Genomic DNA, 72,089 nt, shown 5'->3' with positions numbered 1-72,089 from the left:
TTAACTATCCTAATAAAACGTGTTCTTAGTAAAATTATTGCACATATTCTTTCCCTGAATGATCTAATCTCTTTCTGTAATTGATGTGCAACTTTCTAGTGACTCCAGCTCTTATCTGACCAAAGCTCTCCCTGCCCTTATAATAAATGTGACTATCTCATGATTGGGTTCATTGTCATTTTAACATTTAAGACACACAAAACAAAACTTAAAGCCTTATAAACTATCGTTTTTTTTTTTTTTTCCTGTAATCATCTATCATTGTGCTGTTCTTTTTTGGGCTACTCTGTAGCTTGAAGTATCATAGAGTTAGAAAAGTTTTGCCCAAGAGAAGAGGATGTTCTAGGTGTGATGATCAACCAGGAACGGCTCCTTTTTATCCATGACTGACAGGCAGGGTGGGCTCTCGAGCTGTAAGGCAGATTGTGCTGGGTCTGACAGGAAAGGAGAGAGAACACAGAGATAGAGCCACAGTGGACTGTTTGTGGAGCCATCCTACGGTGGAGTTTGGTTCATCTTTAACAAATGTTAGCATCTTACACAGTATCAAGGATTGAAATTTCAGAAATACATTAAGTGACTTTACTAACTTTTGGTATTAGCATGATATAGAGGCTGAGTATGCTCAGCTGTTAGGATATCATGTACTGATAGGAAAAAATTGTATTTTTGTTGTGCTTGTTTATTTTGTTGCTTATTTTATTAGCTTCCTAATATATGTGGAAGTAAGCACAGAAAATAAACATGGGATAGTAAGTAAATGGAGATGAATAAAGCAGGAAATAAGATCCCAGGAGAGAGAGATTTATTCATTAAGGAAATTAGCATCTCCTTCTTGAGCATTTAGCTGTATATTTCAAATACCCATGACTACATGTCTGTGAAAATAGTATACTCATCCTATTCTGAGTTTCATATTTAGTAATTATCAATTATTATATTATCTATACCTTTCTGAGCCAAAGAGCTCCTTTGGGTATTGATTAAAAAAAAAGTAACACAGACTAAATGAAATAAAGATTTTGATACCTCTGGCAGTAGACCTGCAAAATCATGCCCAAAACAAAGCATGGGATTTGTAATAAAATCGCAGAAATGTTTTAGTGTCTAGATTTCTAACAAAGAACAGCTGTTTCTTCAATTGATGAAATGGTATGTTCCCAGAGCAAAACCAAGAGCATAGGAGAGAAATTGTGGTATTATTTGAGAACTTCTCACAAAACAAATTATGTTAGTTTATTTATCTATATTTTATGCTTTCATTTTGCACTGAACCCCATCAATTATATAGCTGTTCCTGGCTAGATCATATGGTAAGTAAAACTTGCATTTTTTGAAGAAAACTCTCAGTTTTCCAGCATTAGAGGCTATCATGTTTTCTGCAATTATTTACAATTTTACTGTTTCGTTTTCTGCCTGCTCTATTGCTTGTAGCAACATAAAGTTAGAAAATTTTGCCCAAGAGAAAGGATGTTGCTGGTGTGATAATCAACCTGGAATGAGTCTTTTTTTCAGTCAGGGTGGGCTCTCAAACTGTAAGGCAGCTTGTGCTGGATCTCAGACAGAGAAGGAAAGCATTTCTCAGTGAGCGCAAACACAGAGTAGAACTATAGTGGACAGTGTGTAGATCCTGCTTCATTTTTAGACCATTCCCACAAGCATCATATAAGAATTCCATTCCTCAGTACCTTCAATAACACTTAAGCTGTATATTTGTCTTAATTTTAGCCAGTCTGATAGGGAGGTGTATTTTCTGAGGGCTTTAATTTGCATTTCCATGATGGATCTGGATGTTGAACAACTCCTGATATGTTTGTGGGCAATTCATAATATTGTGAATTGCCTGTTAAATCCCTTGCCCATTTTATATTCACTGGTTGTTATTCATTTAATGACTTGTAAGCCTTCTCAGCAGAAGTCTTTGTCAGACATGCATGCAATGTTTGCTTGCTCACAATATGTGGCTTAGTTTCTCATCATCTTACCGATGACCTGGGAAGAGCTAAAGCATTTATGTTTGGTGAACTGTAACATATCAAATTTTCTTTCATATATTTTTACTTTTCATTTTCTACTTTTCTACTTAGAACTTTTGCCTACCCCCAAATCATAAACAGTTTTGTCTATCTTTTCTCCTGGAAGTGTTCTACTTTAGAGTTTAAGTGTAAATGGTTTCTTTCTTTCACAATAGGAACATTAAAGTGCAAAGCTCTATCATTTTTTAAAGTTTAGTCTCTTATTTTTTTCTCCAGAGATAATGATGATGAAGACAGCTGAATAGGTATGGAGAGTTTACCAAGATCCTGAATTCCTATATCTGCATTGTTAATTTTATGCCAAGAATAACCACAAGAGGTTCATTCTAATTTTCCTTTTCATATAAAGATGGACTGAAAGAGAGAGGAGATAGATATTGCCTAAAGTCACTCTTTTAATAGTGGTGCAATGAGAATTTTCTAAACGTCACAATTCATCATCATACTCCATTTTATGGAGCATACTCTGTCTCAAATGTATAATTATTCCTACCAAGGTTTCTTAAATTTTCCACTAATTTACATTAAAAAACCACACCTTCAGCTTTTGATGGTTGGCTTTAGACCCTTCAATTCATAGGTAATTGTAAAGTTTTTCAACTCATATGTTAAGTGATTTCTCCACTAAGCTTTTTATTCACCACAAGCACATGAGCACACAAAATTTTTAATTTTATGTTTTGTTTCACTTCTTATTAGTGGCAGTGCCATGCCAGGGGTCATGGTGGCCTTACCATTTCCACACTGAACTGGTCTTTCTGCAATGGTTGTCCTATGAATGTAAATACAACAGTCCAGGTAACCTATTTTAAGAAAAGTTTTTAAAATTTTTCCCAAAGACATACTTAATGTGTTTAAAACAGTTCACTTGTCTCTGTATTTATTTGTGGGACAAATGTCACATATGTATCTGTAAATCCACACCATCAGCAAAGTTATATATACTCAGTCATTACTCATTCATTTCTTTTAATTCACTTGACAGTTGACACTGGTTGTGGGTTTTTCCACTCATTTAAGTAAATTTACATTTATTTTTCCAAAATTTGTGGACATATTTCTATACATCTAAGACAAAGATGGATGGAAGTAAAATAAATGGCTAAGCTATATGTCAAGAGGATTGGAAATGATTTCTATAGTGACATTTTACACTCAAAAATAATCTTTAAAACTTTTCTAGATATTTAGTGGAAATATTTGGGAAGTATTTACCAAATCAAAAATGAATAAATTAACTGAAAAATTATGACATTTTAACTTAATTCAAGTCATAAAAATAACCTGAAATCTCTAAATCAGTGGATCATACTAATTAAAACGGTATAATCCATGTAGAACCATGTCATGTTCTGATAGTTTGGGGACAAATAATCTAGTATCTCATTCTCAGTTGGCTATTCTGTAAGTGAGAGAATAATGAGATACAACTGATTGGGCTGGTATAATCTTAAATAATTTACCTGTTGAACACCCTGAATAGTGTCAGCACATATTAAGGGCTAATTTAATATTTGTTGTTATTATAAATTTCATGTGTCCTAGGAAAACAATAGAAAACCTTATGTCTTTTTCAGTGAGTACTTATTAACACCATATAGAAGACTGTATAATCATATTCCATTACCATTTAAAACACATTAGTTTGCAAATTCTATTATAAAAACATAACAATGTATAATACTATCTCCTAAAGTCTTTGTTCAAAACCAATAACCTTACCTAACTCTCTCTCTGTATATATATATATATTCTATACACCATCTCTCATTATGTCTCTGTATTAACAGTCCCTTCCAAGCCTTCCAAGCCAGTGTTTCTCAAAGTAGTTTTCAAACTATGTGCATCAAAAGCCTCTATGATGTTTATTTAAATCATCATTTCAAAGTTTCACTCCAAGAGATGCTAGTGAATTAGAGTTCAGAAATTTTGAGTGTTTCACATTTTTATCACTTGCTATGTTATTCATAAATGTTATAGTACAATGTCATGAAAAACTGCTCTATTCATTAATTTCCAAATGTTCATTCCTCTTTAATTAATAAAAGTGCTTTTTAGGGATAAATGTCTGTTTTACTAATTATGCTCAGTTCTCAAAGAATATCATAACTACATTCTTTTAATTAGGTGTAACAGCACTTATACATTAAATAATATTCATTCACCACACTTTGGCTCTCACCTTATACCTTTCATGTCACTGTGTCTTCAAATCCCATGTGACAATTCCAGGAAGATACTGCAGAAATTTCTGCATTCCGGCCTCTTTCCCCTCCCTGTTTGTTTAATTCACTGTAGGTTAGTATAGTGCAGAATGAGGGGAGCCAGCCTATGACAGTCACCCAGTCTGGCCTATACTGGAACTATGATTTTACTAACTACTGCAGACAGTACTTGGCCTTACTAATCTCACTTTCCTCATCCTAAAATATTTACCTATATTGCTCATAGTTGCTAAATTATTGCTAAGGTGTAGTTTATACAAACCACCTAACTGATGCCTTGCACATATTAGGCAAACAAAAAAAATTAGTTTCTTTTCTTTTCACCTTTTAAAAAAAGGTTTTACATATTACATGTGAGTGAGCATGCTTGTAAGTGTGTATGCATGTTTCTATGTGTGTCCACAACTACCTAATTAAACTCTTGAGACTTAGTTTGTTTTTGTGTTACTTTATAAATATAACATAAAACAAATATTCCAAAAATGTTTAATTACCACTTTGCTCATAATATTATTTCAACAGAGAATTGCAGATGTCTTTATAATATTTTCACATTAACACATACATTGATTAGTTGCTTATTTATATGTTCCCATGATTAGTGCTTTCTTTGTAGGACATCACTGTTTCTTTTTTGTATCTGGAGGGTCAGCTGTATAATATGAGGTAAAATTATGTTAATATAATATATTATGTTAATATAATATAATATGAGATAAAATCATGTGTGTATGTTGAATTTATGAATGGGCTTTGCGTTTCTAATGAAAAAATAACAATTTAATTTTTGCATTCAGTAGCTTGCATAGTTTTGGAGAGAGAATGATGGTATAATCTTTCCCCCTCCCCTGCATGCATTTAAAGCCATTAAGGTCTTTATACATCTTTGCTTTGGTTTATCTCTGTGCCATCACACTCTTTAAAGGTAGTATGTGGCACCTAGAATCTACTGACTGGGTGAATGAATGAACAAATAACTAAATTGATGGATCTCTTACAATTTCAACACCCTGACATTAATTTACAAAACAATATTTAGGATGGATTTGGAAATAAGTAGATTAAAGCAATTATGTCCTTATTTAGAGGTAAGACTGTTTCCATCCAGAGAGTGAGAATGTCACTGGTGTCTGAGGTCAGAGGCCTGAAGATATCCCCAGTGGATCAGGTTTTGCCACAACCACCTTGAGTCCAGAAAGGAATTGGTTATTCAGTGTGGCCACACTGGAAGCAGAAGCACCACTATCCTATGCCCACTCTTCCAAGTTACTGACAAGGGATCCAGGATTACGTAGGGGAAGGAACAGAAGCGAGAGTGAGAGGTATTCAGAGATGAGCAGCCTTGGGCAAAGCTTCGATCACTCTCTCAGCTCCTTTCTGCAAATCCTAGGAGGAAGTCATAATTGCTCGTGGGGCAGTATGGCTCCGGACAGGAGACTGCTCCTGCTTTGGGGTAGCCTCAGTTCCTCTCCTTGAGGGGAAATCTCATCAAGGCATTACCCATCTGCAATGCTCACCAATACTCCATGTAATGGAAAAAAGAAATTTAAAAATAAGCAATATGATGCATTTGAGATTGTACGTGCATTTCAAGGAAGCATAAAAATAAAGATTGATTTTTTTCTCCATATAGATAAAAATATAAAATTACTCAAGATCATGAAAATGTGGACCTGCTAGAAGTAAAACTTCTAAATACAAAACGTTAGCAGAAAGTGAATTCATTAAATTTTATCAAAATATTTGTCACTTTAGTTAAAGATATCACCTTGAGAAAATTTTGGCTGTGACTCACAATTGCTGTGTTCTATGTTTTGTGACTGTGCAGGCGAAAATATTTAAATTGAAGAGATAATGATGAAAGTTGAATAGAAATATTGAAATACCTCTGAATTATTTATGAGTCTAATCTAGAAATAATGGATATTGATAGTAGATGAATAGATGTAAGAAAAAAACTGTCATTGTTTGATCAATTAACTTGCATTTGAAATCAATATATGAATCTCACATCCTAAATAAAAATTAATTAAATAGTTTTTATGTAAGAACCTGTATCATCGTTTCTTTTAATTGGCAAAGAAAATGAGTCTAGATTTATTTCACTAAAGTAAACAAAGTTAGAGCTTTAGAGTTTTGGACTTTCAGGTGGTTCATAGGTCTCTGATGTTTATACCTCAACCTATGAAGAATGAAGAATCCAGGGCACATCTTCTCTGTGCCCTGAACCATAACTATCCTACTCTGAGTGAGCTTCCAGAGCAAATTTCACTGGTTCAGGATGACCAGAAAATTTACAAAATGTGCATTCTGGATCTTGCACTCAGAGATTCCCAACATGTAGGCGTAGAAAAATTCCTAGGAATTTGTAACTCAGACCCCAAGGAGTTGTTGTGTATACTGAAATTTGAGAATCACTAGACTGGAAGATAAATAGAACCTACATTTTCTTCTTATTTTTTTTTATTAAAATATTGCATAATTGGGGATAAACAGTCCCTGCTCTGCTTTCTGCTCTCTGGAGACTGAATTTTTTTTTGATTGGAGCATAAATACATTTTAAATATTGTACCTTATCCAAGGCAACCAGTTCTACCATACTACTGCTGGAGCATATATTTCCTAAATTACTTGCCAGCTACTAACAGAGATAATTTTTCTGCAGGATACAGAGGCAAGTTCATTATTCTTTATTTTCATATTTGAAGGACCAAGAACTTTATGAAAGGTATTACTTATTATTATTATTATTTCTTAATAGAAGTATCATCTTACTGTTTCTATTGATTTTTTTTGGGAAAAAAGCTGTAATAAGAAAATTCAAGGGATCTTTTTTTCTTTAAAGACCAGTATGTAATAAAAAGCAGTACTGCAATATGTCTGTACATGATTTCTACAAAAACCATCTGAGAGAACAGCCAAGAATTATAAAACTACTTCTTAACATGTTCATGCACTCATTACTATTCTTCATTGTTTTGGTCTTTAGAGATTAGAGATATTTAGATATTAAAGGTATGAATAGTTTACACATCACCTTTACCGCTTGGAGGCATTCTGAATTTGTTTGCATGGTAGTCTCCACTTGTCCCAGCTTCACTCTGGGTCCAGGTGCCTCATTCCCAGTCACCAGCCTGTGGTCAGCACTGTAAGATTCAGCCCAGCTCTGGGAGACCAGACCCAGGCTCCTCTGCCACACCTATGCACGTCAGTACTGCAAAGCTGTGTCACATTCTGAGCCCACAGACATACAAGACCACACAGCCCTGGGGTAGGACCTCGGTCCACATCTTTAAGGGAGCCTATGGCGTAGGTGAATAAAGACCCCTGTGGCCAGGCACTAGTAATTGACACTGGCTGAATACAAGTCTGGAAGTTGGTGGTCCTGTGTTTTAATCTGGCACCTGGGTTGTAGCAGAGGCTCCATCTATAAGCAGTACCTGGGATGGGGGGTCAATGGGATCTTCCAATGTTAGCTTTCACCAACCTGGCAGTGAGTTCCAAGCAAATCCTAGCAAACTACCCTGTCCTCCCTTCAGGGAATGGAGCCTTGCTCCACTCTGTGTTGTTTGGGGTTGGGGTAGTGTTGTGAAGGAAGTCCCTCGGCCACTAACAGGGACCTTCACAGTCCCAGGGCTTCTGCTGGTAGTGATGTGATACAAGCCAAAACATAAGTCCACCCACCAGGGTGTGGGTCTCCAGCTGGTGCTGGGGCTGTCCTAGAGACTGTCTGTGAGCACTGGCCTGGGGACAATGTGCTACCTGAGAATGGGGGATGGGTAGCTGAAACAGTCCCTTGGTCACTAAGGTGGAAGATAAACTGTGCTACTCCTGAGTGTCACAGCCACAGGGACTGGCACAGTCTGAGGTATGCATGTATGTGTAGTGAGGAGGAGGTTGTCCCAGGGCCACTCCAAAGCTGGCAGTCATGCAGGCTGCTAAAACTTGACTGTCCCACTGGTATCAGGTCTTTGCCCGATGCTGGGGAAAGTCTATAGCCTCCATCTGTAAGCCCTGGTCTGAGTATAGAAGCCTTTGTTTTCTGCCAACTGCAGACTGTCACCATGGCAAGTGGTCACACACAGTCTTTGCTAGTTTTTGTGCCCTGCTCCCTAGCAGGTGGAATCTTGCTCCCCAGACTCCATGGTCTTCATACTCAAGGTTTGTAGAGGGAGGGTGGAGGAGGCTCTTTCCTTCCTGGATAATGCAGTTCCCATGGTTCTATCTGCAGGTAGGCCTTGGCTCAGCACTGGGTTTCCCTGTGGTAGGTCGAATCCTGGGTTTCAACTCTAAGGCTTGGATTTAATTCCCTCTCCCTTTCCCAAGTGAGGGACAAGAGTTAGATCTAATTATACTTCTATCTTCTAACAATGTTCAATGAAAGAAATATTGTGCTCAAAACTCTTTAAAAGCCTTTAAAATGAGTAGTTCTCATATTTACACCCTTAATATATCTGTATTATTTTTGAGGAGTTTAAAAGGAAGCAACTTATTAGCGGTAACATAATTACTGAGTGACTAAATCAATTAATACATACATATTCATTGTTTGTATTAATTGCCTGCAAAGTATTGTGCTAAAAGCAATAGAGAATACTAATCCTTTGAACAATGGAGAATACCAATTTAGGATTAGATAGAGTTTCCACTCCCTAGAGTTTGTAGATAGGAAAATAAGACTTGTGTAAATTAAGATATAAAACTTTGAGTCCTATTTTATGGAATAAAAAGACTAAATGCATGTAAGTGTCCACTCATTTAAAAGATAGGGAATGTTTTAGTCACCATTTTTGCTGCTATGGCTAAAGGACACAACCAGCACAAGTATAGACCAGGAAAGGTTTATTTGAGGACTCATAGTTCCGGAGGTCTTAGTCCATAGAAGGCCGGCTCCATTCATTAGTGCTCCAAGTGAGGATGAAATGGTGGGAGAGTGTGGCAGAGGGAAGCAGCTCACACCAGTGGTGACCAGGAGGCTGAGAGAGAGTTCTCTACTTGCCAGGTACAAATATACATCCCAAAGCCAAGCTCCTATTCTCACCTCCTCTAGCCACACCCTGCCAACCCTGCCATTCAGTTAATCCCTATTAGGGGATTAATTCACTGATTGGATTAGGACACTCACAGCCCAATCATTTCTCCTCCAAGCCTTGCATTGTCTCACACACAAGTTTTTGGAGGACACCTCACACCCAAACCATAATAGGGAGTAAGGAAAGAGACCAAGTAAGAGGCAAAGGGACTGAAAGTTGATAGGCGTGTTGAAATTCAAGGAGACTAGCTGTGATCTGGGCATGTGGCCTCAGAATCTCAGCATTAGAAGAATTCAGAGGTCATTTCCCAAGCACATCCAGTTTACAGGAGAAATTCTGTAAAATATTCCAGGAGATAAACTTGTTTTCTAATACCATAAGTCCTGTTGCTTTTTTCTCAAGGCACAATAGAAAGATCATCTAACAGTTTGAGTAAAGTACACTGTGTTAAAAATATATGACAATGGAAGAAACATTTTTGTACGAATATATCAGAAAACACTGTTCAAGCTTGCTTAAAATCTGTTCAAATATGCACCCACCTTCAACTAAAGCTGAAATATGTAAACCAACAACTATATGTGCAAACACATAATCATTCTCCTCTTATTACAAAATTTGTTCATTACAAACAGCTGAAAGAGTGCATCCTCTTGTGGTGTTTCTATTTCAGGGAAAATAATAAAAAATTCTGTGGATAATTAAAACAGTATTGCTCCAAAGTCATTGTAAGGATTCAGAAACTATGGTAAATGATTTCCCAGATGTATCTGCAAAGCCTACAGGATTTGAAAAAGAATTTAGTCACTGAATTATATTCAAAGATATCAAACATAAGAAAAAATGCATATTTATTATTAAAGATGTTAATGTGAAGTTGAAAAAAGAACAAATGTCTCTATTAACCTGATTTTATTATTTATGGGCATAATTGTGGGTCTGGACCTCTGTATATGACACAATTTTATTGATACATTTATTTTTAATTTTATTAAATGCCATTGCTAAGATTGATCAAGCTGCTACATAACACTAACCTGAAAATAAAAATATGCTTACTTACTCTTCTTTCACTGTTTACAAGTCTGTTTATAGGTAAGGACTCTCTTTTACTTTAGTTTATCTGTGTGTGTGTGTGTCTCTCTGTGTGTGTGTGTGTGTGTGTGTGTGTGTGTGTTTGAAGAATATTGAAAACCTTACTTACTTTATTAGAATCGTCTGGGCTTTTAGCAAGAATAACAATCTGTTATATGTTAGAAAAAAACACACTTTTAAAGAAAAGTTATTCTCTAATTACAAATGGAGAAGTCCATTTTCTAAAGAAAGTTAACAGCTTTATGTGTTTAATTAAATGTATGAACATGAGAATGAATACGTTTGAGGAAGACCCCAAAGGTCCTTTTCTTCTATCAGAAAAATGTGGTTTATATTATAGATATGATAATTTTCCAGAAATATAAACACATTTTAAACAGATTTTTCTCTTCATTTAATTTGATGATGAATGAAGAGGACTTCATAAAATGAATATTTCATATAAAATAAATGAGTCTCCCTTACAATTAAGAAAAAAGCTTTCAGGGTCTTGAGTATTTTCAGAAGCAGACAGACCCTGAAGTGACAGTCTGACTTGTATTTGTCAATAGCCCCAAGAATGATGGGTTGAGGTAAGGAAATTTCAAAATCAAAGGGAAGGGGGAATCAGGTCACTGCTCTGGGCAGATGGGGCCCTGGCCCATCTATCAGAGATGTGTGGTGAACCTTGAAAACAGGCTTCAGAGTTCGGGTAATTTATTCTCCAAAGCCAGCTCTGCCATTGTTGGAGGACTAAGTTGAGGAAGATAGGATGGGTTGGGAGTGCAAAGGTCTGAATTCCCCAGCATGTCCAATCTTCTTTCACATCCCTACCATTGAAACGTGCCAGAGAGACAAACTTCTTTGAAGCAAGAAGCTGTTTGTCTGTATGAGAACAGTGATGTGGAGTCCATAGAAGAAGACCATAGCTTGGGTCTCCTGCAGAGGACAAAGATGCAATATGGAAACCTTTACAGTGAATCAGAAATACAAACACTGGGTTAGTCTGGTGTATGCAATGTTGTATCATGTGTGCTTGATAAATCTCAAAAAAGGCACTAAGCCTTTCCTTAAATGCCCCTTTTCTAAATATTGGACCACTCTAGCTCATTCTCTATGTTAGGAAAATATAGAAATTTAAGGCCTGGGGAGACAGTGATGCTCAAATTTAAATGGAGAACATTATCAACAAAGAGCCAGCCTCAAGGACATCTGACCCTATGAGCATGCAAAGCTACTAAGCAAAAAATTAAACAACACACTTCTCATTTGTTTTTTTATATTATTGGAATGAAAACGGACTTTTAGGAAAAAAAAATATTGCTTTGGGATTTGCTTCAGTAGCTTTTGTGTTACAAAGAGTGGGTGACATAGTTTTCAAAGTAAAGCTAGGATGGCATATTTGTATAATGAACATTCAAAATGACATAAATGTAATGATATGGAGGTGCTGAAAAAATGTTTGCATTATTTAAAGTGACAAATGTTAATTCAGTGGGTAAGCAATCTGTCACCTGCCTGGGACAGACTCTCACAGCTGTGGGAATCAATGAGAAGCATGACTTACTGAAAGTCATTTCAGAAGCACCTGTTCCGGACAAAAGGATAAATTACTTTTATTCTCAGCTTATGTGGATATTATTTGAGATATGTGATCATTTGCCACAGATCTGGCATCATTAAGAAAATGTATCCAGTTCACAGATGTTGTACTCACTGAGGAGCATTCGAGCAAAGGAGCTCACAGAAGAAGCTTGCAGAAATAAATAATGCAGGTGAAGACTGACCAGGTCTAATAATACAGAATTTTCCACTTTATTATGAAAAATGCAGATTTTTGAAAGAGCTAGGCAATTATAGATTTTGTCAAAAGCTAAGTTTCAATAAGGATAAAACAAAGACATTTAATGCATAAATAAATGAATGAAGATCTCATGTGCTGTTTTTTTCAAGAATTATGTTTATTGAGCCTAGAGTTATCCTAATTTAACAAGATAAAATTATTCTATTTGTCCTGAAACTGTACCAGTTATTTTTGACAATTTTTTTCTCTATAATTAATGTGTAGTCTTTATCCATATATCAAAAGAACAATATTTCAAAATATGGATTTCTTTTTTGTATAATATAAAGAGTCTGAATTTTTTTCAATTGTTCTATTATAGATTATTGTAATTGATAAATATATGGTAATGAAAATAAGTAAAATTCCATAATTCTCCGAAGAGAAAATTATTAAATATCCCAATACTTTCTTTAATGGAGTTCAAAGCTGCAGTTTACTATGTTGGTTTTCAAATGATGGCTTAAAATAACAATCACATATTACATTTTTAATGGTATACACCTTTCCTGAAAATTTGGACAAGCAGTAAGTCATCCAATCTCCAGACTAAGTAAAACAGCCACATACACACCACTAGCTCTAATTTCTAACTTAAAACATAATAAACAAAGAAAACTTTCATGGTTGTCCTTTGACCTACATAATTAATTTAACATCTTAAAAAATAGCTCCATAAAATGTATATGGAGCATATATGTATACGTTGGATGTTCTCTAATTGGGGGGAAAACCCTGTTTTGTCCTTTCTTCTGAAAAAACAGCAACTTCAAAAATGGCAGAGTGGGGAAGGAGGGAGCAGGAATGATAGGACTGATGAAATTTTAACTAATTTAAGCACTAAAAGACATACTGGCAACACAAAGATATATAAAACATTTGCCAGATTTCTAAATATATTAGAATTGTCTCACGAAACTGAATTATCATTGTAGCAGAAGAGATTTTTCTCCGTAGATTATAAAATATTTTAAATCCTATTTGATAATTGAAACAAATTATTATTTCAAAATTAAGACCATCAGTGATTCTAGAACAATATCTTCACCTGAGATTGAAAACCTTTCATCTTTCTGCCATGAAAACTTTCAAGACAGCCCAGATTGTCATTCCTAGGGTGACCCGAGTCCAGAGACCTTTGGCTTCCCCATTTTATCAGAGTCAATCAGTCTAAACTATTTTAACCCTCCTTATTCTGTTAGCCGGTATTTGGGGTTCTCCATCATGATTACCCAAACTGCCTCTTAGGTGGTCTCCCTCCCTATTTTACTGCATTTTCCATGCTACAGATCAGAATGATATTTCTGAAACAAAATCAGATAGATTACTCTCCTTTACAAGAATGATGCACAAATCATGGTATACTTTTCATTTCTGAAATCCTCTCCCTTACCCTGGCTTCTCTATTTTACCTTCAAGGTTCTACAGATGCCGAAAAACTGTGCTCTGTATAATCACCAGTATTTTGAGGATTCTGTCCTCTCAACCTGGATTATGGATCTCTTCACCTGATCACTTTCGTTTTCATCTTCAGGATCTATTATGAATGTCTGGCCTAAATTTCTTAACTCCAAAAATTGTGGACTATTTCTCTCTGTGATATGACCTACTTTTAAATTAAATTCTTTTTTACAAAAAAAAATGTGTAAAATTTAAAGAATATATATTTAGATGTTAAATAATTATTCAGAAATTTAGCCAAATCATGTTCCAAAAATTAAAAAAAAATCTTGTCAATAAGGGTTATCAGGAAATTTTGTCAGTTAGTAAAGTCAGTCTGAGACTATTTTGCACATTCTATGATAATCCAAAAGTTTTTTTATCTGTTTACCACAATGATGATATTTATTTCAATTTACAGTGTTTAAGGAACGTGGAATAATATAGTAGCCATTTAAAAGATGGGGTAGATTTCAATGAAGACAAAAATCTAATTCATTTTGTGTTGTCATGTAGGTTCCATACCAGCAATCTAATCTATGAATTTTACCTTAGTCAGGGTCTGTTGGTTGAGTATGGACAATATATCATTACATGTCTCTAAAATACATGGAAACCTGCAAGGCAATAATCATTCCAGTTGTCTTGTAGTCTAGGAAATTGACAGACCAGTTACCTTGCCTGATGCCATAGAATAAGACGGAAGACAGATTGCAAACTCATTCTTTTGAACTCCAAATCATTGTACCATTCTGTCTCCATGATCAATCTAGACTCTTCTCAAAAATAAATAAATAAATAAAGCAAAACAAATCACACTATTAAGCCAAGCTAATTTATTTTTGTCTGAAAAATAATAAGAACTCTCCACCTCCAAGAAAACTTTGCTTTATCATTCTTCTCATCAATATAATACATCAAAAAGAAAAAGTGACAAGGGAGAGATTGTTTTATTTCCAATTTACGATTCCAAAGAGCTACTCTTTACAGGAATGTAATCTTACAATTTTCTCACTAATAAAACTGCCACAGCAATAGACAGCCTCAGAAATAATATCCATAAGGGATTAATAAAAGGAAATGTTTCCTTCTATGTACTTTCTATTTTTCACAGGTATAAAGTAGTAGTATTGATACAACATAGGCTTTATATGGTGACAGCATAATTGAGCAAAACCTTACATCAAAACTTCAGGAAACTAAGAAAAATTGCAATTGATCTGGAAGAAAACCATAATTGGGAAAGATGTCTACTAACTGCCAACTAAGCAAACTGCTATAAATAAACCAACAATCGTATTCTTAGCTCAGATGTGTTCCCTCTAAGAAATGAAACATCAATCTTTTACAAGTAGGTGAGAAGATAATATATTAACTTCCAATTTCAGAGGCACTAGTAACTTTTCAAGAAGAAAAACATTCTGTGTTTTCCAAATATTTGATAATGCAGAAAAAGCAATACAAATGCCGTGATTGAAGACATTCCTAAATGTTATTGAAGATATTTAAAATGGTACTTTTGTATTTTATCTTGTCCTTGTTTTCCTCTTTACTTCTTTTCTAGTGGAAATGCCTCTTCTTGCTTCTTCCCGGTTTTCTTATTATTTTCTCTTTTACTTACTTTGCATTTATTATCAAACAGAATTAAGTTTGATTCATTTGAAAAACTTAGCTTGTACCCATAATTGAATAGTTTACTAGCTCTGGTCGTACTATATTTATTTGCCACATATTCATGATAACAGACATTTTACTCTTGCTTTTCATCCCTTTATTCAGAGATCAAAGTTCTCTTTTTACATTAGGAAAATGGATATGTTTTCATCTGGTAAATTAGGATTTTCTTCTTTTTTCCTTTTTATTACAGTACTTCCCCTGTGTAAAACATTGTTTTCTCAAAATAAATTATTAAAATGAATTAAAGCACAGCATGGATGAACAAATAACAATGTAATTGCCCAAGGAGGCAAAGATTGTTTTTGGAAAAATAAGATCATTTATACAGTTTGGCTTTGTAATTTTCTGTATTCTGAAGAATTACAAGGCATTAAGTCATTAAGTGGGGAGAAAGAACAGCGGTATTTCTGAAGAGCAGGCATGGAAATGCAGCAAATATATGCCTTTGATCTAAATGACAGAAATAAGTTTGCCAGTAGCATGATAATATTTGGCATGTTTAAACTAACCTACATTACTGGAAATGCAGGTTCAATATTTTCTGGTTTGAGGAGACCATTCAATGTAAAGGGTAAATGAAATTAAGTTATGTACATAATATCTATAATAGAATTTGCTACATTAATGCTTACAGATGTGGCTTAATGTTTTATTTGCATACATCCTCAAGTCTGACCTGTTCTTTGCTTAGATTTATCACAAGACTGCAGGCATGGCTTGCTGCTGGAAATGGACATGAACAATTAAATTTTCAGTCTGAATAAGTGAAAGATTCCACTCCAGCTGTATTTGCTAAGCCCTTTGGTAGCTGCACTGATAAGGCAGAAAGAGGTTGGAGAGTGAGAAATCTAAAGTGGAGATGCAAATCTCAAGCTTGGGAGCTACATTGTTATCTTAGAATATGCTGATCCTGACCAGGCTCCAACTAGCTGCACAGGAGAGCTAAAAAGGAAAGAGAAGCCGTTCATGGTTCTTCCATTTTCTTATTACATCCTCATTTCTGTGAAAAATGTATATCATTAATGTATATTTAAAGCAGTTTTTGTGGCATAAATTGTTAAACACATGGAGTGTAAAAATGCACTCCATTTATATATCTAGTTGGTATTTTCACAAAGAGTCACATATCTATGTTATGCATTTATGCCTAATTGTGTCCCATGATGTTTAATGCATCTTGTAAAATAAATTGGTAGCATAAATGGTGATTTCTATTTTTAAAGAAAACAGGAATATTTTAATATTTTTGTGATATTTAAAAACAATTTATTATTTTTAATTTACATGTAGTAAGGATGGTTTTCCCTTAACTACTATTTATCAAAGTTTTAAAATATGCAATACTCAAAATAGTGCAGATATTTTCCTGCCAGTTTCATCATCTGCATTCCAACAGATTTTTTTTTTCCAAATAGCTCTGCACAATTATTTTAATATGACCAGACAGATTTCTCCATTGGTGAATTTTAATCTAGCAATAACTTTACTGGATGGCGAGGGTATTTATATGACTAAGATGAACAACTAGAAAACTTTAAATATCCAGTATATTTTTAAAATGGAAACATTCTGATCTAAAAAGGTATAGCCAAGAAACTTGAGCATTTTTATTATTGGATTCAGAGTTGTTTGTGTTTTATTTCCCTCAGATTCTGTACCACCTTTTAGTAATAAATATATGCATATGGGTAGAGGACTAAAAACTAAAAGGTCAAATTCTGTTACCTTTATCTAACACTTAGACAAAGAACTCAAAGTAAACTTAAAAAGTAAACTTACTTTTAAAAGTTTCTACATTGGATAGAACAAACATACACTTACTATTTTTATTTGTAAATTAACATGAGACTAGTTTGAAAAATTATAGACATGATATTTCTAAATCATTATGTGCAAACTTCACGGATTTCAGTTTTTTTAAAGTTTGTCTGGTAAGTTTTGTTTTTTCAAAACTGAATTTGAGCATATTTTTCCCTTGATCTTTGGCAGTTGTTTCTTTTAGATAGCAGTAATTTAAATATAAAGTGATTAATTAACCAAATAAAGCTTATTTAATATAGATTATTTGTAGTATTCCAATATTACTCAATCCAAAAATTAAAAAAAAGCAAAGTTAAACAAAGTAAGTAGTTATAATTTTCTTTGTAATGATGCTATAAATTACTATTTTCTTTGTAATGATGCTATAAATTACTATTTTCCTTTTCTTGAGATAGCATGCCCATATTCTCTTCTCAGCTTGCGATTGCTTATATTTTCCCTTATCATAGTGTTTTCAGCAAGGCCATTGAGTTTAAACATTTTTGGCCTTTTATAGCTCTAAAAATAAAGTATCCTTTTAATGGAAAATTAGCCATTTTAACATTCTTAACTTCAAATGACTCTGCCTATTTAATAGTTTTAGTTTTCAAAACCTTTCTCAATTGCTTCACCTATCTATTACCTGGGCTAAACACAATTTTGAGGAAAGTTTTCATCCTCTTACATCATTCTTGTTCAAAAGACAAAAAATAAATAACAAATAAATAAAAAGAAGTTTACTAAATATTGACAAAACTGAAAGAAATACAGAGAAAAAGTAAAAGGTTATTAGGAAAATTATGTGCTATATATACAGCATTTTACAGAAGGTACTAGTATATTCAAATGTAAGCTAAAGAGCTTACACGGTGGTTATATTTTTCCAGAGAAATATTGGACAAATAATCAAATATTATTATAAATCTATTATCTTATTACTCCTCTCAAAACCTAGAATGAGGTGGGTGTGATAGTGTAGGCCTGTAATCTCTGTTGTTCAGGAGGCTGAATCAGAAGAACTCCAATTTCAAGGTCAGTCTGGGCAATATAGCAAGACCCTGTATCAAAACCAAAAATTTGGATGAGGATGAGGCTTGGTGGTAGAACTCTTGCCCAACATGCATGAGAACATGGGTTCAATCCCTGATTCTGGCGCTCCCCCAAAGCACATAATTAATTTTACAGTTATTGTTCAATTGGTTTTATTCAATGTATCTTTAGAAGATAGTAAATGTATAGATCAAAGTGCAGAATGGCACAATATAAAGTTCTCTGTCTCAAAGCAATATTACAATTGAAGCCACAGAATGAATGGACAAAAATTATAAATGAGAACACCAAAGTGCATAAAAATTTTCATCTTTTTATATGAAATACTTCATCATGTACTCTTAAAAGTTTCGTTAAAATTAAAGGGAGTTCAATATTTCTTCCTGTTTGTTTTTTCTTACAATATTTATTCTTCCTAATACGTATGCTGAAATTATATCTATCTAATATATTCAATTTTCTCTGTGTTTCTTATGTATTTTGTTTGTTTGTTTGTTTTTGGTGCCAGGGATTGAACTCAGAGACATTTAACCAGTGAGCCATATCCCCAGTCCTTCTTGCATTTTATTTTGAGACAAAGTCTCTCCAAGTTTCTTAGGGCCTTGTTAAGTTGCTGAGGCTGGCTTTAAACTTGCCATCCTCCTGCCTCAGACTCCTGAATTGCTGGGATCATAGGCATGCACCACTCTGCCTGGCTCTTACGTGCATCCTTTATGATTCCACAGATTATAAGCACCACAGAAATCTTGGAGAAATTTGGTTTAATTTATTAACATTTTAACCTTTTGGTTAATAACAACTACTTCTGTAAGATTAAATAATAACTGAAAGATAATGTCACAGTCCAGAAATTTGGAAAATTAAACGGGGACTATGTTTTCTGGATTTAATTTTAGAATGCATGGCCTTTAAATAACCAAAGTTAAAAAAATAAAAAGCACAGAAATTTTATAATACGGACCAAAAAAAAATCAAAACAACCATAGAAACAATCACCAAAAACATTTACAAGACCCCAATTATGTCATTTTATACATATTAATGTTAGAATACAGACATCATCATTAGTTTTCAAAAAAAAAATTAAAGTGAAGCTCAGCTTCCAAGCAATTCACCAAGCTCACTGGCTATAAAATCTTCATCCAGAAATAAAAAATTAGGTCATTCCAGGGCCAAAGCCTGCACCTGCCCTGTTTTACCCTCGGCCTTCTCTCTGGGTAGAAACCCTCTGCTTGTTTCTGTCACCCTGCAAAGCAACCCTTTGGCAAGCTAGACCTTCATCTTTCCCTCCATACACATGCTAACTTACCCAGGATTAGTGATGCAGTGAGTCAATACATATTTGCTAAAGAATATATGTTTTTGAAGAGTATTTTCAGTCAAATATTAAGTAAATACATTATAATCATTGAATTCCAGGGAGACTATAATTTAAATATCTAAAATTATGTTTATTTCAGTTGTAATTAAAATATAATTAGGCTTTATGTAGTAATAATCAAGTCTATAGAATGCAAAGGTCTTCCTTAAGAAAGGTAATTTCGTAACCAAATGCTCAAGGAAACTCAAATTTTGTTTGAATAGAATAAGTTCTAACAAATATTTCTGCATTTTCATTTCTGTTAGAATGTTAACACCTGCATTGGAGGATATTGTAGTTTCTGTCAAAAACCCAAACAAGTCTGTTCTCTATAGTAAACCTATGCCTTGATGACAGAGTGTTCCAGAAATAGATTTTGTGTCTCCCCGTCAATATGTTGTTGCATTTCCATCCTATACATTCCTGATGCTTATTTAACACTATCGTTTAGGCTTTAATTCTGTGGGGAGGAAAAAAAAACAACACTTCAATTTACTTTAATATTGAAATAGTGATTAGTACGGGCATGCTATGTGAACAAGGTCTATTATCTACTTGACTTTTAATTACCTTTTTTTAAATATATATGTCCTGGGATTTTACTTTCTTTCATTATACCTGCTAGACCCTGAACTTTTAATTTCAGACTATTAATTACAATGATATCCCCAGGTCCTTTTCTACCCTCCGTTTCTGCAAGATTAATATCATCCTAAACATTGACTTTACCTCTGTTTTTCTATTTCCCTAGGTGTCCAACTTAACTTTACACACACTGAATTTCACATCTCTTTGTTGCTGCCATACAAATTTTAATTTCTTTTCTTCTTAACAATAGCCTTCTTAGTGCTAACAATGTTTCCTACTTTATTGCTAAATTTTATTGTCAGGAGATTCTGCTGAAGAAATTCAATTGTCTGTAAATCTGAGCACCAGTAAAGCTGCTAAAATCATTGTGAGTCTTATTTAACTGTCTGGCACATAAATCAGGTAAATTTTATTTGATTTCAGTGGGGTGCTTTCTAGATCTGAGCACTCTAACACATACTGATATTAACTAACCGCACATTCAAGTGCATATTATTGTTTCAAAAAGGGATAATTCATCCACTCAGCACAGCCTATCTCTCTAAAAGGCAATCATCAAGAAACATGTCCAGACTAATGTCATCTTGGGTCAGTGATATAAAAAGGGACTGGAAATTCAAAACTTTTCCATGTCACCATTACTTCATTCTCTGTCCGTGAACTCGTCTTTAGATACCAGGCACATTGAATTCTTGTTGTATAACATTCTAGTCCATTATTCTTTGAGTGGAGAGTAATATTTTTATAATGTTATAGTAAGTTATTATTTTTGGCATGTGTACCTATCTACCTTAATTTCACCATGTTTATAAAATCTGCTAATAACCATGCATAGTAATACCTTTAACACTGCTTTCATTTTAAGGTTCTAAATTCTGAAAAAATCTATTGTCATGCATAATTTATAAAGAATTAATAAAAGTAATATTAAATAGGCAATAGCCCCTTTAAGATAAAAACAGTTTTCCATAGTAGAAGTATTGATGCAGACCAGAGCAATGATTTGAACTCAGGTCTGCTTATATGTACATGTGTATATGTACATGTATGTGAATGTGCTCCCTCTGTGTGTATGTAGGATGTATGTTCTAAATGTGTGTCTGTGTGTGTGTGTGTATACTTATATGTAAGTCAAGTTACTTACTTGTAACTTATCAAGGAAAAATGCAAATAAGGTATGTTCATTAAAAATTTTAACAAGAATGCTACTATTGACAGGCAGAGATGGTAAAGTAGCATATATTGAAAATATTTGTTAGAAATAAAAAATGTATTTAACATTACCATTTAGATGCCCATATAGAGTTCAATGGAATTTCAGCTTCCCCTTTCTTACTGTGGCTCTGGTGTCTCAAAATTCTTTTAGGAGATATTTCTCAGTATGGTACAGACCCTTCATTAGCCAGTTTTCTTGATTTAATAAGAAACATGTCTTCAGGCAGCCAAGTTTTACCCTTGCTGATAACGTTTAAGTCTTCTCAGGCAAGCAGGGTCACCCAACTCTACTCTGAATTCCAATTGCACTGAATGAACCACAGAAGAGAACTCAGTTCTTTATCTAAGTTTGCTTTTAAATAACTGCTTATAAGGGCAGTTTACTTCTATTTATATGTACATGTCCATGACAGTATGAAAAAGAAAGTTTTCCTTGAAGAGGACATACCACAAATAAGAGATGCTAGGTGATGTTACCTCAATCATGCTCCTCAAGCTATAGTGACAATACCACTGCGAATTCTTAAGAAACAAGCTAAAAAATAATAAAAATCACATTTTTTATGAGAAGGGTAAATTTAAATTTATCTGAGTCAGAATTGAAACAAATTTCTATAAAGAATAAATTGGTAAGATCTTAATGATATCTGGAACACATCCACAGTTATCATGCAAAACTTCCAAATGAACAAATCAGAAATCATCATAAATGAAACATCACAACCATAACAGCTTAGATATTTAAATACAAATACTGCATATAAAATAATGACATTTTGGATACCCAAAGATTAAAAAAGAATGAACTGAAAATATGATGAAGAAACAAAATATTCATCAAAACACTTCAAAACTGTTTAGATATGTATGGACAAGGATTAAATAGAATTTCTTTCTTTCTTTTCTTCTTCTTTTTTTATTGAACTCAGGAGCACTCTACCTCTAAATCACAACCTCATTTTTAGCCCTTCTGAGGATTTCTAACTATATAAAATACAATCATGAGATTTAAAACGTATACTGATTTAATGACATACATGAATGATACTTGTTCGCTAAATGATATTGTTAAAAATGTCATTCATAAACTCATTGAAAGAAAAATGTTTTAAAGTATTTACAAATTAAAGTAATAAGAATGGCTGTTTTTGTAAATCCTGAATAATATTTAATGGACAACCTAGAAAATATAGTAAAAACAAAACAAAAGTTTTAAGAAATTAAGAGATCATTACATTTTAAACAAAAATACTCTTGGTCACTGATGATATGGTACCTATTTATGGAATTCAAGAATATTTTCTGAGAAATCTTGAGGATGGATTTAAAAATATAGCAATGTCAGTTAAGGAATCTTAAAATTTCATTCTTATATAGCAATGTGGAATTAGAAGATATTTCATACATTCCAGAGATAGACAAGTAAATAGATACTTATATACATGTATGCATAGCTACACACTGAATACACATTTACTTATATGTAATTCACAGGCAATCATAATAAAGGCATTCATGGTTGTCAAGTGGAAGAGCAACACATAAAATACAACCATGATAATTTAAGAAATAACAAGATGGAGGTCAGAAAGAGGGGTAGCACTTTTGAAAATAAGAGTTAAGATAGAAATGAGTATGTAAATCAAATATATAAGAACGGACCATTCAATAAAAGTTAGGGGACAATTGATCATCTATCTACAAACACAGAAAGAATAATAACAGTGGAAAAACCTACATATAGCATAACTTCAGTGCCCAAAGTAAATATCATAAATAAAACTGAAAAACATCTCAAGAAGACAGCATTACGTTCAAAGGAGTGATTACAAGACTGACTGTATTCAACCGCACAAGAGACATCCAGAGCTATATCTTCAAAGTGCTATTACAAAATTAATCCTGTCCTAGATTTCAATGAAATGAATAGCACAATAAATGATAAAATGAAAAGCTAAACTGAAACTACAAAGTTTAGATTCAGCTTTCAAATACTCCATCTTTCATCCCTGAAAATTAGGACTCAGGTTGAGTGGTTCAAGGGCAGAGAACAAAACCACAGAAGTTGGAGCTAGAAACTAGCAGGATGGCCTCTGATCCAGCCCCAGCCACGTGAGTTCCACTGCAATCCTGGGAGCAGGGCAGAGGGGCTCCACAGTTCATGGTGGAAAAAGTAACTGAGGATAAAAAAAAGGGCAATATCACTGATAAGTTAATTTGTATCTTGTTTTCACCAAGGATCGAAAAATGCTTTTCTTTCCCAGTCACCAAATACCTTAGTTTGGAGTTGAGATGTTAATCTGATAAGAGGCTGAACAGCAAATTTATCAGTGTGATGGTCCCTTTTATGTGTCAATTGGTGTGTTGGAACAATTAAGGTCATATGATTTATTTAGCCATTTATTCATTTATTTCAGCCAGTTGGCAAGCATTTACGGAGGCTAGAATCACAGGCCAGACAATGTTCTAATTGCTGCCTTAAGTGGGGTTAAACTGATGAATAAAAACAGTTCAGTTATCACTGTATTTTTAATGTAATGGAGAAGAAATTAATCATATACAATTGGCCCTCTATATCTACGGATTCTTCATCCACAGATTCAACCAACCACAATTTAAAATCATTTGAAAAAAACTAGGCGTCTCCACTGAACATGTACAAATTTTTTTCTTGTTTAGATAATGCAATATAAGAACTCCCTTTGCATTGTACACAATAAGTAATTTTCAGTTGATTTAAAATATAAGGAAAGATGTGTGTAAGATTATATGCAAATACTGTCCCGTTTTATATAAGGGACAAGAGCACCTTGGATTTTTATATCTATGGGGTTCTAGAACCAATCTGTCATATATATGTTAAAAATAAACTGTAACAAATACTAGTCAGTGTTGTGTGTGTGTGTGTGCATGCACATGTATGTGCTGGACAGCTTGTGCAGTTAGAGGAGGGCTTTATGGCTTATCTTGGTCATAGTCATGCAGGGTAGCAATAAACCAGATGTCTCCTGGACCACAGATACTTACTTCTTGAAGTTCTGGAGGCTGAGAAAAATAAGATCAAGGCACCAGCATATTCAGCATCTGGAGAGAGTCAGCTTATATATGACAGTCTGCTCACTCTCCCTTGTGGGGCACAATGGACTAGGGTCTTTTTTTCAAGTCTCATTCAGAAGAGCACTAATCCATTCATTAGAGTCCTACCTTGGGGACCCCATCACCTCCCAAAGGCCTCAGTTCCTGAAACCATCAGGTTTTAACATACAGACACTGGGGAGACACACAGGTTCAGACATAAGCTGAGCTTGAGATGTCTGGAGACATGTGAACACAGACCAAAGCCACAAGAGGACAAGGGGCGGCATGTAATTTGCAGCATAAGACTTAAGAAAAAGGTAGCAGAATACAACAGTCACTAATATGCCATTATGTAAAAATGTGAATGTGTAACTGATGTGATTCTGCAATTCGTATTTGGGGTAAAAATGGGAGTTCATAACCCACTTGAGTCAAATGTATGAAAGATGGTATGTCATGAGCTTTGTAATGTTTTGAACAACCAATAGCAAAAAAAAAAGTAAAAAAAAAAAAAAAAAAAAGAAAGTGGAGTGAACGAGGTGTGAACATAGTATTGCTGGAAAGCATGAAAGGGAAGAGGACCTAAAGCTGATTCTTAGAGAACTCTAAGAGTGACAAGGAAAGAAAGGGTGAAGTGTGCATCTGATTTTCAATATGTCTGCACATCTTATTCTGATGTGCTTTTCTGCTACAAAAAAAGAAAGAACTAAAGAAGATATTGTTTGATTTTTTTTCCCCCAAGGGCACATGCAGTGGAATCACACAAGAAAATAGCCACACATTATTACCTTAATTTCATTACCAGAGGTTAAATCATGTCACGTAAAACATAGCAAGAAAACTTAAAAATTTAATAACAATCCTTTTATTATTCAGGGCATAGTGCTCAACCTTAAAAGGTTAGTAAATGTTGTTTTAAAAATGGATTATGATCTCATTATCTTTGACCTATTCTATGGCAATATTTTAAAACTAGTTAATATTGTGTAGCTTTTCATTGCTATATAGAGAAAGATTTGGCGGGGGGGATTGGTATAGAAATTTGATCAAGTTTAAAACAATTCATAAAGATATCACAATTTTGTTCAAATGATGAAATGTGATATTTTAGTTAAAATGTAAAATTTTAAACAAAATTCTTTTTCTTAAATATTTATTTTTTAGTTGTAGTTGGACACAATATCTTTGTTTCACTTAGATATTTTTATGTGGTGCTGAGGATCGAACCCTGGGTCTCACGAGAGGCAAGCGCCCTACCTCTGAGCCACAACCCCAGACCTAACAAGATTCTTTTGTTTAAATTAAATCTCTTCCAAGTAGCGTGTGTGTGCATGTGTGTTTTTGTGTGTTTGTGTATGTGAGTGTATGTGTGTGATATATACTTTATTCATGCCAAATTATTAAATAAATAAAAGGGCATTTCATTTATATTGGTTTGTGTTTCTTCCTGAGTAGGAAGAAAATAGATTTGACCACTTATTTTTAAGAAAAACTAACAATAACAACAACAGCAAAAACAAACAAAATATGCATCCAATTAGATAGATCAACTACTAATTTCAGTTATAAAACACATATGAAAGTCATAAAATGAAATATATTTCAGGCATATTGCATTTACTAAAATAATTTGTTGAAATATATTAGTAAAAAATCATTACTTTAAAAATTAAACTCAAATGCTTATTAAGAACATAGATTTACACTGAAATTATAGGTAGAAGGTAAAGAAAAGTTTACATGATATAAACTCTAAATATTTGAAAAGGTATCCCAAAGAGTCAATATGAAATTGAGCATCCCCATATATTCTATATTTTGTTTTTGTAAGCAAAGTGAACAATGTACATGCAATTGATTAATTAAATGCTTAAAATTATGCTTTTTTAATATAAAGATTTAAATAAATCTGTATTTCAGCTGGTTAGTTATCATTTTAGTGTTGATTTCATAGCATTTCAATAAAATGTACCCTTCAAATTTTATAAGTTCTGAAAAGGTACTCCAAACAATCAAATCAAAATATATGGTCTCCTTTTGCCCCATTTATCACTAAAGTCTATATTTGAAATTACTAAAAATAATATTTCTTCCGAGTGGTAAAACTCTCAATCATGCAGGGAAATAAGAACTAACAGCAGGAGAAGGAGGATAAGCCAAGGGCTACATTTGACTACAGGTGAAAGACACAGCCACCAACCTGGGAAAATCAATAATGCTAAATTCAAATCTTGTCACAATATGTCCATGGCATAAAAAGTACTGTACTTGCTTCTTTTGACAAATGGATCAATGGAAGGACAGAAGAGACAACCTGCAGCCTCCTATAACAAATGAGATGTGGACTTTCTATATTTTTTCTCCCATGTTCACAGCAACCTTCCGAACTCTGCGCTCCTTTGTTCCCCCAGGTTGTCTAGGCTGTGTTCTCCTCCTATCATCTGCTTGCAGTTGCCAAGGGTAATTGTGGATTTCACTCCCCTCTGGCGGTAAGATAGTAAGAATCGACTTCTCAGGCACTGAATCATGCCAGGAACATACTGAAGAGGGACAGAACACAGGTCAGGAAGGCAGTGTGCTGAGGGGGGCATTTAAAACTGGCAAGTTTTCTAAATTCTTATTCCTGATCACCAGGCAGCTCACTCAAGGATTCTGATTTTTTCCTTTCAGTCAGTCCTAATACTCATCCCTTAAACATTCATACTTTTACTATATATTTCTTTCCCTCAAAAATATATTTTGCATCATTTTAAAAATGGTTTTGAAAACATGATCATCAAAACACATAGCTTCACGTTACAAGGATTAGCATGATTATCCTTAAATGAAAGGACTATGAAATGTTTAAAATTTTCTCTATCATCAACTCTAATTTAACTGCTGTGTTTGGTCCATGGAAATATTATATTGAAAACAAATTCAGCCTGGAGTGGTGGCATACGCCTGTACTCCCAGCGGCTCAGGAGGCTGAGACAAGGGGATCACAAGTTCAAAGCCAGCCTCAGCAAAAGACAGGCACTAAGCAACTCAGTGAGACCCTGTCTCTAAATAAAATACAAAATAGCGCTGGGGATGTGGCTCAGTGGTCGAGTACCCCTGAGCACTGAGTTCAATCCCTGGTACCAAAAAAGAGAAAAGGAAAAAAAAAAAAAGTGCAACAAAACGCTTAAGGACAGTTTGCAAGATCTACACTTTCAAATTTTAGGGAATCCATTATTCTTTTTAATTTTTTTAGTAAAGTTATGCATTTTTTAGGTGGCAATGGATCTTTATTTTTATTTATTTGTATGTGGTGCTGAGAATAAAAACCAGTGCCTCACACTTGCTAGGCAAGACTCTACCACTGAGCCACAACCTAGACCCCCATTATTCTTTTACAGGGTTCATAATGATGAAAATGAATGCTCTTCAGCAAAGGGCGAAACAGCTACTATTGATACCAGAACTTGAATAATATAGTAATCAAACATTTTTTTTTATTTCAAAATGTTTATTGGGGCATAGTCTACTACGAAATGCACAGACCTGAAATGTACTCAAATAATTTTTAGAAATGTATACACCTATGTGTGAAGTATATTTCACTGTTTGGAACATTAAAAGTCAGATTGTGTTAGTGTGTCTGTAGTTAAATTTTATGTTTCTCTTTATGTATCTTAAAATTGGTTTTGTTCTTCTTTATGTTCCACCTTGTCTGTTTAGCCTATACAAAATTATTTCAAATAACTAACTAAAAGAAAAACAAACTGTGCCCTGTTCTACACTAGTGAGTCATGATGAACAGATCAAATTCATAATAGGTATTTAAAATATACTTACACTACTTACATAAGAGGTTTTCTTTACTTCTTTCTCATGTATTGTAATACATGGGGGAAAACAGGATATTCCTAATATTCGATGGAACTAGAGCGAGAGTACAAATTGAAACCAATATAATCTGCAATCAAGTCTTTATAATAAACCTATGAAGTGGTACATGTAAATACAATATTCTATGTTCTTCTACCATGAAAAATATAGCTTCTTAAGGATCCTGAACTTCCCAATCTGCATACAGAACTCTTAGACTCTTTAGCCTTTGTACTCCAGCTGGACTTGGTCTTCCCCACATCTGGACCCCTTCAGTTCCGTAGATTGTTATGCACATCGAGGGGAGTCCTGCATGTCCCAGATAGACCTCTGCAACTCTCAGGCCACCCCTAGTGCATATGGTGTGTCAGCCCTCAGGTGGGGAGGCTAGAAGAGGAGAAGGAGAGCCAGGAGGTAGGTGTTGGACAGTTTGGACAAATGGCTGTAGGTTCTCAGGAACGCAGAAGCCAGAAGGAGGTAGATCATGTTTCTAATGACCATGTCATCTTGATTCAGAGGGGATAAATATGACTTCATCAGGGTCAAGCCAAAATCAGATTCATGAATACCAATTCCTCAGTTCTAGGGCAGTATGAGTAAATAGACACAATTTAAAATAAATGTGTGGGGGGGATGTGGCTCAAGAGGTAATGAGCTCACCTGGCATGAGCGTTGCGCTGATTTTGATCCTCAGCACCACATAATAATAAAATAAAGATGTTGTGTCCACCGAAAACTAAAAAATAAATATTAAAAAATTCTCTCTCCTCTCTCTCTGTTTCTAAAAAAAATGTTAAAAAAATAAAATAAATGTGAATAAATATGGATATAAAAAGGGTTGTCGAGGTTCCTTGCTAGTAGTTGGAGGCACATAAATGTTCCCCTTGAAATCAACTATTTGCCAATATCTAAAAATGCTGAACTTACAGATAAGCCAACCTATTAATCAGCAGTTTCATTTTTACATATATACAAACAGAAATGTGCTTATATATGCCGTGAAAGATGAGACTGATCACAGTAGCCTGTTTTTAATTGCTTGTAACTGGACACAACCACATTGTGCATAGATAGTGGTGCAATGTTGGAAGATAGCTGAATAGTAAAAGGAATACACTTTGATAAATGCAATAACACAAATGAGTCTCATATATAATATTGATCCAAAGAAATCACACACACACACAAACACACACAGACTCACACATGATACACTCTGTATGGTTCCATTTATTAAAAGTCCTAAATTGGTAGAACTAATCTATAAAAATAGAAATCAAAATCGTGGCTAGTTTTTGAAGGTATGTTAACCAAAGGTGTCTATTCCTATCTCACATGTGGTGCCTGGGTTACTGACAATGTTTATATTTCATTCTTTGGTGGTAATGTGGTTATGTTCACTTGAAAAATTCATCAAACTACGTTTATGATTTGTGCAGTTTTCTTTGCATATATTATATTTAATTTTAAAAGAAGAGAGTTATTTAAAGAAATGCTCTAGGGATTTGCCAGGTTTTTCAATAATTCTTTTTAAATAATGGAAAGAGAAACTTCCAGTCAGTCTCTAGTTGAAATCTCTTACAAAGCCAACTTCTAACCCTGGGATTTAGACTCTCATGCTTTCTTTCAGTGACAAGAAATAATTAACTCCCAAGTCAGTCCATTTATGTTTCGATAGCTCTAATGGAGAGTTGATTTAAACCAAAACCCTGTCTGGCTTTAATTACCCCCAACAGGGAGTGCTCACCTCTAGAGCTACACAAATTATGAAATCCCTCTTGCATGTTTCATCCTTCCAAATGCTTGAAGTGTTCCTGGTGGTTCTCCAGGTCACATACTAAGTTGACTCATGGAACTACTTATCCTAATATTCTTGATATTTGCAAATCATTTCTCTATTTTGGTTACTACTTGCCAGTCAGCCAGCTAACTAACTAACTAACTAACTAACTAACTAACTAACTATATATATATATATATATATATATATATATATTTCAATATCTTTGTTTTATTTTTTATGTGGTGCTGAGGATCAAACCAGTGCCTCATGAATGCCAGATGAGCACTCTACCACTGAGCCAACTGAGCCATAGCCCCAACCCCCAGCTAGCAATAATTTTAATTAGGATCTGAGTCAGTCAAATTGAACAAGGTAAGGAATATGAGGTCCATAGGTATGAGTTGGAGTGTTACCTCCTTAGATCTGAACCTTGGCTGGGTCTTTATTTTCAGCTGATGAAAATAAACCTGAACCTGGCAGCCATGTCACTCTGATAACTCTTTCTGAGCCATCCATCAAATACAGCTGCTTTGACTTCTGGATATGGGTTGAAATGAAAGCTTTTCTGAGAGTGGACTATTTTCTTAGACATGAATTCAGGGGTTTTTGTAGCTGCAATAAAATAGCTTATTGTAAATCCAGGTCCATCAGACTAGTTCCTGAGATAATGCCCTATCAGATGTGCCCTTCCCAACTTTCCATCATTGGATAAAACTATGGGATATAATTTGTAATGGCAGTTGATGCATAATCTTTGCATTCTACCAAACTTTACCAATTCGTTCGGACACAACTCCCTCAATAAGAATGTTTTATTAAATGAAATCAGTGCTTCCATGACCTGAAATACGAGATCATCTAAATCTAGTTCCGTTCCAGAGTCCTATGATAAATACTTATTTTCAATAAAGTTTTACTCTTTTATTTTTTTTTTCATTTAGATCATCAATATCACATGCTGCTTCTGTGTCTCATCTTCACTGTCCTTGACATATGACGTATAATGGTAAAGTAACTGAAGTAGTACCAGCCACCAGGTATGTCTTAAGAAGAAAGAAAAATGAGGTAGAAAGAGTAAGACTTTAATGACTTCATGTACATTTTATTGTCTACTTTTACCTATCATGAATGCTAGAGAGTGGAATATTTTATACTGGATCCTGGTGGGATGCATATTTTCACCACAGTCACTATAGACAATCTAAGAATTTATCATCATCTGTTTTGAGTATAAAAGTAGCAGGTTCTGCCACAGAAGGAACTACTGAATTCAGAGGCAGAGAATTATACCAAATTCTGCATTCGACTCATAGTCTATGGTTTTTATCTATATACGAGAAAATAAAGTGAATTTTGGTAATTCTGCATAGGGCTCCGGTCTGGTGAGAGAGTTGAAATGATTCTTCATCTCATTTTGAGTGGTATTGAGAAAAATGTACGTCACAAAAATTATATACAATATTCTAGATATTGATAGATTTCTACCTGAAGAAAAGTTGACAGGTGTCCAGAAGTATATGCTTCTGGGTTTGGTGGCCATCACTGGGCACTTTGAGGTGGATATGTCAAGAAATTACATGTTCAGAACATGGTGTTTGTTATCAAAGAGTCTCAAATAAAGAAGAACATCTTCACTTGAATGGTGCCAAATATTTGCCCCGGGAGCAAAGTCACCTTTTTCTCTATCAGATTTCTTTCTTTTGAATTGTTCTTTGTGTTATTTTGTTTTCTATAACAAGAATGATTTTTTTTATTCAAATAAAAATCTTAACAAATTGTTCCAGGCTAATTCTTTGCAAATGCACAAATTATCTGAGTGGTAGAGACAAACTTCATGTTTTATTCTTATTGCATTAACTGAAAATAAAAAAAAAAAAAGAGGATGAATCAAGACTGTATTTCTATTGATGACAAAGAGTTTCATCGTGTTGGCCAGGACTGCTGGTCTAACACCGAAATAAATAGAGTAACACTTGCCAATGTAGAAATTAGAGAGTCACAATTTTGTGGGTAACTCCTTGATCAAAACAGCAAATGGAGATGTGTGGTCAGGCATTATGTGTTTCCCACCTGCATAGAACTTCTACGATTTTTTTTTTTTCTAGAAAGAGCTAAGGTTGGTAAAGGGGTTTCCAAATTTTGAAGACTTAAATATATTTTCAGACTTGAGGAAGGTACTGGCAAATTAGCAGTTCTCCTGTTTAATGGAATTAGTATGTATATAACTTAAAAATCAGGAGTACATACCCTGTAGGGAAGGCAGGATTTCAATCCCAATTGCATGCTTACTGGAAGCAGCACAGCAGCCATGTTTTACAAAATGTTCATTTCAAATATTGAAGGAGGCTTCAGTATTTCTAGGCCACATCATAGAATTTGGTAATAGAATTGGCTTCAGTTTTCTTTCTTTGCTCTAAGGCTCAAACCAACTCAACCATTTCCAAGACACATGCTCAAATTAGTTTTCTATTTCTGGGACAGATGCTTTTGTGGTTTTATCACCTGCAAGTTATTAACAAACTCTCAAGTATGTGCCATCCCATTTTTAATACCCTCATATCTGAATTAACTCAATAAAATACTACAGATATGGGGAAAATGTCTTAGACTGAACTGCTATTTCATCCATTCTTCTTTCTGTTCATTTAGGTGTTTATAAAAATTTGGTTCATTGAGGTTATTCAGAAATTTTCCTGGTGTTAAGGCTTTTAAAAGTATTCTTCACAAATTAACCTACTAATTTGAGGTTCTTTGGAGTAGATTCATTATAAGTTGTTTTACTTTTTTTCATTTTGTGTTTTCAGAATCTATGCCCCCTTATATTCAGATTAGTGAAAATAGTGTCATTAGATTATCATATTTTGGCTTATGTTTCTTTATCTTACAAGTTTTCATTGGCAACATGAAGGTCATCTAAGAATCAAATGAATATAACAATATACGAGTATAATTATAAGAGTATCATCTCGTATGATAGTATAATGTAAAAATTTACAAGTCAATATAAAGACAATATAAACTGTAATTTTGTCCTGATTTTAATTCTGTTTAATTTTAATTTAATTTAACTTTACATTTCATTTATTTTATTTTAAATTTAATATTATAGTAGTGTCCTAACTCAGAATAATTTATATAACACTATTTATATGCTAGTAACCAACCAAATAGATGGTTCTGGGCATATATTTATAAATAAAAGAAAGCTGATTTTAAATAGTAATTAGAACCTCTCTATATCCTCATTAATAACAAATGATAATTAATTACTAATAACAAAATCTGTTAAGTTATTCAATTATATATCCTAATTAATAATAAATGATTATTAATTATTAAAATGAGTAATTAGTTATCAGCATATTTAATTAGATATAAAACTGCAAACTTTCCTTTTCAAGTTAAAGAGTTTATCATTTTACCAGTTTAAAAAGGAAAGTAATCTTCAGCTTCTTTCATCATGAATGTTCGTTATAAATATACAGTATTTTAACTAATTAATGATAATTTTGGTAAATCTACTGGAAAGAGGCTTAAAAAGTTATATTGAGACAACAAAATATTTAACAGATTATATAATCATTTAAAATACATGTTCAATAAGAATTTTGACTTCTGAGGCTTTTAATATAAAATGCTTGTTATTATTGAAAGCATTTGGTTTTATCTAACTTGAAGTAGGGAAATCATTTTATAAATAAACCACTTGGTGGAGAAAAATTGGTCAATATAGTTGTTTAAAATTCAATAAATAGTTATTTTTATTGTACCCTGAGTTGGGATGCTCCCAATTTGCAACTCCATCAAAGTACTCACAGTCCAAAAGAAAAGAACCTTGATGTTTCCTTCCTTCTTTTATCATTGATTTTCAGTTTTATTCCATTATAATCAGATAAGATGCATGGTATTATCTCTACCCCTTTATATTGTCTAAGAGTTGCCCTGTGACATAATATGTGGTCTATTTTTGAGAAGGTTCCATGTGCTGCTGAGAAAAAGGTGTAACTACTTGATGTTGGGTGGTATAGTCTATATATGTCAATTAAGTCTAGGTTGTTAATTGTGTTATTGAGTTCTATAGTTTCCTTATTTAACTTTTGTTTGTAAGATCTGTACAGTGGTGAGAGAGGTGTGTTGAAGTCTCCCATGATTATTGTATGGTGATCTATTAGACTCTTGAACTTGAGAAGAGTTTGCTTGATGAACACAGCTGCACCATTATTTGGGGCATATATATTTGTGATTGTTATGTCTTGTTGGTGTATGGTTCCCTTGAGCAGTATGAAGTGTCCTTCTTTATCCCTTTTAATTAACTTTGGCTTGAAATCTATTTTATTAGATATGAGTATGGACACTCCTGCTTGTTTCCACAGTCCATATGAGTGGTATGATTTTTCCCAACCTTTCACCTTCAGTCTATGAATATCTTTTCCTATCAGATGCGTCTCCTGTAGGCAGAATATTGTTGGGTCTTGTTTTGTGATCCATTCTACTAGCCTGTGTCTCTTAATTGGTGAGTTTAAGCCATTAACATTTAGGGTTATTATTGAGATCTGGTTTGTTCTTCTAGCCATATTTGTTTATTGATGTTACTAAACCTGATTTGTTATTCTCTTTGACTACTTTCCCCCCTTTACTGTCCTACCTCCCATTGTTGGTTTTCAATGTTATTGTCCATTTCCTCTTCCTGTAATGTTTTGCAAAGGATTTTTTGAAGAGATGGTTTTCTAGCTGCGAATTCTTTTAACTTTTGTTTATCGTGGAAGGTTTTAATTTCATCTTCTATCCTGAAGCTTAATTTCGCCGGATACACGATTCTTGGTTGGAACCCATTTTCTTTCAGTGTTTGAAATATGTTATTCCAGGATCTTCTAGCTTTCAGAGTCTGTGTTGAGAGATCAGCTGTTATCCTGATTGGTTTGCCCCTAAATGTAATCTGCTTTCTTTCTCTTGCAGCTTTTAAAATTCTCTCCTTATTCTGTATGTTGGACATCTTCATTATAATGTGTCTAGGTGTGGATCTCTTATGATTTTGCACATTCGGCGTCCTGTAGGCTTCTAGGATTTGGGATTCTGTCTCATTCTTCAAGTCTGGGAAGTTTTCTCGTATTATTTCACTGAATAGACTGTTTATTCCTTTGGTATGGAGCTCTGTGCCTTCTTGTATCCCAATGACTCTTAAATTTGGTCTTTTGATATTGTCCCATAATTCTTGGATGTTCTGCTCATGGTTTCTTAGCAGACTTGTTGAGCTGTCTATGTTCTTTTAATGAACAATAGGATGCTGAATGATCAATGGGTTTTAGAAGACATCAAGGAGGAAATTAAAAACTTCCTAGAGTTAAATGAAAACACAGACACAACATTATCAGAATCTATGGGACACATTGAAAGCAGTTCTAAGAGGAAAATTCATCGCTTGGAATTCATTCCTCAAAAAAAGAAAAAACCAACAAATAAATGATCTCTTACTTCATCTCAAAATCCTAGAAAAAGAAGAGCAAAACAACAGCAAAAGAAGTAGAAGGCAAGAAATAATTAAAATCAGAGCTGAAATTAATGAAATCGAAACAAAAGAAACAATTGAAAAAATTGACAAAACCAAAAGTTGGTTCTTTGAAAAAATAAATAAAATCGACAGGCCCTTAGCCATGCTACCGAAGAGAAGAAGAGAGAGAACTCAAATTACTAACATACAGGATGAAAAAGGCAATATCACAACAGACACTTCAGAAATACAGAAGATAATCAGAAATTATTTTGAATCCTTATACTCCAATAAAATAGAAGATAGTGAAGGCATAGATAAATTCCTTAAGTCTTATGATCTGCCCAGATTGAGTCAGGAGGATATAGACAACCTAAACGCACCAATAACAATAGAGGAAATAGAAGAAACCATCAAAAGATTACCAACTAAGAAAAGCCCAGGACCGGATGGGTATACAGCAGAGTTTTACAAAACCTTTAAAGAGGAACTAACACCAATACTTTTCAAGCTATTTCAGGAAATAGAAAAAGAGGGAGAACTTCCAAATTCATTCTACTACGAGGCCAACATCACCCTGATTCCGAAACCAGACAAAGACACTTCAAAGAAAGAAAACTACAGACCAATATCTCTAATGAACCTTGATGCAAAAATCCTCAATAAAATTCTGGCGAATCGGATTCAAATACATATCAAAAAAATTATACACCATGATCAAGTAGGATTCATCCCTGGGATGCAAGGCTGGTTCAATATACGGAAATCAATAAATGTTATTCACCACATCAATAGACTTAAAAATAAGAACCATATGATCATCTCGATAGATGCAGAAAAAGCATTCGACAAAGTTCAGCATCCCTTTATGTTCAAAACTCTAGAAAAATTAGGGATAACCGGAACATACCTCAACATTGTAAAAGCAATCTATGATAAGCCACAGGCCAGCATCATTCTGAATGGAGAAAAATTGAAGGCATTCCCTCTAAGATCTGGTACAAGACAGGGATGCCCTCTCTCACCACTTCTGTTCAACATAGTCCTTGAAACACTGGCCAGAGCAATTAGACAGACGAAAGAAATTAAAGGCATAAAAATAGGAAAAGAAGAATTTAAATTATCACTATTTGCAGATGATATGATCCTATACCTAGCAGATCCAAAAGGGTCTACAAAGAAGCTACTAGAGCTAATAAATGAATTCAGCAAAGTGGCAGGATATAAGATCAACACGCATAAATCAAAGGCGTTCCTGTATATCAGCGACAAATCCTCTGAAACGGAAATGAGGACAACTACTCCATTCACAATATCCCCCCCAAAAATAAAATACTTGGGAATCAACCTAACAAGAGAGGTGAAAGATTTATATAATGAAAATTACAGAACCCTAAAGAAAGACATAGAAGAAGACCTTAGAAGATGGAGAAATATACCCTGCTCATGGATAGGCAGAACTAACATCATCAAAATGGCGATATTACCAAAAGTTCTCTATAAGTTCAATGCAATACCAATCAAAATCCCAACGGCATTTCTTGTAGAAATAGATAAAAGAATCATGAAATTCATATGGAATACTAAAAGACCCAGAATAGCAAAAACAATGCTAAGCAGGAAGTGTGAATCAGGTGGTATAGCAATACCAGACTTCAAACTATACTACAGAGCAATAGTAACAAAAACAGCATGGTACTGGTACCAAAACAGGCGGGTGGACCAATGGTACAGAATAGAGGACACAGTAACCAATCCACAAAACTACAACTATCTTATATTTGATAAAGGGGCTAAAAGCATGCAATGGAGGAAGGATAGCATCTTCAACAAATGGTGCTGGGAAAACTGGAAATCCATTTGCATCAAAATGAATCTGAATCCCTATCTCTCGCCATGCACAAAAGTTAACTCAAAATGGATCAAGGAGCTTGATATTAAATCAGAGACACGGCATCTGATAGAAGAAAAAGTTGGCTACAATCTACATACTGTGGGATCGGGCCCCAAATTCCTCAATAGGACACCCATAGCGCAAGAGTTAACAACTAGAATCAACAAATGGGACTTACTCAAACTAAAAAGTTTTTTCTCAGCAAAAGAAACAATAAGAGAGATAAATAGGGAGCCTTCATCCTGGGAACAAATCTTTAATCCACACACTTCAGATAGAGCCCTAATAACCAGAATATACAAAGAACTCAAAAAATTAGACAATAAGATAACAAATAACCCAATCAATAAATGGGCCAAGGACCTGAATAGACACTTCTCAGAGGAGGACATACAATCAATCAATAAGTACATGAAGAAATGCTCACCATCTCTAGCAGTCAGAGAAATGCAAATCAAAACTACCCTAAGATACCATCTCACTCCAGTAAGATTGGCAGCCATTAGGAAGTCAAACAACAATAAGTGCTGGAGAGGATGAGGAGAAAAGGGCACTCTTGTTCATTGCTGGTGGGACTGCAAATTGGTGCAGCCAATTTGGAAAGCAGTATGGAGATTTCTTGGAAAGCTGGGAATGGAACCACCATTTGACCCAGCTATTCCCCTTCTCGGTCTATTCCCTAAAGACTTAAAAAGAGCATGCTACAGGGACACTGCTGCATCGATGTTCATAGCAGCACAATTCACGATAGCAAGATTGTGGAACCAACCTAGATGCCCTTCAATAGATGAATGGATAAAAAAAATGTGGCATTTATACACAATGGAGTATTACTCTGCATTAAAAAAATGACAAAATCATAGAATTTGGAGGGAAATGGATGGCATTAGAGCAGATTATGCTAAGTGAAGCTAGTCAATGGTTAAAAAACAAATACCAAATGACCCCTTTGATATAAGGGGAGTAAACAAGGACAGGGTAAGGACCAAGAGCTTGAGAAGAAGATTTACATTAAACAGGGATGAGAGGTGGGAGGGAAAGGGAGTGAGAATGATATATAAGAGAAAAGGAGGGGTAAGACAAGATAATACAAATGGAAGAAATGATTTACAGTAGAAGGGGTAGAGAGAGAAAAGGAGAGGTGAGGGGAGGGGAGGGGGGATAGTAGAGAATAGGACTGACAGCAGAATACATCAGACACTAGAAAAGCAATATGTCAATCAATGGAAGGGTAACTGATGTGATACAGCAATCTGTATATGGGGTAAAGTTGGGAGTTCATAACCCACTTGAATCAAACTGTGAAAGATGATGTATTAAGAACTGTGTAATGTTTTGAACGACCAACAATAAAAAAAAAGAAAAGAACCTATGCACATCTGAAACAAAGATGCAACAGAACTACAAACAATAAAGACAGAGTGTACGTGAACCTATTATATTTAGAAAATTTATCTGTTTAACAAGACAACATCAAAGTACAGATCAAGTATAATCCTCTTTTATCATGGTAAGGTGTGTATTACTCTTTTACCATGGTTTTTTACCATGGTAAAGTGTGTGTTAATGTTATATGAGAACAAATTTCAGACAGTTCATATTTCTATCAACCCACTGTGATTTCAATTCATTATTTTATTAGCAGTATGTACCATGGTATAACACACATATTATACAATAATATTCAGTTTTCCTAAGTAATAATTTTCATTCAATAATTTTTGATTTTTAAAAATAATAATTTAAGTATGTACTTTTTCAGATTCATACATTCAGAAAATCTAGAAAAAGTATACCAGTGAAAGAAAGTCCTCTTAATTAATTCGATAGTAAAATAAAAATTTAAAATAAGTTATATTTCCCCATATTAAGATAAAAATTGGCTATATAGGATCATCAGAATTTATTATCACTAATTATTGTAAGGATATCTTAGATTTTTGCACATTAATGAATAATTAAATAATAATAGAATTTGTATTTGTTAAGAGTATTGAGAATAAACAAATAGAAAAAAATTGTTTCATTTGGCAATTCCAGCACCAAAAATACAAACAAATGAACAGCTCTTTCTCAGTCTGGCCAGTATCATGATGATAACTCTCATCAAGAGAAGTAAAGGGAGTATTTTTCCAATAAGAATTAGCTTGTCACTCTGTTGTTAATTATCTACATTGGTCCATATTTTGAAGAGTAATTTGTCAGTCCATGATGAAAACTTTGAAAAAAGAATTATTTTTCTCATTTCAAGATTATATAAAAGAAAGTTGACAGTAGTTACTCCATTTTTGAACCAGACTCTGTCTTAAGCTTCAACAAACACTTTAGGATCTTACTGCCATGGCCAAAGGAAGTCGTCTGAGTCATCTGTTGACCACAGACATCCTGAGGATTATATAAACTAAACTCTTTCTTAAAACAGTATATGGAATCAGCTTATCTGGGCTGGACCAGTCTAGAAGTAAATTTATCCTCTAACTGTAATTATGGACAAACAATATATGTGGCTTATATAAAATCCCCATTTATAATCTTGAAAGAATATTTTAACCCCCTTCCTATGGAAATATATTTTGTTTTTTACTGAAATATGTTTTCCTGGAATTTGAGCTGTAAGTCCCCAAGTAAATGCCTTTGTGCTTAACATACCATAGTACCATAAGCCCCTGATACAAATAACTCCCTGTTACACCGAAATCAGGTCATCCCCCACATTAATCATATTCATGTGTTGACTTGTCACACTCTAAAATATATTAAGGCAGGAAGAATAGAGGAACAAATATCATCCAAACCTTTAGCTAGTCTTAAGACCTTTACTGATAGCCTTAACCTGCTTTACAACCAATATTCTGTTCACATAAATCATAGGTACTCTCATGAATTGTTTCCCTCAGTGGAGTGCACAGTAGGGTCACCCAGATTTCAAATCCTGAGAGACTACAACCCTAGTTTTCACGCTTTGGTCTGGCCATAGTTGTCAGAATTGCCATTCCAATGTTTCACCAGACCTGGAATCACTAAGAGGGAGCCCAGTGAATTCCTCAAGTTCTAGATATACTCACCTCCACCTGAAACCTAAACATATAATCATGACAGATGATCCTCTCCAGTATATAAATTATATATTTCCCTGCTAGTCCCTGCTGAGCGACACTATACACGATTCAATGTTTTAGTTTACAGGCAGCATCATAAAGCATAGTACTTCCACTCCTCATGGTGCCATTCCAAACTCACACTTTTACTGTTTAACAGTCACTTGTTCTGATACACTAGGTGGAGCTTCACTGTTGTGCATCATGCATTCTGATGTTATCACAGTCAAGCTTCATGAGACTTACAACTTAATGTACAGTATAAGAACCTTTTGGTGATAGACTTCCATTTCTCCCTATTCCTAGCTTTATACGGCAGTGTCCTACACTAAAATTGCACATCCAGAATAAACCCACAATTTACTGCTATTTGTTTGTTTAAATGCTAAGCTGTTTTTTAAAAAAATAAGATAAAAAATATTTATACACTATTCCAATTTCCAATATTCATCACTCTTCTTGTACTGTCAGCTTTCAATCAATATTATTTTTTTTCCCTAAGGAAAACACATTTTTAAATTTTTTTCAGAGTGTGGTTTACTGATTATAAATTTTCTCAGCTTTTTGTATGATGAAAGGACTCTGTTTCCCTATAAGTTTGAAAGGCTTTCACTGGGCATAGAATTGACGGTTAACATTTTTTTTCCCCATTTCCATATGTATGTGCTGTAATTTCTTTCCTTTTATTATTTTCAAAGAAACATTTACTTTCATCAATATCTTTGTTCTCTATGTAATGCATTATATTGGTTTTTGACTGCTTTTTACATATTCCTCGTATCAGAGATTTATCAATTTGATTTCATGTGCTGAAAATATTTTTCCTCATGTTTCTTGTGAAAGATTTGTTGAACCTCATGGATATGTCATTTATAGTTTTTAAACACAAAATTAGAGAGTTTTCAGCTATTATTTTTTCTAATACATATCTTTGTTTTTTCCTTTGACCACAATTGCTCATCTTTTTCAAGACCTATAACATATTTGATGGCTTGTTAGTTTTATTCCCATTTAATAATTATCTCAATTAAGTTGGAAACATTTTGAATGCAGCATCTCTTCTTATTAATACTCTAAGAAAACCAAAAATAAATGGGAACTTCCTCAAACATAAAATACAATTATGAGAAATTATAAGACTAGAAGGCAACAACTATTTTCACAGACAACTCTTATTCAACTTTGAATTAAAATTTCTGTCCAGTGCAATCAGACAAGAAAAACAAATAAACACATCCAGATTGGAAATGAGGCATCGAAAATGTATTTATTTGCATATGGAATTGTTGTCACTGTATAGAATCTAAGAAATGAACTTACTATAACTGAAAAATAAATTTTCTGAGGCTGCAAAAAAAGCAGTATTGATAAATCATTGTATTTCTATATAACACAATAAGTAATCTGAAATTAAAATAACAATGAATTTCATTTGTGGAATTCTGTTTATAAATCTGCCAAAATATGTTGTGAAGAAAATCAAATTAAAACCTAAGTACATTGAGTAATGTACCTTATTCATGGGGAGAAGAATAAATGTGGTTAGTGCTACACAAATTTATATATATATATATTATATATATATAATATATATATATGTATTCAATCCAATCCAATAAAAATTGAAACAAGATTTTTTACAGAAATTATGAGAAATCTAAAATTCAAGTAGAAATTCAAAGAATAGTGCATAATCAAAGCAATTTGAAAAGAAAGACAAAGTCATGAAACCTCACTAGTTGACTTTATTTCAATCCTTAATGATGCTCATGTAATCAAAGCAGGGTGGTAAACAAGTAGACAAAAGGATCAGAAGAGAGTCCAGAAATGCATCCACACATATGTGGAAACTTATATCAGATGAAGTTATAAAAACAATTCTGGGGGAAATGACTGTCCATTAAATTGTACTGAAACAATTGAATATCCATTATAAAACAATACACTCTGAAGAATACTTCACAATACACATAGAGTAACTCAAAATAGGTAATAGAATTAAGCAATTAAAAGTCTGTAAATATTTTATTCTGATATGATTTTTTTCTGGATATTTTTATCCATTCTTGGTTGAATCTAAAGATGTGGAACTCACAGATATGAAAGACCTACAGGTGTGTGTGTGTGTGTGTGTGTGTGTGTGTGTGTGTGAGAGAGAGAGAGAGAGAGAGAGAGAGAGAGAGAGAGAGAGAGAGAGAGAGAGAAGAGCAGCTCAAATCTACTTCTTTAATAAAATTCCATGGACATTGCCATGTTGTATATTGCATCCCTAGACTGGTTGATCCCACACATTCTTTTGTCCTTTTTGACCTACGCCTCTTCATCTCCTTTCCTCCCATCACCTTCCACTGTTTCATTTCTATCACTGCTTTGTATTTCATATATCTATATTACCACACACATATAAAATGGTGTTATTTGTTTCTGTATGTGACTTATTTCATTTAACATAATGTTCTTTAGATCTATCCATATTGTGGCAACTGACAGGATTTCTGTTTTAAGGCTGAATGATATTCCATTGTATATATACTTTATTTATCTATTTATCATTCAATGACATTTACTTTATTTTCACATCTCAGCAATTGTGAATAATTATTCAAAGAACAGGGAAGTGCACTTACAAGCTGGTGATTTCATTTATTTTGGGTGTATACCCAGAAGAAAGATTACTGGATCAAATAGTAATCTACTTCTAATTTGTTTTGGATGATTTATTATTTTTTCCGTAGTGGCTATACCAACCAACACTTCATTAAAGGAAAAATCCTTGCCAAATTTGTTCTCTGATCTTTTTTTGATAATAGCTACTTTTATAGGTGTAAGGTGATATCTCACAGTGGGTTTTTTTTTTTTTTTTTGGTCCCAGGGATTGAACTCAGGGGCACTAGACCACTGAGTCTCACTCCCAGCCCAATTTTGTATTTTATTTAGAGACAGGGTTTCACTGAGTTGCTTAGCATCACATTGAGTTGCTGAGGCTGGCTTTGAACTCATGATCTTCCTGCCTCAGCCTCCAGAGTCACTGGGATTAGAGGCAAGCTTCTCACAGTGTTTTTAATTTGCATTTTCCTGATTACTGGTGAAGCAGAGCACCTTTTCGTATACATATTGGCCATTTCTATGCCTTCTTCATACTCATGTCTATTCAAGTCTTTTGAGCATTTTCAAGTCAGGCTTTTTTTTTCTGATACTGACTTGTAGATGTTCTTTATGAATTTTGGATATTAACTATTTATCAGATTTGTGATTTATAATGGTTTGTAATTAATTTTTTCTAGTTTGGGGGTTGCCTTTCACTGTTTTTGTATGTTTTAACATATTTTAAGGATCAAAAACTTTTAAATCATCAAGTATTTTTTTTTTTTAGCAAGCCATATGAGATCCACAAGATCATTTCTTCTCTCCTGAATATCCTAGATGTGATAATGTAAGTCCATAGGGTGTAACCTATCATTATTTTCTTGCCAAGTGTCCATCAAGTGATTTTTTTATCTCCCAATCCCACCGAGAAGCATTTTATCTTGCTGTTCTAACACAAATATATTTGTAGCCAGGATGACATTTTTGGAATTATGTGTTTGCTACTAATACTCTTTTGTGTTATAGCAATAGGATGACACATCTTCTGAAAAGTCTCACAACTCCAAATAATAGCTCATCACTTATTCTTAAAAAATAAAAAAGTGGGGAGATACCATGGCTTCTGACTATCTCAGGACTATGTTGCATTGGGAACTTCCTGTGCAAGCATGCGGGTGAAGATGGCCCAGTTGCTATGTGACGTTTTCCTGAGAAGGATACTTACAAAGATGCAGAGCTATGTCAGTTGCAAGCTTCAAGTCAGGCACCAATGCCCAGGAATAGAAAATTCTGGGTTTAGCAATATGACTTCAAGTCTCACAAGTTTCTCTGCAATCTTCAAGTCTGTCTTCTTTTCTGCTTTCTCATGAATAAACTTTGATGACAAATCCTATATAATAATCATGCCGAGCTAGCTCTAGGTCCAGCCTTTTCTATGTGTGTCTGTTTGTCTTTTCTCCCCCCATATCCCCATCTCACCCCTCCAGTTTCTGAGATAATGGCCATGTTGGTTGCTGCATTTGATTGTATTATTTGACAAATGAAAATAAAAATGTTAAAAAATATTCTTGTGTAATTTAAGATTTCAAATTTATATATGCTAGGGGCCTAAAGAACTCACTAAAATATTAATTTTTTTTGAAAACTTTTCAAATAGCAATGCCTTTGAAGTCAGCAAACAAACCTCACATTCCTACTTAGGGAAGCAATAAGCTGAAGTGATTTTTCTGTTTGCCTTAGATGGCTTTCTGATGTGGTCTGAAACAAGAGTATGTAGACTTGTTGTTTTTACCAACTCCATATTTTCTCTTCCAGTATCTGGAGAAATGACCTCATTGTATGTTCTTTTAATGGCTTAACAATTTATTTTTCTCTTTAGGTTTGCTTTTGTCCTGTAATTCTATTCTTTATGCTTATTTTGAATTAAAACCTAGTTTATTCTCTTAAAGGATTGAAATATGGATCATTAGACATAACCATTATAAGCATCACAGCATTAGTATTTAATATAGTAAATATTATACAAATTTTTGATGATACGCTAATCAAATTTGTCAATCAATCCTACTTACATGTAGCATTTTTATTATTTTATTAAGCAACTAGACAATATGATTTCCTCAATTATCTAAGAATCATTTTTGAAGTTTCTTCTATAAACAAGTAGTCTCCAGAGACTCAAGGAGGAATAAAACAAATGTCTGTTACTTGGGGCAACTTGTTCAACATCTTATGGCAGTTCTGAACCTAAGTTTTATAGTATTTTTGTTAATACAGCATAACTTTGATATATATATACATCACTATGTCTAATTGAGGGGATGCTAATCAATCATGTATACGCTCTTAGATATCAGTAACAATCATATTCTGAAAAGGCCCAGAGAGTTTCCTCTTCAATTAATGACTTTCCTTGAAAAGGACTAATAAAAAATGACTAAATTAGTCATTTGCAAAATATCAAATACTTCCGTGCTTGCTGTGTTAAGCTAATAAGAAATATGCATTGCAAATAGTGGGTAAAATTAATCAAAACAATTATGGACATTGTTATCTAGCATGCTAACCCATTTATTCTGGTATCTGCCATCGGATACAGTAATTTAGAATTACTCATCTTCTTATATCCAAGCAATCTTTCTGGGCAAGGTCTCCATGAATGCCAATGTCACGTTCTTCGGAGAGTGGTATTTCATCTTAGTTCTGGTCCTACTTGTGATAAAATGAAGGTGAAAGTGGTCAGGGATTAACTCTATTGTTGGAAATGCTGGGCCTCCTCAGCAGGGAGGTCCCCAGGGTTTGCCTAGCAACTTCTGATACAAAGGATTTTCACTTGCTCTTGGAAGCTTCTGAGTTTGCCTTTGCTATAATCCCCAAGGGCTTTGTTGCTGCAGTAAATTTAAGTGGGAAAATTTCACAGTTTTCTTCACAGGAAATCATTTGAATATATTTTAACATGTAAATAAACATATTTGACACAGGATAGAAGCCTGTTTGAAGTTTTATAGAGAATTTAACTCGTCTAGATTCCCAATTGCTGGCATTTAATCAAATGTAGAACTAGATTCACATGCGTGTGACTATACCATATGCAGTATATATGTGGCTTGCTGGCAATGAAAACCACAACTGTAATGTAAATAAATTATCATCATGAGTTGCTGTTCTTTTTTATATCTTTTCCTTTCCCCACCTGCCCCATCCTCTTCATCTAGTCCAAAGATCTTTCTTCTATTTTGATTGAATTCCACTCCCTTTCACGTTCTGTCTTCCTCTCACTTTTAACCCTCTAATTTTGGATTCACTTTTTTGATTTGAGTACTTAACTTGAGTTTTTGAACTTGACACCTCTTTTTCCTTATGTTTAAAAAAGTGATGGGGTCAACACTGACTACCTCGGCTAGGTGATCAGGGTCAATATCAACAGTGAAATCAGGTGGATGGTGCATCTCTTGGTATCAAGTGATTAGAATGAACTGACTTCTGTGGTCTTACTCCTGGAACCACCGAGCACCAGTCTAATTACCAGACATATCTCAGATAAAACCTATGAAAAGGCATGCTGTCAAAACTGGCCAATACTTCTTGAAGAGCTCAGTCATCAAATACTAGGCCAGGCTCAAATGCCATTGCAAATGAGGGCGGCTCATAGAGAGAGGGCAATTAAATATAAGGTATGACCTGGATGGGATCCTGAAACAAAAGAGGAATTTCATTTAAAACTGGGAAAATCTGAATGAATTATGACTTTGGTTAATGATAATGTATCAATATTAATTCATTAATTGCAACAAATGTATCATATAAATGTAAAGCATTAACAGATATGGTGAACAGGGTGAGGGATATGGTCATTGTCCCCCCTTATCTTTGTAATATTTATGAGTTCAAAAGTGTTCTATCATAAATGTGCATTTAAAAACACTAAGTGGGTAGAATAATAAAGATTAATTAGTTTTATTTATTGCTTAGCATAATGATAGGATAAACATAAGACACATCAACCTCGTGGAAAATAAAGCATGAAATCATTTGAATGCTTATTGTTTCATTAAAATTAGCTTAAATTACTTCTTTTTATAGTTTTAAGAACTTATTTATACTCAGACTTTGGGGGATGAGAAAACACAAAGCTAATGCCTTTATAGCTATACTTGGGAAATTTGATTATATTTTTATGTGACTTGTATTGTTAACTATAAATATACTCTGACAATTTTATATCAGTACTAATATTGTGAAGATTTTTTTAAATCATATTTTCCTTCAGATACCAAATGTCACCCATACATCTCCAAACTCTTTATGTTCCTAATGGTATCATTCCCTAAAAAGGGGCAGTATCTTTTTATAATCACAGCTAGTGATTAGCTTTTGTTCTAAGGTAAAAAGGATTATTTTGTCCTTGCAATTTATTTATTAGAGAACTTAATGACAATGGGTACTATAAAACAAATGTTGCTTGTTTTCTCATTGATATCTATTGAGAACTATAAATTAGTAAAAACAAGATCCTTTAGAGGTGATCTCTTCTGGCAGGTCACCCTGTGTATAACTCTAAGGAACGCACCTGAACGAAGATAATAAACTGTTCATGACTTAAACTTTGATAGGTCTATAAAACTCACAAAAACTCATCACAAATTTTTTAATTAAAATGAATTTCAGTTATAAGGACCAAAAGTATATAAATTCAGAAACTTTCTGAATACACTTGTATTTTAAAAATTCTTCAAATATCTCTTCATGTTTAAGGAAAATAAAATTTAAAAGAAGCATGTATGTTGCCAAAGGAAGAATGTAGCTTCATATCCTTTCCAAAGAAATCAATGCTGAAGCAAAAATAATACCCTCAGACGAGTCTGCAATAGAACCTCGTGTGATGATGAAATTTCGGCTACCTGATTGGTCTAAAGTGTGGCCATGTAGAATGTGTGACTGTTAATTAATTAGTTAATTAATTAATATTTAAGTTATCACATGTAATACTGTACTGGACCAAGCGCTGAAGGTAATGGGCTGAAGTTCTGTCTATATTTTATGCTCAAATATATTGAATTTTTTAAAAATAATACAAAAAGATTTACATTGAAAATTACATATAATAAATACTAGAAATTTAAAACAACGCCTAGAAAGTGCTTTGTACTTACCATGCAGATATAATACATTTATTATATGCTAAAAGAACACCTAAAGAATCTTTAAATGAAAGATTTAGAAATTTTTTAAACATTTTTTTTAGTTGTCAATGGACCTTTATTCTATTTATTTATATGCAGTGCTAAGAATTGAACCCAAGGTCTCACACGTACTAAGCAAGCATTCTACCAATGAGCCACAATCCTAGACTGATTTAAGAACTTTATGGTATTTTTTTTCCTCTTTGAACCTGTGTTTCATTACTGAAGAATAATAGAAATTTCAAAAACCATGGATTTTATATTTTTACTTCAGCATTTTGTAAATAAATGTAAAGTGTCAATTTTTCTGTGTCCTTAAACATTTGTTTATCTCTTTATGAATTTATTACCTTCAATAGTATGACATGATTGATTACAACACAAATTTTGATAGTTATAAAACATATATAAATAAGTTAAAAATAAAACAATGTAATAATAAGTCTGTTTTTTTCCCTTTTTAATGTTTACCTAATAAATATATGAAATTAATTTTGTAATAAATAGTATACATACAGTATTTAGTATGAACTGTGGTAGTATTATTTAAATACTCTGTGAGTTAAATGTCAATGTTGACAGAGTAAATATATCTAAATAATAATAATGCTCAGTCAGTGGAAAACTTGTCTCTTTGGCCCTTTTGAATGTAATGCGATGAAAACCACCTGACTTGCAAACATTCATTTTTGGGAAGAAAGGGATTTGCTGAAGCACATTAAAGAACTATGATTTGGCCTTCTGCATGAATGGAGTAACATCTCATTGTATAACTTTATCTCTTCTACTTTTTTGTGGAGACAATCAAAAGGATTTCAAGTATTTAAATACCACTAATTCAAATAGATTTCAAAAGAATTTTGTTGACAAAATTATTTGATTTTACATATTATAAACATGTTTTTTTTTTATCAAAACTCTCTAGTAGTACCATTTACTCATTATGTGAAAATATCCATCTTGCAAGTCAATTGAGAAAGCTAAACTCACTGTCAAATAGGGTTGGCAAATTGTATTAACTCTCTGTAAGAAAAATATCTGACTTTATTTTAATTCAAATAAAGGTTTGGAGACAAACCCTGGGATTAAGGTTTTCTCTTTCTTATTTTCACTTGAGAGAGTAAATGGATAAGGCACATATCCTTGCAATGATGAAGTCAAATAGATCAAACAAGATACCTCTCCCTTCATGACTTTATATAGCTTTTTTTTCTTTACTTCTTGTTCTCTCTCTCTCTCTCTCTCTCTCTCTCTCTCTCTCTCTCTCTCTCTCTCTCTCTCTCTCTCTCTCTCTCTCTCTCGGTACTAGGCATTGAACCCAGGGCTGCTTTATCACTGAGGTAAATACCCAGCCCTTTAAATTTTTCTTTTTATGTTGAGACAGAACCTCACTAAGTTGCTGAAGCTGGCCTTGAATTTGCATTCCTCCTATCTCAGCCTCCTTGGAAAGATTACAGCTTGTGCACCATTTTGCCTGGCTATATAGATCTTTTGTTATTTTCATAGCTCTTACTCTCAGGAAAAAAAAAATATATATTATTTGTCAACAGTTGGCAGATAAATGTGGCAAGATCATTAAAAGGTGGTTACAATTCTTTCTCCATCCTGTAAAATACATGAGTTCAGAATACCCTGGTGTGGGTCAGCTGAGTAACCAACCGTTCTCTGCCTAACTGCTTCCTAAATCAAAGCTTATATCAAACAGGAGAGCAAATATTCTTACAATGGGTTACTTACTGGTTTAAGGGGTGTAGTTCAACCTTAATGTTATCTCTTTGGCATCTAAGTAGAACAAGCTACCAAGGTGAAATATGTATCTTTATTTTTTGTAGCAGAAGAAAGGGAAAGGGCAACTATGAAAAGGAAAAAAAAAAAACATCCATAACATTTTCATTGCAGTTTGTTTTCCATGGAACCGGTTTAAGACAGAGTTCACATGCCAGGGGCTGTCCGGAACGTGATAGCCGATACATTACAGGTGAGACATAGCCTAAAGAGAAACTCACTCCTTCACCAGTCGCCTATTAGAAGTGGAAAAAGTTCTCAGCATTTTTGCTGAAGCAAAGAGAAGCAGGTTGCCCAAGTTGCTTGTCTATTTTTTTCCATTAGAAAACAAAGTCATGCTTTTTATCCCCCAAAGAAAATGTAGGTGCTGAAAATTTTTTCAGTAATTGGCAGAATATATGAATATTTATGATAATGTGGTATTATTGTAAAGTTTTTGCTAATTCCTATTACAAGAGGAATTAAAGGCATAATTAAAATCTGTTTCTAAGTTTCAAATGTAAATTAAAATTAGACATACACCTCATTTTATCTAAGAATAAAATTTCAGAGAAAGAATATATTTAGACATTTTTTTCCTTTCAGTTGTAAAACTTCACATAGAAGGAAAAATATGTGATGTTTGTTAAATGTATGCCTCAAGAAAGTACACTACATATATCTTCCCCTCATAATACATTTTAAGTATTCACATAACTTTTAGTTGAAATAAAAATTTGTTATGGTTTAGATATGTGGTGTCCTCCAAAAGCCTATGGGTAAGACAACGTAAAAAAAATTAGGGGTGAAATGATTGTGCTGAGAGTTCCAATCTAATTGGTGGATTAATCCACTGATATGGATTAAATGGGTGTTAAGTGTGGGCAGGTGGGAAGTGGCTAGAGGAGGTGGGTTACTGTGGGTGTGCCTTTGGGGTGTACAACTTGTCCCTGGTGAGTCAATCTCTATGCTTCCTGGTTGCCATGTTCTGGGCTACTTTCCTTCTCTGTGCCCTTCTACCATGATGTTCTGCCTCACCTTGGGCTTAGAGCTAAGGAGTCAGCTACCAATGAACTGAGAATCTTGAACCTCTGAACCAAAATAAGCTGTTCCTCATCCACACTGTTTTATCAATTCTCTTTGCCACAGTAATGCAAAGCTGACTAAAATGAAATGTTTGTAAACTCCTCACTATGCACGCATTAAGCATTAACATTGTTCAATTTAGAATTGAAAAGTCTGTATTATCATTTGGTTTTTGGCCCATATTTTTGGGAAGTTTCAGATTATGGACATCTATTTTTTTTTTTTTAACTTCATGGTACTGCAGACTATTTTTCTTTCTACTTAGGAAAAAAAAAAAAAGGAAATTACAAGCTATCACCAACCTTTCATCTAAATCTTGGACCTATTTCATCATTGCTAAATTGCAAACTTGGCGAAAAGTTGTTCCTATCTTTTCCCATTGATTTAAAAGTGATTGAGTTGAAGAACTGGAAGAACTGCTGTTGTAGATAATCGAATCGGACTACAGAAAATCTTGTATTTGTATTCAATTCTTCTCACTTCTTCTTCCGTAATATAATTCCTTCCTACTTAACTGTACCATAGGTTTTGGTTTTATTTAATTTGAGGGGGGGCGGAAAAAGGCCATTTTAAATTGAGGAATTTGGTCACAGTGTTTCTTTGTATTAAGCATAATAGATCTCTATTAGGAATTATCTTGATGTCAGGATGCAAATTACTGGTACTTGATTAAAATTTACCATGAAAACTAATAAGGAAATAGTGACTGCTGTGAATCATATTAAAACCTGTCATTCATTCCCTATCTAGAAACGAATCTTATACTTCTTGTAGGACAACCTCTCCAACGCTTTAAAGCAACTACTTCTACATATAATGATGTTCTCTTAAAACACAAATCCATTCTGAAAACACTTGTGCTCTCTTTTTACTCTAGGTTCTTCAAAGAAATGAAGCCATAGGATGTGTGTGTGTGTGTGTGTGTATGTGTGTGTGTGTGTGTGTGTGTGTGTGTGTGTGTGTGTAGTGAGAGAGACACACAGAAACAGAGGTTAGTTTACTTTAAAGGATGGGCTCACACAGTTGAGGAGTCTGGTATGTCCTGTTCTGCCTGACTGGAGGTAGACTGCGGTTAGTCTTCCCTCTTCACTGGGGACTGAGTTTTCCTTTATGCCTTGGGTTTGTTGTGTGAAGCCCACCCACGTAATGAAGGACAATCTGCTCTACTAAATAATTTATGCATTTAAAAGTTAATCACATTATAAACATTTCACACAGCCAACATAATGGTGCATACCTGTAATCCAGTGACTTTGGAAGCTGAGGCAGGAGGATTGCAAGTTCAAGGTCAGCTTCAGCAAACTAGTGAGACCTCGTCTCAAAATAAGAATACATAAATAAAATGAATAAAGTGGGCTGTGGATGTAGCTCAGTGGTAAAGTGCCCTGCCTCTGAGTTCAACCCCAGAAAGCCCCCCTAATTTTTTTTCAGAGAAACATCTACAAGAGTGAGCAAATATTTGGGTAGCATCAAATTAAATATCTAAGGTTTCATCCTTATGGTACTGTTCTGTCATGATTTTAGAACTTTAAATTAGAAAACACAGTAGATGCAGTGTCAGGAACACGTTCAAAATTTTATACAGGCATTACATAGCACCTACACGGGTGCTACATAGTTGGATGCCTTTTCTCCTTAATAATGAGGACAATAAATTTAAAAATTTCAGGCCATATCTTTCTGGTCTCTCTATTAGCCAGGTAGAGGGAAAAAAGTGAATCCTTCATAGCACAAATCAACTTTAGTAACTCTGAAGAAACAGACAAGGAAAGGGCTTCCTCTTAGTAGGATTTTCACTCTTAGGCTGAGAAGCCCCAGAAAAGTAACCAAAAGGCTGTGTCTAGGCTCTGACCTAAGCAAGGAAGAGCTACCACCTCTGGAGTAGTTGCAGCTCTATGAAGGAGAGTGACTGATTCAGCTGCCCTCTACTGTTTACTGGTTGCCTTACCAAGTCACTTGGTAGCTTCTCCATCCTTAGGTTGTCCTGGATAAGTTGTCTCATGAAGAACTGATTATTATTGTATTTCGCCTGTGTTTTTCCCTGTAGAGATTTATTCACTGTCCATTCAAGGAGGGATGAACTTGAGGACTCCCTGTGTTACTAAGATGACCAATTTTATATCAGTGCTTGAGAGAGCAGTGTATCTCTGAGAGCCAGTAAGCAACAGCTCCAGGGCCAAAGAAGAAAAACAATGTGATATGATAATGTGCTTCCTCATTATAACCCTGTCCTCAAATTACTTACAGTCCTGTCACCCAGTTATTTTCTAATTATACTCTCTATGTCTCTCTTTTTTCTTTGTACAAGGGATTGTACCTAGGGGCTCTTAACCACTGAGCCACATGCCCAGATCTTTTTCTATTTTATTTCATACTGGGTCTCACTAAATTGCTTAGGAACTCACTAAATTGCTGAGGCTGGCTGTGAACTTGTGATCCTCCTGCATCAGCCTCTTGAGTTCCTGGGATTAGAGGCATGTGCCACCATGTCCGGCTCTAATTGTTCTCTTTCTAGAAGACTCCACTAGACCCATAATTAATCACTTTTTTTTTATGAGCCGTTCTCTTCTCAATAGAGAACAGAAAAAAAAACCACATAATTTGTGGGTATCTATGGAGCCATGCTACCCCAACGGTAATATTTAGTACATTTCATTTCAATAATCTCTGCAATTAACCATGAAATGTTTCTCCTGAATTTTGATTGTTCTGTTTTCACCTTGTTACAATGTGCTAAAGGTTACACCAGTTTAACATGCCTCTAAATTTATTCAATCAGAAGGCAGAAATGTACTCAACCATGGGCAGTAGTTCCTACCTGTATTTCATATAGATGAGAAGGCAAACCTTAGCTTACACAGAGTTGATTGGAAATACACATTTGTAAGTGTTATATTTGGAAATATTCATACTTGTAATTATTTGTTGCATTTCCAGAACGAGTTGAAAAATCACTTCATCTTTTTGTTACACTCTGCACTCATTTTCTGAGCTTTTATAGATCCATCTAAACTATCATCAACTTCAAAATGTCAGCATGACAAGTACCATTGCCCTTTCTTGCCATCTTTACTAGAAGTTATTGTCTTTTGGTAGATAAAACTAATTCTCAAGTCATTTAATATTTTATTTTTAATGTATTCTCAATATTCTCAATATGATGATCCTCATAGACTTTTTATTCATTTAATCTGTTTTTTAATGTTTTTTAACTTTAAATTACTTTCTATCTTTTATCTTTGCATTATTTTCTTTCACTGGTTTCCACTTCTCTTTTCATTTCTTTCCACTTTTTCTCATTTCACTATAATATGCAATCGAACTTTGAAATTTCTCATGTCTGTTCTCATTTCCTTACTTTTATTCCACACATGAGGAAAGCTGACTTGTTTTTTTGACCTTTTATGGTCATGGGAAAGGGCCAGAGAGCTGGCTGCACTTTGTTCTCTATCTTCTAGGAGGATGATTCTGGAAGAGAGCAACACAGCCTGAAATTTTTGAATTGACTCCATGAGGAAAGAAACAGTAGGTAACAAGTCAAAGATATGATCTGCACTTGAATACTGGAGAGTGTTGGGTGCCTTGTTAGGATACAGTGAAGGATTAGCTGTCCTGGGCTTCATATTATCATGGTTGAGAACAGGAAAAGGGGACATGATGGAAGGTGGTAAGAGAGGCTGGATAAATAGAATTTGAAAAATATTTAAAGGACCTTCATAAAATGGAACTAAGAGTTTGAAAAACACACATTCAAATTATATTCAAATGCATTCACTGAAACATAGGCCATCAAACATAATTAGCCAGTCCTACTCAGTGGTTTCCCTCCCATCTTCGGAGTTAGAAATTCCATTATATAAGTATGGTGTCCTCATCCAGAGTACTAAAAGAATATTTCCCACCTCTTCTGTGCTCTTCAATTTAAGATAGCACTCAGATCCTATTTTATGTGTGCACTGTGCTAGTGAATAGAGACTGTGGCATCTCCCCTCAGCAGACCTGGCAGCTGTGTCCAGGCTCAGGGACAAAGCAATGGTGTGTGTCATGCATTAGTGAAGGAATAGGGGCACATAACCTGTGCTGACACTTTAATAATACTTGGTTTAAGGATAGAATTTCAATCTGCTATTTAATTTGTGATTCACAATAATATTTAGGAAATTGCTTTGAATTACTTTGTAAATGAAAGAGTACTTAGAAACTAAGAAGAACTGTGAGAGAAAAAATGAATTGTTTTACACAAAATGTAATAGGCAAGAAAATGTATTTTATCTACAAAACAAAATACATTTTTAATTTTAATGGCATTATTTCAAAGAAAGGTTACAACTTAATTAAACTGAAGTGATCTAGTTCTGATTATACACAACTGAAAATTAACATAGCATCTATTTATATCATATTTCTGTTGATAAACAACTAATTTTTAAAACCTTCTGTATAGATGTGCGAGTGTATCATTATGTGTAGTCTGTATATAGTTTGCAACTATTATTATCTAAAATCTTTTAAGATTTTGTTAGAATTTTATTTGAATGTCATCCTCTTGAATATTTACAAAAGTAAGTGCCTTTCATAAAAAAGAATAATGACATTTTTTCTAAGATTCTTTTATGTATCTTTACACTCTAAAGTTCATTTGTGGAAGAAATCTGAGTTTTTATGCTTCTAATGTTGTGTAACAAATCGCACTGCATATGCCTTTCAGTGTACGCATTTATAAAGGAGCTGATTTGATACTCATATCGAATGGAAGCAGGCCAGTGTTTCAATATAGGAAACAATTCAATTCTAAACATAGCTCAGTGAGATTTCTATATTGAAAAGCCGCTGTTGTCCTTTAGCAAACCACTGAAGTGAATTTAGTGGCTGGGAAAACTGCCAGACAAACAGAAATACAAACCAAACTCTTTTAAACCATAGAATTACAACATCAAAGTAAGCATAATTACCACTCCTCATATCCTGTTCTACTGGCCTCTTCAGCTCCGCCCTGACAGGCTCCAAGTTTTTAAAGTGACAAAATCAGGCTGGATTTGGCTCAAAAATTCTAATACAGTTATTTTTCTCTACATCATAGTACACTTTAAACATAAAAATAATACTTCTGCAATTATCAACATATATGCTCATTTGTCATGAGTAGGCATAGATAACAGTTTCAAATTAAAAATTAACAAGTAGTAGTCTAGTTATTGCTGAAAAACTACAGGTCTTGAAATTAAAACTGAAATAATAATAGGGGACAATTCTGCACCAATAGTTTTAGCATAGATATGAATATAGAAATATTTAAGAAGACATCATATATGATATGTTAGACAAGAGGATGATGGTTCTCTGTTTTGTGTTTTAAGGTAGTACTTAGGATTGAACCTTAGGGCCTATTTTATATTTAACTGGAAGAAAAATATTAAAAATATTAAAGTCTCCTAATAATTAGTAGGTGTTTGGTTCATGTTATAAACAATAAAATCAATAATTTTCAAATTAAAAGCATATAAAATTGATTTCATATTTAATCCATTTATAATGATGTTTGTTTCTCTTTTACATTATTTTTCTATCTACATGTATGTAATTTGCAACAAGTATAAAATAAACAGGGTCTATAGAAGATGAATAATAACTACTGGCTAAAACAATAAATGCTTTGCTTAGAGAGATGAGTTGGGCTATTTGATTTTATAAAGATATTAATTATCCTTATAACATTCCTGCATTATGTGATCAAAATCAATCAGATTCCTCAGTTTTTGAGAGGAGACTTAAATAAGTGTATATCATAATTTAGTATTTGTATAAAATATTTATTTGTAATTTAAAGTATAAATATTTAATTGATTTTTATATATAACAGCGGAATGCATTACAATTCATGTTACATATATAGAGCACAATTTTTCATATCTCTGGTTGTATATAAAGTATATTCACACCAATTTGTGACTTCATACATGTACTTTGGATAATGATGTTCATCATATACCACCATCATTTCTAAACCCCTGCCCTTCCCCTCCCTTTCCCGCCTATCCCTCTGCCCTATCTAGAGTTCATCTATTCCTCCCATGCTCCCCCTCCCTACCCGACTATGAATCAGCCTCCTTATATCAGAGAAAAACTTCAGCATTTGGTTTCTTGGGATTGGCTAACTTCACTTAGCATTATCTTCTCCAGTTCCATCCATTTACCTGCAAAGGCCATGATTTTATTCTATTTTATTGCTGAGTAATATTCCATTATGTATATATGCCACATTTTTTTCCCATTCATCTACTGAAGGAATCTAGGTTGGTTCCAGTTTAGCTATTGTGAATTGTGCTGCTATAAACATTGATCTCACTTCTGTCAGAATGGCAGCTATTATGAAGACAAACAACAATAACCATTGGTGAGGATGTGGGGAAAAAGGTACATTCATACATTGCTGGTGGAACTGCAAATTGGTGTAGCCAATATGGAAAGCAGTACAGAGATTCCTTGGAAAACTGGGAATGGAACCACAATTTGGCCCAGCTATTCTCTCCTCAGTCTATACCCAAAGGATTTAAAAACAGCATACTACAATATAATTATTGATAGAAAAATATCTAAATGTTCTGTGCTAAAAATGTAGCATTTATTTTCTATAAGTAGCAGGTTTTACTATTTAACTTTGAGCTATTTACTTTTTGTTTAATTTTCTTTATATTTTAAATATTTCTTATAAATACTTTAAATAGAAAAATCAATATAAAAACAAAATACTTTTAAACTTTGAATATATAAAGGTTGAATTCAGTGTATATTTGTGTGTGTTGTATCTATTTGCATTTCTGAAGTCAAAAGAAATAGAAAAACCGTCCTTTAAAAATTCATACATGTTGAATTATGAGACTTTAAGAGAATAAAAATATTCTGCTTAATAATTTTTTTAATAAAGGGTCACTAAAATTTTTGCATGCTATTTTGCTAATATTTATAAGTCCCTCCGAGTCTCTATTGTCTTTGGAAGTAGATAAAAATATTTTAATCCATACTGAAATGCAAACTGGACAAAGGGGAAACATTCCTTTCAATTCTTTATATAAAAAAATCCCCATTCTTTTTTTTTTTGTTATCCTTTCTTTACACATTTGGTTTCTTCTTAGTGTCTTAACTTTTTTTCAATTAAAAATTTTAGAAGGCGATTTTATCTATAATCATATATGAAGTATATCTAAAATTATATTAAAATTTTTAATCAAATAGTAATAGATTTCCAAAAATATTGAATCAAGTGATTATTCAATTTAATTTTTATTTTTATTTAGACAATGATGCGATTTTCCTTATGTAAATTATATTCTCTACTGGCCAAAAAGATACTAAAATATTCACATCATTGTCTATAAATACATTTGCTGTACCTTGAACTGGAGAAATTATTTTCTTTTTGTCCTGAGCATTGAAACCAGGAATGCTTTACCAACACTACATCCCCAGTCTATTTTTTTTTTTTAAATTGAGACTAGATCTTGCTAAGTTACTGAGGCTGACCTTGGATTTGTGACCATCATGCTTTAACTTATAGAGTTTATGGAGAAATTAACTTTTACTCTAAATCCTTTTTCAGAAAATTTCTCAGGTATAGTATAATGAAACCATTTCTAATATAACATTAGCATTCAGTATATGACTCTATTCTGTAGGTTTATCTTTGCTTTTATATTGAAAGTCTTTCTACCTTGCTGTAATGCAAAATGTATTCCAAAGAAACCATGTTACACTTCATAGGTATTTCTTTACTGATGTGTTCAGGATGCCTTTATTTTTTTATTCCATTTTGCTATGACATACTTGAATTCTATTTCTCTTCAAACTCTCATTGTACAAATGATTCTGTCAACATTTTTTGTTGTTTTATTTTTTGTTTTATCAAAAACATGGTAATTGTTAGCAGACTACACCTGCATAACATTCCATTAGAGTCTAAGGACTATTATTCACAGAAGAAAATTAGAAAGAGCAGACCCAATATAAGTTCTTTGTTCTGTACCTATTTGCCCAAAAGCTGGACATAAGTTTGTAAATATGTCCATCCCCCCTCTCTCTCTGGAAGGACAAAGATCAATCACTGAAGAAAACTCTAGATCTTATTATTAGAGATAGCAGGGAAGAACCTTTGTAATAATGTTGTTACTGGGCCTTAGCTTCCCTTAGTTTCTCTATACATTTGCCTTTTCATAATTTGCTACTTCAAGAAATTCAAAGTCCGTTCCCTTTTTTGTCACTTCTTTAATAATTAATGTTCCCTTACTAAGATGCCCAAGTTCTAACTAACACTTTAAATTGCTCACTTCTGGGTATTCCCATAAACATTAGGAATGAACTTCTGTTTATCATTTAATAATCTGTTGCTTTTTCAATTCCAAGTGTAGGTCCCTAGGTAGAGAACCTAAGAGGGTTGTAGGAAAAATAGTTTTTCTACCCTAGTGTGAAAAATAATGTATTGCTTTCCTCCTAGTAGCTCCTCATTCTAACCTCTGATTGATCAGTTGTTCCAAAACCTATAATATAAAATTTGTCAAAAAGTCATTGAAGAGGCGGGCACGGTGGCACATGCCTGTAATCCCAGTGGCTCTGAAGGCTGAGACAGGAGGATCACGGGTTCAAAGCCAGCCACAACAAGAGCAAGACAATAAGCAACACAGTGAGACCCTATCTCTAAATAAAACACAAAATAGGGCTGGGGATGTGGCTCATTGGTTCAGTGCCCCTAAGTTTAGTCCCCAGAATCCCCCACAAACAAGTCATTGTAGATCTGTGTTACTACTAAACTCTCAGAATACTACTGGCTATCTGAAAAATCATTGTTTTTCAAATAATAGTAATAATGGGCTGGAGATGTGGCTCAAGGGGTAGCGTGCTCGCCTGGCATGTGTGTGGCCCAGGTTCGATCCTCAGCACCACATACAAATAAAGATGTTATGTCTGCCGAAAACTAAAAAATAAATATTAAAAAATTCTCTCTCTCTCTCTCTCTCTTTAAAAAAATAATAGTAATAATAATTGAGATCACTATATTTTTGATTATTGCTGTAAGAATTGCAGAATTTTGAGACATTATCTTATTTAGTCATAATAATAAGCATGTGTGGTATTTTCCCTACTAGCTCAGTTAAGAAAATAAGTTTAGACTGATTCAATGTTGTTATTGGATCACAAAATGAGCATTGGCTGAGTTACCACTTAGAATTAAGAAATTTGGAACTTCTTCCTTTTTGGTCTCCTTCTAAAATATTTGAGGAAAAAAATGAGTTTGTATTTATTCACATGTATCATTCTTTTTGAATACTCATAAATCATGGGTTGTCCAATTTCATTTTACAAAACACAGTGTTATTTAAAAAGGGATCTTACTTTGACTTTCACATAGTGTTTACATTCTGCCACATCATTTTGTGCTCCTAATAATCCCTTAGGCTAATCACTGTTCTCCAGGTTTCTTCCAGTGAGGCAATTTATTCAAGGTCATTACACTGAAGAAACACAAAAGAAGGGTTCAAGTCCCCGCTGCCCCACACTCAAGGCTTTGTGCTCTTCCCTGGTAACATTATTCTACATAGCAGACTCTACCCCTGGGCTTTTTAACTTTAAGTTTCACAGTAATTATTTATTTTCCTGTTAATCTCAGGAATTACACTAAAATATGTAGTTTAGTGTTAGGACAATTAATTAAGAAAACTGCATATTTTGCCTATTATAGGATGTGCTTGTGTTATCACTTCACATAAGTTATCTACTTAATACATTTATTGGAAGAGTTTGTATTTTCTTCCTTCAAGTTCCTAGACTGTGATGAGCTCTTCTTAAATCAATAGCTGACTCTCTTAAGGAAAGTATATGTGTTAAATTCTTAGCTACCATAAATCAAGATGGATGAATCTTTACTGAATGGATTTGGAGTAAATGCACTTATACATTGTCACTTAAAATGTTTTAATGATGTGAACACATGATGATTTATGTAGTTATTGTTTCCTTCTCTGATTTTTATTACTGAAGGAGTTCAATTCGATTCAGATTGTCATAGTGCAACTTCTCAATAGCATGCTTTTTAAAAGAAAAAAAACCCACATTTTACAAAGCACTCATTTGTACAGAAGGACAAATTGAAAATTTCTCTGATCAGAATGAATTCCATTCCATAGCAGCCAGTTTGTAACCAGAACAATAAATAACTTCTGACACTAAGTTTAGATGAGACATAATGTGTCAGATTAAAAACTACAGGTCATGATGCATTTAAGATAGCTATTTGCAAAGCTGTATTTCCTTGCAAAATAATTTAGCTAGGACCTGTGAAACAATTATTTCATTAAAGGCTGGCATTTATCAACTTAAACAAGACATTTCTGTTCACTTCAAATAAGAAACAGATGAGATCCAACCTACTGGATTCTCCAAGTATTTCAATGTAGATAATTTTAAAAATGTGGTGACACAGATGAAAACAGACCATGTCAAACACATCTTTAAAAAGGTTTTTAGGAGCTATGTACTACCTACTTCCCTTTGCAAGAAAAAAAATATTTCAAAACTTGAGTTATGCACAAATATATAAGATTGACAGTTATCTGTGGAGAACTCATTGTTAATCAAATGGAAGTTAACAATTTGATTCCTATGTCCTTTCAGATGACTCACTTTTAGAAAAAGGAAGGATTAACAAGAAACAAAATAGACATTTTAACTAAATATCACAGATTTATTTAACATAGAATGTTTATTAATCATTTTACATGACCAATTTCTTCAGTACTATTGTGTTACTATTTATTGGAGAAAGTTGACATACAAATATTGAACATATATTTAAGTGCTGAAGCCTATAGAATTATTTAGTGTTTGATGTACTAAAATACAATAAGTGTATCTAAATTTCTGGTCATGTGATTTCTTATAAAACTTACTAATAATAGGAACAGTAATAAAATATAAAATAAGTTACACTTTATATGTTTTTTTAAATTATAGAAATAATAATTAATTTATAATTTACAATGTACATATAGAATCAATGATTTCTAAACTCATCTTTCAAGTGACTTTTATTCTGACTGTAGAAATAAGTGAATATTTGTGGATATAATTCCTGATCTAAGTGAAATATTGTAAATTATGCAGATCAGGTTATAGAAATTTTATCTGGAAAAGAAACAAAAAAAGTAAATAAATAAACATACATTTATATCTTAGGAAAAAATTTTATGAAGAGAGTAAGAAATGACATGTGATAGAGACCAATGCATCATAAAAAGTTAGTGTTAATGAGTGATCAAACTACACCTGTCTAAGGAGGTGATAATGGAAGTGAGAATCAAGAGATGAAATTAGCCAGCTCTCAAAAGGAGAAAAACAAAGTTAAGCATAGGAAAATAAACAAGTACACGGATTTGGATGGGACCACAGCTTGTGTGCTCTGGGTAAATGAAGGAGTCCACCAAGGCCATAGTGCCCTGTGTAAGGGACAGTGGTACCAGCCCATGGAGAGGTGAGCAAGGGCCTGACAATCCTGGGTCTTACAGGCCTTGATGGGCCTCCTGGACCATATTGTTTCCTCCTCACCTTAACTTTGAGATACAGCACCAATGCAAAGATGTCTACATTATTGGGAAGAACTTATTTCTGTCTAAAAGATTCTACTCAAGTTGATCGCCTGTAATCCCAGCAACTTGGAAGGCTGAGGCAGAAGATCTCAAGTGCCAGGCTAGGTTCAGCAATTTAGGGGAGCCTCAGCAATTTAGTGAGACCCTAAAACTTAGCAAGAACCCATCTCAAAGTAAAGTAAATAAAAAATAAAAATAAATGGACTGGAGATGTAGCTAATTGGTGATGTGCCCTTGGAGTCAGTCTCCAGTACAAAAAAAGAAGGAAAAAGAGAAGAAATTCTACACAAAATATAAAGATGATATTTCTACATCCACACTAAGTAGCACAAATAAATATACTACCAGGAAAATAAGTATCTCAAGCTTTAACCAAACACATTAGGATGCAATCAATCAACTTCTAATGTGATAATACAATTAAATGCCTGCATAAGGGCTATTCATGGATCTACTTTCTCAAAGAATCACTGAAATAATAACATGCCAAGGCCTGAATAGTACAGAGTGGCATGTTAAAGAAGGCACATTTCAAAGAGGACAAATGTGGGAAAGGGTGTGTTCTACCCGGGTAAGAGGTTTGCTTTCATGTTTAATGTATGATGTAGAAAAGGTTATCTAAAAAAAACACATTGCGAAGTAGTAAAGAGTTAAAAACAAAACAAGTATTGGTAGTATTTTTTAAACTATGTTATTTTCAAATGACTGAAGTTCTCGTTTTGTAGGATCTATGTTGGTGACCAGTGAGTGAAGTTAAATAGAAAAGAAAATCCCAAATACAGTTACTTCAGTAACGATGTGTTTTTCTCATGTAGAATTGGTCCAAAGAAATGTAGTCCAGGAATAGAGCAACAGCTCTAGTAGTATTTTGTCTACCACAATAAAACAACAATATAAGCTCCAAAATATACTATTTGAGACAATTACAAAAGTCCTTAAAGAAGCAACTCTTATAATAATTTTTTCTTAATAATTCTGAAGTGACCTTTGTGCTAAGATCAAATTTAAAATAAAAATAAATGCCATATGAATATATTAATTTTATATATTAACAAATGGAAATGAGACACTACAGAAAAGCCTTATTTTTGAGCTACTTGATGCAAAATTACACTTCTTTTTATAATGTAGAATAATTATTTTTTGAAATTTTTAGCAGCTATCAGAAATTCAATGTAAACTATGTCAAAATAGATCATCGCTCCCTTATTATCATGTCTCCCTAAAGATATGTTTTTTTTTTCTAGACCATTTTGTGAGTTTAAAGTTTCTGTTAATAGACATTTCAAAAATTTATGGAAAACTAGGTATTTTCCCAATTGCTAAGCAATAAAGTGTGAAAACCATTACAATCTGCAAAGTAAATTCTATTTGAAATATAAATAAAAGTTATTGCAAGACACATTATAGAAGCCCAGTGTTGCTTTTGTCCTGAATGTAGTCAGAGAATGTAGAATTCTCTTTTGGTTGGAAAGTGGTATATTTATAATAAATAACTTATAGAAACAATAAAAAATAATTTAAATATCAATTATTTACTTTGAAAAGGAAAAAAGAAATATGAATAACATTAAACTTCTGAATATAGATAATTTTCTATAATTTGACAAGTTCTGTTTTGCACATTAAATGTACCTTCAAATGACACCAAGGCAGCATAAAATGCTGACCCCCGAACATGCCATTTCCAAGCTTCAGGGTGGAAAAGACTCTTCAGGTGGAAAAATGGTGGAAATCAAAATGGCTGTGGGAATTTCAAGCAGAATAATGCACTTAATTTTTTAAATCTACTTGTAACATATGGTTTTAGCAACATAGAATCTTTTGAATAGAATGTCTCATTTTTTAGCACTTGACTTAATACTAGCATGTAGATATTTGATCTTTAACTTTTCTGCCTTCATTTGAATTAGCTGAAAGTGCACCTTAAATGCGTTTATTTCTATGCCAATAATATTCTATCAGTCCCCATTTTTCTTCATCTACTGACATGTTTTCACTACCTTGATCTTCCCAGAACTCCATCAATTCTCTGAAGATGTGCCCTGTGTCTCCCACAGAGCCCAGTGTGTCCTTTCATCTTCAAGTTCTTCATGTAAAAAATGGAGCAAAAAAACTGTATTCTCATTTTAAATTAAAAAAGAAAAAAGAACAACAACGAATTATTACTCCCTTTTAGGAGCTTCTGCCTCCTGTTATCTCTGGTTTCTTATTAGGACTATTGATGATAGGCTTCTTAACTTTTCCTTTTAGTTTTTCAGCTTCCTGCCAGGCTGAAGGTGGTGGAGAGAGAACTTTTACATACTCCCTGTGTACACAGCCCTCCTCTCTGATGGTAGAATTTTTTTTTTTATTGTACTAAATAAATTGGTTACCTGATCCACATTGAAAAGAGTGGTGGTGGACAATTTTTGTTGAAGTTATTGAAAGTTGTAAAATTTTAGTTAAATTTCATGATTTTTCTCTTGCTCTGTATTTGTTTTTCTTTGGGGAATAAGCATATTTTTCTCTCTATTCTCATACAACTCTCACTTCTTTATTGTTTTTCACTCTTCATTTCATTGCCTCCCACTTCTAAACTTTTAGAAGAAGAAGCACAAATATATATCAAGTATAACTGCTGTATAAGATCTTGAGAATAATGCCAGTTTCAACACTCATTATATCACTAGAGTGAAACTAAAAACAAGAATTATCACCTCCAATTAAAAATTCACATGTACCTAAACTTTTACCTGATGCTATATACACTTAAGGAGATATTTATACATCTATGCACAGAAGGCTAAGTTAAAAATATGCAATGATTTTAATGATCCCAATAAACTCATTGGTAACTTTAAAATATTGGTAGTTAGCAATGCATCTAACTCACCTAATATACTTAACATCATAGTTTAGCAACATGGTACACTGTGACATGGACTTGTAACTCTGTGGCCCACTAGGAGCTGCAGTTGACATCACTGCCCAGATTTGTAAGGGAGTACCTTACTGAATATGGCTACTCTGGGAAAAGTTCAAATGGGTATCTATCACACCATCATAAAGTTAAGAAATTTTAGTTAAACCATCATCAACTGTTGGCATGGGACTATTAAATACTTGGTCAGTTACTTAAACTCATTTGCTTTAGCATATTAATGTAGAAACTGGGGGAAAAACAATGATAATTCCCACATTTAGTTGAAATGCAAATTCACTGAGCTAATCACACTGGAGGAATTCAGTAAGTGACCATCATTGCAACTTAATTAATACTATTGTCAGAATAAATATTTCAGACTTTGAAATCTTAAATTACTCAAAATGCTTAGAAAAATACCTGACACTTAGTGAACAGTCAACTGAGTCTGGCTGCCTATCAGTAATAGTAGCAGTGTTTTATAGTTTGCAGCACTGCAGGTTAGGTTTCCTGGGTCATGTCCAGGTGATTTGTTAAGGAAAGGCATGCCAGAGAGAAACCTGTATGAGAGTCTGGACAGCATGATAGGGGAAAAATAAGAAGTCAAAGGTAATTTGTGTTAGGAAAAAAGAACTAGAGTCAGCCTGACCCCATGAGAGCTCTGGAATTAAGATGGAATTTAAGAGTTTATCCTGCTGTTTATTGCCAAGAGAGCTGAGTCTTTGCTCCCTAAGCCTATTAGTCATTAGCTGTTGCCCCTCTGGCAGAGAGAAGGAGACTCAGCAAAAGATAAAGGTTATAACCAGCTAGTAGCAATCACTCTACCCACCTCATGACAGCCCTTTTGGGAAAGTGTAAGTTGTTGCACCAATACCCAGAGCAATTGGGGGTTGAGCTTGTGTACCTCCTAATTGCATCCCAGAAGAGCAGAACTGGGCACCAACAGACTCAGCTATGGGGACTCTTGTGTTCTACTTCTGTCAAGTTTCTGATCAATTCACAGGTCTTTGCTTTCTTACTTCATTTTCATTCATTATGCAATTAACTAATAATACCAAGTGTATTACATTTTCTCAGTATGTGGAATTCAAGAGAACAGCAGAAAGACAAATAAATGCCAAAATAAGTGAATGAGGTGAAGAAAAATATTTTGTTCAAAAGTCTCACGAGCTGGATGGGCTGATGAGATGAGGCTAGGTTCAAAAGAGCTGGCTGCAACAACATTAAACAAAGAAAACAGTGAGATGTCATGCAACACACGGACATGAGTTTCTCAGATCTAGGGTGGGACTGCTCTGTGACCTTAAGGGTCAGCTTCCACACTCGTCGTCAGTGCTGGGAAGAGAAAGCGTGCACCTGGAATCTCTTTATTTTATAGAGGCGGGCACACAAAGGAGCTTCCATGGAATTTCCTTCACCAAATGAGCCAAGGGTAGGGTTTTGAAAGGTGGAGTCTTGCTTTGCCATGTCTTATGGTCAGCAGATTGATTGACATCTTGTCTAGTCACACCCATCTCAGGTGCTGTGTGAGATCACAGGCAGAGCGAGAGGAAAGGCACACCTGCATCTCAGAGCCCAATCAGCGTGCAATGCCAGACCTGTCCCCTCATAGAGTTCCAATGTGCATAGTTCACACACAGCACATGGATGGCTCTTGACACAAAAGCTTAGAAAAATAATTTTTGTGGTGGTATCTGTGTGATATAACACCATATTCATAGCCTTCAAAACTAGGGAAGCCCTCTGGAATATTTCATAACACTTACTTATCATATGAATACACACTTGATTATAAGCAGAATTACATTCTAAAACTATTTCTCAAGGTCTAATGTTGTAGAAGCCCTGATGAAAAGTGTGGCATGCGTACAGCTACATTAGATTGGCAATATCTATGATGAAGCCTAGCTCTTCTGCTTGACTTCATTGTGACTACTATTTTTCTATAGTAGCAAGGGGACATAATTGAACTAATTGCAAAATAAATTAATTGAAAGACCTTCAGTACCTCATTTCAATCTCATGTCCCTAATGTCATTATCAAGTAGTTGTTCAAAAGTTTAGAATTTAGAGTATGCTTTGCCATCTGGTTTTACATCATTTTTCCATATTTCAGTATTCTTTGTGCTGGGATCTTATCTATTGGTTGTCCAAACAACCATAATATTACATGTTTGGACAATAGAAAGATTACACTGCTACAAAAAGGAAAATCACCATCATTTAACTTATTTTTCCAAATAATGTCCAAATGCGTCAGTCACTTCTAATTGCTATTAACTTATTTATAGTGTTGAATCTTTTTTTCAGCTGAAGAGGCAACATAATGTAGGAGTTAATATATAGTTTTTATAATATTCTTTTTCTTTTCTGTGACTAATTTTTCTTCTGTCCCATGGTAACCACAAGAGTAATTCTTCACACAAGTTTCCTGCGAAGTTTACAGAGGTAGGTACCAAGGAATATTGGGTAATTATTAGCTATCATTTATGTTTTAAATCTTATCAATGAATGGTACTATGATGATTCCATTTAAAAATAAGTAAATGAGAATAGAATAGATTGAATATGGAAATAATCCTAACCAACCACGTTAATTTATGGACCTGTTTACAAAAACCTCAGCATAAGAGGAGGTTAACATCCGTGTTGAGTCTGGCTTCCTTTGCTCAGAGCAAAGCTTGTCTTCCTGGAAGATGTCCATTAGCATCAGCATCTCTATTTGATTATCAGCTACCAGAATTAACAATTGTCTAAATAGTAGCCCAGAACACTGGAGCTGTCCTTCATTAGTCACGATGATAAAATTCATTGTAAATAATGATTTTAGATTTGAATACTAATTATGAAAGTGCTTGGTCACCTTCCAACAATTGGTGTTAAATATTCTGAAAATTAAACAATTGTGTTCTTCAAATGATATCTGAATTACTTAATTATAATTTTATTTGTCACTAATTAAAGACTATCAAGTGCTTTCTGATGTAATTTAGACTTAGGGTGGGTTCACTTAGACGACTTAGAAGAATAAAAAAACATTAATAAAAATAAAGAAACACAAAACAGAGAAAGATAATTAGTTTCATTTAAGACAAATGAAACCATATTAATTAGGCTTAGCACAAATAAAAAATAATACAATAATAAGAAAAGAAGATGGTTTTTACAGGGATGTAGGCTTTAAACATGACCCTGGTTTTGCTCTTGGGAAAGTCTGTTTGTAACATTAGCGATGATTAACCTATTTCTATTTCCATTAAACCCGAGCAGCCTAAAAAGTACATGTTGTTCTTGATTATTACTGTCAGTATAATGTAATTAAAATATGGGAACCAAATCAATTTTACAGATACATTTCAGGGTCTTTACAATTGCATCTGCTTTAATATATCTCTTTCTGATAAAATGATAAGTCTAGTTGGAGTTTGAATAGAGAAAAATGTCTGCGAAATCATTTTTTTTTTCCTTCAAAACTTTGAGTACATTTTTCTGTGCTTGCCTTCTCACCACAGGACAGGGTTGCACTCTGAAATTTGTGTACATTAGTTACTGATCTTTGTAAATTTACAATGCTTTATGCCTTTGGTTAGTAAACATCTTCTGGTCAGTAATGGTTAGCCCCTTTGTACTTCTCAGTTCCTTGCTGTCCCTCATCTAGTCTTCTGATCTCAGACCCTATGCTTTCTCTCCTCGGTTCCTCAGTGGGCATCCAGGGGAGGCGGGGCACTTGGAGACGGAGTCTTCCTCTAATATTCAGACACTCTGGCACATGGCCAGGCTTACTTCCTCCAGGACTGCAGACTAACAGGGCTCCTAAGGACACCAGTCACTATCTGTTCTGGAACTGTGCTTTAGGAAAGCGTTTGCATAAAAATCAATGAAAATAGCGCTCTCTCAGCTCTCTCAAGTTGCATGAGAAGTATACTTCATCTAAACCTTTAAAAATTCTTACCATAATCCTCCCGGATCAACTTGTATTATAATCACAATGTTATGATTTTCTAATTATCACATTAAAAGGACAATGAAAACTGTACAAGATAGTCATGATCATCATTCAAAATAGTTAAAAAATATGTCTATATACCTCACCATGTAGATAAATCCTAGAATATTCTAAAGCAGAAAGACAAAATTTCCTCTTATCATTGCTAACTTACATTTATGCAGATTATGCTTATCTACAATTTGATCTTGTAAGAATTTTAATCAAGATAATTATTATCTTTATATACAATTTTTTTTAAACTTAAATTTGTTCTACATTGTCTAGTTTTTGTAATTTCAATGGTCTTTTCTTATTCTTGGGAAATGTGTTCTGAGGCCCACTGTGGTTATTTGAAACTGTGAAACACCAAACCCTTACACATGCTGCTTTTTTTTTTCCTGTGCTATATATACATATACAAATTTAAAGTCATTTCCATCTTATTTAAGGATTTATAACTCACTGTGGTCATAACCTTTGTACCTTTTCAAGGTGTGACAGAGAAACTAGGACACATTTCTTTTTCCTTCTTCACAATTTCACAGATAGGAGATTTGTCCTTAGATTTTAGCAATCTCAGCATATGATTTTTTTTCTTTCCTTATTAAGAGGAGAACTTTCACCTTTTCGCTTAATGGAAGCACTTTATGGCTTACTCTTCAGCATATCTGAAATGCCAGCGCCACTACTCTTGCACTTTGGGGCCATTATGAAGTAAAATAAGAGTTACTTGAACAAAGCTCTGCTGCACTGAGACAGTCCATCAGCTACCAGAGATGGCTACTGGGTGACTGAAGGGTGAGTAGTTTATAAGGTGTGGGTATTCTGGATAAAGAGAGGATTTGCATCCCAGGAAGACATAACAGCACAACACCAGGTTTTATCACGTTACTCAGTGTGGTGTGTAGATTAAAACTGGTGATTTGTTTATTTGTGGAATTTTTGACATTTAAAATTTTCAGATCGTGGTTGACCACTAGTAATTAAAAGCACAGAAAGCAAAACCATGAGACCACAGCATTCAAATGATTCTTTTCCATTTTAAACTCTGCCAAGAAGGAAACAAAGACGAGGACTGAATACACCCTTTTCACCATAAATAAAGCAAGGACCTTTCTTAGCAAAAGCTAAAGTATTATTAGCCTTGTCTCTGGATACAGAGTGAATTTCCTTGATGGTTGGCAGATATCTCCATGACAGCCAGGAAGTACCCAGAATAAATCGCCTTTTCAAAAAGTCCATCCTCTAGATGCTAAGAAAAAATGACCAAAATTCTCCATATAACAGACCTTGGAAAATGGAAATGGAAGAGAAATCCTCAGATGGCAGAAGCAGCCAGAAGAAGGAGTCAGAACTTTGAATGGACAAGCCATTTGCCAGTGGAAACACTTGGAAGTAAGATATGAAGTTATTTTTAAAGGTCAGGATTATCTCAGAGTAAGAAGACATAGTGGCTCAGGAAGAAGAAAGGCCACTAATAAGAAGAAAATTAGATTTTATGGTAAATAGAATTTATAGTGCACATGCAATTCATACTGTTTCACATAAATATTAGCTGGCAGAGCATGGTACATCTTTATAACAGCTCGAAGAACATACTTTTGGTATCTAAATGTGTTTAAACAGATAGAACATGCCAGGTGGTATTCTGTCACAGCATGAACAAAATAAAAATCAGTATGATTCCTGCTTTCACCAGTTTTGTACCTTAATAGAGAGGATTAATATTAATCAAATAATCGCAAAATAAATAAAAAATAAAAGCTTTTGATATTTTTCTTTTGTAAAGAAGAGGGATTAAAGAACTACAGAGTTTGTAACAAAAGGTCATGCCTGACTCGTAAGGGAGAAAGAGAGGAGGACAGAGAATATTTCCCTGAAGAGAATACATTGAAGGATGAACAAAAGTTAATCAACACGAGTGAGAAGGAGAAAGATTTTATTTCTGTTCCATTATTCGCTCTTTCACCTAGTGAAAAATTTAGAAAATCTGGGGAAGGTGAAAAAGTTTTCCAAATTTCTTGTTTTTCTTTGCGTCTGAAGATTCTGTTTCACTTGTTTAGTATCTTTTTTCTTGAGGAATCCATGACTGTATGTTTCTAAAAGCAAACAGGTTTGCCTTAGGGAAAGAAAGATTAAAAAAAGAAATTTAAAATGTCTGAGCTTCAAAATGCAGTGTTAAGAAAACGAAAAGGCAGGTTACAAACTAGGAAAAGTTTTTATGAAAAATAAATCTCAAAAAAAGTCTTGTATCTATAATATATGTTTTATATATCATATATGTCAGATATACATATATATCTGAAAATGGGATTTTAAAAATACAAATGTCAATTTTAAAATGTGTTATATTTAAGAATAATATATTTATTAAAACAAATAGCAATTTAAAAGCATTCATAAAATCATT

Source organism: Ictidomys tridecemlineatus, chromosome 9, assembly GCF_052094955.1.
Source record: "Ictidomys tridecemlineatus isolate mIctTri1 chromosome 9, mIctTri1.hap1, whole genome shotgun sequence".
Lineage (NCBI taxonomy): Eukaryota > Metazoa > Chordata > Mammalia > Rodentia > Sciuridae > Ictidomys > Ictidomys tridecemlineatus.
The sequence above is the reverse complement of the archived record's forward strand: the minus strand, read 5'-3'. Positions refer to the sequence as shown.